This window comes from Gordionus sp. m RMFG-2023, chromosome 3 (genome assembly GCF_954871325.1).
Source record: "Gordionus sp. m RMFG-2023 chromosome 3, tfGorSpeb1-WG-v2, whole genome shotgun sequence".
Classification (NCBI taxonomy): Eukaryota; Metazoa; Nematomorpha; class Gordioida; order Chordodea; family Parachordodidae; genus Gordionus; species Gordionus sp. m RMFG-2023.
The window spans coordinates 12,828,861-12,900,949 of record NC_088777.1 but is presented as its reverse complement, the minus strand read 5'-3'; the positions used below and the strand labels follow the sequence as shown (position 1 = coordinate 12,900,949).

General features: G+C 26.3%; 3 protein-coding genes across 3 annotated transcripts; 2 read left to right on the top strand and 1 right to left on the bottom strand.

The window, feature by feature from the left end:
- The first annotated feature begins 668 nt into the window (after positions 1 to 668).
- LOC135925986 (uncharacterized) lies at positions 669 to 23,801 on the top strand. The gene is made up of 19 exons (XM_065461605.1): positions 669 to 809; positions 854 to 917; positions 4,693 to 4,857; positions 11,413 to 11,528; positions 11,645 to 11,762; positions 12,752 to 12,911; positions 13,514 to 13,753; positions 14,942 to 15,073; positions 15,265 to 15,447; positions 15,582 to 15,670; positions 16,022 to 16,212; positions 16,417 to 16,762; positions 17,999 to 18,086; positions 19,107 to 19,226; positions 19,615 to 19,729; positions 21,392 to 21,507; positions 22,215 to 22,310; positions 22,457 to 22,676; positions 23,251 to 23,801. The coding sequence occupies exons 1-19, from the start codon at positions 739 to 741 to the stop codon at positions 23,327 to 23,329; spliced, it is 2,709 nt and encodes a 902-aa protein (XP_065317677.1). The 5' UTR covers positions 669 to 738; the 3' UTR covers positions 23,330 to 23,801.
- Positions 23,802 to 40,189: 16,388 nt separating this feature from the next.
- LOC135926062 (clathrin interactor 1-like) lies at positions 40,190 to 60,572 on the bottom strand. Its single transcript, XM_065461728.1, has 12 exons — positions 60,389 to 60,572; positions 59,927 to 60,128; positions 56,289 to 56,427; positions 54,091 to 54,252; positions 49,628 to 49,775; positions 48,895 to 49,019; positions 47,731 to 47,876; positions 45,349 to 45,551; positions 43,126 to 43,217; positions 42,046 to 42,170; positions 41,621 to 41,831; positions 40,190 to 41,205 (listed from the first exon to the last, which is right to left on the bottom strand). Exons 1-12 carry the CDS (start codon positions 60,427 to 60,429, stop codon positions 41,072 to 41,074), a joined length of 1,728 nt encoding a protein of 575 aa, XP_065317800.1. The 5' UTR covers positions 60,430 to 60,572; the 3' UTR covers positions 40,190 to 41,071.
- Positions 60,573 to 62,721: 2,149 nt separating this feature from the next.
- Positions 62,722 to 71,830, top strand: LOC135926090 (endoplasmic reticulum-Golgi intermediate compartment protein 1-like). Its single transcript, XM_065461769.1, has 9 exons — positions 62,722 to 62,850; positions 62,891 to 63,025; positions 63,069 to 63,157; positions 63,251 to 63,381; positions 63,801 to 63,905; positions 67,814 to 67,871; positions 68,195 to 68,295; positions 69,902 to 70,024; positions 71,041 to 71,830. Exons 1-9 carry the CDS (start codon positions 62,831 to 62,833, stop codon positions 71,146 to 71,148), a joined length of 870 nt encoding a protein of 289 aa, XP_065317841.1. The 5' UTR covers positions 62,722 to 62,830; the 3' UTR covers positions 71,149 to 71,830.
- The last annotated feature ends 259 nt before the right edge of the window (positions 71,831 to 72,089 follow it).

Genomic DNA, 72,089 nt, shown 5'->3' with positions numbered 1-72,089 from the left:
GTCTAGAGTTCGATCTTATTTTCTATATAAAAATAAGAAGTGTATATTATATATAAAGAAAACCCTACATTTTCTTATTGTTATAAGAAATTATGAATTCAGTCTGAAAATTAAGTTGTTGTTATAATAAATACAATACTAGAAATAATTTTATCACAGACAATAGAAGTAAATTTCACTTCCTCATTACATTCTTGAAGATAATTTTAGATTCCTAATCTTTTTTTTCTTTCTTTCTTTAAAAATATTTTAAATATTTTAAAAATATTTTAAATATTTTAAAAAATATTATTTAAAAATATATTTTTATATGGCAAAGTTATTTCTGACATGTGTCATAATTGTTTCTTATATCATTGAACATAACCTGTCAAACGATCACCAACTTTCATGTTATTTTATTTTATAATAAGCATAGTATATTCGACCAACGCTTATGATAAAATATTATCGATTCGTTTCTAAATTAATTTTTGAAGCTAACCTGATATTAATATTAAAAAAAAATATATATAAATGAGGACGTTAACACCACTTTTTAAATTTGAGACAATAAAAATTCTTTAAAAATATATTTTATTACATATTAAATCAATTTATCATACTTTCTTGGTATTGACTACTTTATCGTTTCAACTGGCTTTTATAAATCATTACTATATATCATGAAACGAATGATAGATTACGAATGCCAATTTGGCAAAATGTATTTATAACTAAATTTTAATTCCACATCTAATGTCCACATGGGTACAAAGGGTTCAAGAAAATGTACTTAAAGTTATATCTAGAAAAAAGAATATTGAAAGGTTTTTAAAATATTTATTTATTATATTATTGAATTCATTAATAGGATTAAATTTGGAGTTCCTTTTGAAGATGTGTGTCAGAATAATGACATACCCAATTCATTAATTGTAAGTTCAAAATTTTTACAATTATCTAAAATCTTTACCTCATGATTGTATTGTTTACATAGTAGATTTTATCAAAAATATTTTTTGTAATCATCTTAATTTGAATTAAAATGTAAAGTAGTAGATAATTCCTTTTTTTCAATGGGTAAGTTTCTATTAGAATATATTATAAAAAGTAAAGATGCACTGATACTTTTAATTTTAAAAGATCAATACTAAAACAATAATTAATCTTTATTAATTTAAAATAATGAATTATATTAAACCATAAATTGGGGGAAAATTTAATAGATTTCTTAATAGATAAGAAGGAACAAAGTGTTATTTTACTTAAATTTTGTTATGGAAATAACTTTATTATGAAAATTACACATATAATAAAATAAATTATGATTGCGCCTTTTCTCTTATGCCTTATTGATAATTGATTTATAAGTAATATATGATGTTTGTTCCCTTGAATCTAACCAAAGCCAAAATCCAATTTATAAATATATTTTTTTCAAATTATTAATGACCAAGACTAAATTTCTAAGAAGGGGTGTAATTTTAGTCTACTTTTATCTTGAATTTCTATTTAATGTTTGGATTTGCAAAATGTTTTTATTCCAATGAAACAATTTTTTAAATATCTAGTATTAGGGATGTACCGATATTTTATATCGGATCGGATCGGGCCGATATTTCACCCATTTTAAAATATCGGTTATCGGCAAATATTATAAAATTTTCCTATCCGATATAAAATGGCGCTTTTAACAAAATTTAAAAAAAGTTATATCTAAAAATCCATTTATTTTTATAAATAAAATCGGAATATATTTTTATGCTTAATTATTTTAATAGTAATAATTAGTTAATAAACATTCTGCAATATAGTTATTTTTTTTCACATTCTGTTTAAAAAAGTGTTCATTAATCTCTTCAGAATCTGTTTTTAGTGATACTAGTGATATTAACAGTCCCCATCACTGCAGACCGATCTCTGATAAATTGGAAATTTTGGTATTTCTAAAAAGAAATCTTCGATAAATTAATTTTATATATTAATTTCAAATTTCAATATATTTGTTTATTACTAATTATGTAAATAGATTAATGTTATTACTTATTATATAAATAATTGCAATTGAATTGAATATAAACTATAACTGATCATATTATAATATATTTAAATGACATATGTTATGGTATAGTAAAATTATAGATGTTGTACTAATAAAAAGAATATTAAAAATTAAAACCGGTATCTTTACAGAATACTAAATTAGATATGATATAGGATCGGTTATCGGCCGATATCAATTAAATATCTGGAATATCGGATCGGCCTCCAAAAAGTGGTATCGGTACACCCCTATCTAGTATATTGAATTGATAAATAAAAAAATAATTGAACAATGAATACATTTTATCGCTGTTTTTAACTACAGAGCTTTCTAACACCTGGGGGGGGCTTATATATAATTGAAAATTTTGGAATTAACTTGGGAAGGATCAATTTGGGGTTATTACATGTCAAATCAACTTTGAACAAAGGCATTTTTTGACTTAATATTTTCAATTCAGATAAAAATTAATAAAAAATATGGGGTTACAATTAGCCCAGAAACGAAATTTAAACTTGCTAGGTTTTATATTAATCGAGATCTTAATAGTTAAAGATGAAAAAACGTCATTTTTTTAAAATAATTAGTTCCTAATATGTATAAGTAAAAAATTGATAGTTAAGGGGAAATAAAAATAAACATTTTTGTTATAGATGGTCATTTTATATCCAGTTTAAAATTCAGAAGTAAATTTTCATAAGGAATAGGGCTTCCAATTTTTGTAATTTTTTTAAACAGTGTTTATTAACTGATTACTTAATATTTACTTAAATAATTTTCTCGGCGGCAAATAAGATATTTACAAAAAAATGTTTGCAAATAAAATGGCTGAAAAATTAAAGATGACGCTAAATTTTAAATATTTAAAAAGGCACAGTAATCGATTTATGGGTAATATCACGAACATTGATTTTTTTTAAAAATAGTTTTTCATGAAATTTATTTTAGATAATTTTATGATAAATTTTTTTTATAACCCACATGATATTACACACTAATCGATATTGTATCTTTACCCTCTGGCTGCATTAAAATTAGCGACATCTTCACTTTTTTAGCTATATCTTATGGTATATATTCGTTTGCCGCCCAAATTATCCAAGGAAGTATTTAAGTAATCAATTATTAAACATTTTTTTAAAAAAAAACATTGCAAAATTGAAAATCTCAGAGATGATAAAAATTTAGTTCTAAACTCGAAATATAAATGACCAGGTATAAAAAAGCATTCTTTTATGCCCCCTCCCCCAAATTATCAATCGGTTACTTAGTCATATATACAAAATGTAATAATTAAATTGATTTAGTGTTATTTTATCTGGGACATTCTTTGCACCTTTTTACCCCTTAATACCTCGGGTAATATAAAAACTGGCGAGTTCAAGTTTCATTACTAAGTTAGTTATGAAAAAAGAAAGAGGAAAGAAAATAATCCATTTAATCTTCATCGGAATCGAAATATGATGCCATAACATTTTATATTTTTAGCGGGCTCTGATTATACCTACAAAAATATGAATCAAATAATATTTGTATTCGTATTTTCGAATCGAATAATTGTATTATTCAGATTCGATCCTTATTAGAGCACGAATAATAAAAACATTATTCGATTTTCTTCGTTGAATATTCGATTCGAAAATTGAAAAATTAGATTATTAAAATTAAAAAAAAATTATTTATTAGATGTGAAAAAAAGTTAAAAAAATAAAAAGTTCCACAAGGAACATGTAAAATACTTTAGAATAATTTATAATATTTCAAATTAATTTGAACAACTTAATATTATACCTGGGATGTACCGATATTTTTGATCGGATCGGGCCGATATTTCATCTTTTTAATATATCGGTTATCGGCCAATATTATGAAATTTTCCTATCCGATAATAACGGTCTCTTAATTCTTAAAAAATTATTTCATTTAGATTAATGTTCTTATATAAATAAGTGATTTATCAATAAAAATATTTTATATGCTTTTAGATTCATGAATGTTCATTATAATAGATTTAAATGACTTATGTTATGGTATAGTTAAATTATAGATGTTATACTATTGAAGAGTATAATTTAATGATGCAAAATCGCTCCATTTGAACCGATTTTAAAAAATGGCTACTTAAATATTTTAGAAATATTGCCTAAACCTCGAGATTTCGCTAATAGATGTCCAAACCAACCTTAGTGCCATCTATGAGCAAAATCTTCACTTTGCTTGATATTTTTCTGGATAAAATAGTGAGTTAGACATTTTTAAAAATCGTCTCAAATGGAGAACGATTTCGTAACACTAGATGCATGCATTAAAAATTAAAACGATTAATATGTTTGCAAAATACAAAATAAGATATGAAACCGGATCGGTAAGCAGCCGATATCAATTTAATATCGGAGTGGATCCGACTCCAAAAGGTGGTATTGGTATACCCCTTTATTATACGAATAATTCGATCGAAAAATAGATATTTTTCTTATTCGTATTCATATTCGAATTAATAATTTTTGAAATCGAATATTAAATAACAAATAATTCTTTTTAGGTATAGCTCTGATTATATAATATATATATATATTTATTTACATGATCCAAATTGAATTAAGATTAGTCTATAATATCGAAGAATCTCCTTTCTCAACAATTTTAAATGTCATGTTTATATATAGATGTGTTTTGTAAAATTGATGGAAGATGGTCCCCACAAACGGGAGATCTTCAGAGCCCCCGGCAGTTGCGGGAACATTAAAGAGCTTTTACATTCCTTACATCAAGGCAAAGGAACCAAGGATCTCAGCCGAACTTCCACTCATGCCATCGCGTCCGTCATTAAGGTTATATTAATTATATTATTATTAAAAAAGGAAGTAGTCTAGAGATAGAGACATAGAAAAAGAGAAAAAAAATGAAGCAATAATTATTATTTTTCTTACCCATGTGTTAAGCTCTAAGTTTTATTAAAAATATATATAATTTATGTCATCCCGATTACTTTTTTTAAACGTATCGACATTTGTTATAAAAACATCCTGATAACCTATCAATCAATAAACACTCCCCCCATCACCTTCCCTTCTCAAAAAAATGAAAAACTAATTTTATGCCCTCTTTTCTATTGATTTATGTTTTTCGCTTTAAAAAATATTCACCATTAAATTAAACCATTAAACAAAAAAACGTTTCATTATTGATTTTTTTTTCTCCAATTTCTCTATTAATAATTATTTCCATTGGCAAAAAAATATTTTTTTAGCAATCTTTTTTTATTATTTTATTTATAATTCCATTATTTTACAATCCAATTATAGGGAGATAAAAAAAAGTTTTTTGTCTTCTGATGCGGGCCCCACTGGGAAAGCAATTTTTTATCCGTTAATTTGACGTATGTAGCGAGGGCTCATCATTAATATTTGTAAATATGCCCGGGAACCGGTATCGATCCCGGTGCCAATCTCGTCTTTTTGGATCTCGGTTCTTTTTAAAATAATCGGATTTTGACCGGTTATTTTTTAAACTAAAAAATAATATTTTTTACATTATTTTGTTGAAAATATGAGATTAAAACCTGTGTCGAAAACCCGAGCCCTTCGAATCCTAGAGATTTTACTAAACCCAATCTTTTTTAAAAAATTTAAGGTTTGAGAATTGTTTTTTTTTAAGATTTATTTTACTCAATGAAATGATAATATTATTTTTTAAATTGTATTATATCCTAATTTATTCTTTATAGGTATGATGATAAATTATTTTTTTATGGTGAATATTAAATATAATAAAATAAATTTTTAAAATTACTGATGTTTATACTATTTTCATTAAATTTTCGAGGTCCCTATTTTTAAACTGAACCTGGTTTAGTGATTTTTTTTACCGAACCCGAACCTTTTTTTAGAACTAGGGTTCACAACTATGGTTAAAACACAAAATTATCAGACAAATTATTAATTACTATTGGAAAGTAAAAAGTCTTGATAAATTGGGTAAAAATCTTGGTTTGAACGGTGTCAACATTAGACAGGTTTCACTATATTATATTGTTGAAGTTATACTAATTACATTTGGATTTATTGAATTAAATTGCGTTCCATATAAGATAGGTAATAAAAATATTTTCGGACCCTGCCGGTTAATTGAAAATTTATAGTATCCGGTACCATTGAAAAAACTGGATCCGATACATCTTCCACATTTAAAAAAAATCGTTTGGGGACGTCTAGTTTTTTTTTAGCCTGTCGGAGTTTTAAATGGCGTAAAGAAATATAAATTCCTTAAATTCAAAAAACTTTTTTTGCTGCTACGCGAGTGACGACATTTAAACGATCGGCACCTAGTCACTCTTGAGCCATTGTCTTTATGGAATCTTATGAAGATCATTAGGCTCTACATTGAATTGGTGCACAGTTTCCCAAATTACTCAAAAATATCCATTAATAGTTTTTGATTATTTTGTTTTTATCCAATTAATTATATTTTTTATCTCTTGCTTTCATTACAAATTATGTTTAATATCCCACAAATATTATTATAATTTTTTATATCCTATTATAACCTTGGGCTTATTTTTTATTTTACCTATTTTTCTGTCGTAATTTAATTATGGAAAATATAAATTATTATTATTTTCTATTAATTGAGTAAAAAATTATTTTTAAAAAAATGAAAGAAAGGGGGGGGGGAAGAGAAAAAATAAAGAAAACTAATTGGGATTGTAAAATAAAGAAAAAATAGATATAGAATACGCCTTCATAAAATATTATGACCTTATTGCTCTTTCCTATCCTTTTCTTGGGTCTAACTATAGTTAGATAATGGCTAAATGTCGGCTAATTTGGCTCAATCTTCAGGCGCTTGCCGGAGAAAATCCGTTAACATTAAGGTGTTTTAATTTATATTAGTTCTATTCAAATTTGAGCTGGTATCTTTTTAAGAACTCCGAGGCCATAGTTGATAGTTTTCGGCTAAAAGCTTGGTTTAACGGATTTTTGAGTCGACATAATAACCCAACTATAGCTCTAACTTGCAGTTAAATATCAAAATTTAGTAGTGTTATTAAACGGTTCTATTTAGTCAATTTTAAATCAATTGGCTAAAATAATATTGCGCAAATAGGTAGTAATATATTTTGAATAAATATTAGGCTAGTCGTTTTTAAAAATGGAGTAGTTTAACAACACTACGATAGAAGACTCGTTTAAGAATCGCCTGCTTGGAAATTTAGTAACGAGTGGCTTTGATATCTATCGCGAGAGTTTGGGATTGCAGAACCAATTTTGTTTTATTAGAATCACGGTTAGGATTGTTCAATTGTCTTTCATTCCACCTTTTTGAGGCCGTCATTAGTTTCATCAACGGTTATTATCCTCCAAACTAATAGACACGCGACAATCATCCATCTACATTGGAAAGCTTAGAGCCCTAACACAGCACAGAAAAGAATCAAAGAGTGGCACCTTTATATACTTTTAAGTGTCTCAAAACACATGCATGATATTTTTGTTGGAAAAAATAAATAAATATTGTTCTTTAAAAAAAATAATTACACGTATACTTTGTAACAATCACCTAGAATAGAACATAAATCTAACCCGGTGTTCAATTAACCGTTACTATTTATAGAACCGAGCTTGGAAAAAAAATATTTTGTAATTTGAACTTGATCCAAACCTCGAAAACCGGTTTTAATATCGTAACTCTCCAGGTTTTTAATATTAAATAATTTTGATTGATAAGTATCATCAACTATTTTTTATTTGAAAGGTGCCAGCTATTTAAGTTAAAGTTAGCCTATAGAAATGATCTCAAGCATGGACATTCATTCTTTCTCCTTATAGATATAATTTGACAAAAGAGAATCTTAAAAAATATTTTTAATTGTATATAAGCTTCAATATTTCTTTTAGGGAATAGTGATAAATTTTTTTAAAATAAATATGTTTTCTCTTTACATAATTCTAAGCAACTTGATATGGAAAAAGATTCGAACTAAATTTTAAAAGTCCAAAGAACCGATTATTATTTATTACTAACCAAACGGAACCTTTATTTTTATCCGAATCTGAACCTGAACCAAACCGATATTTTTAGCGGCGATAACTAGATTCGAAGCCTTAAATTAAGAGAAATAATGTTCTACAACAATTTTTATATAATTTTTTCTCGATTTTACAGCTCAATGTCAAACAATTAAAAAAAATCATATATTATGTTTTTTAACATTTCTTGTTCTAATCTGAAATCTTAATTGATTTTAAAATAATAAAGAAATAAAATGATAAAACAATTTAGAACAATGAAATGGGAAAAAAGCGAATAGAAATGGAGAAAAGAAGAAAAAAGAATAAAAATGGAGAAAAGAAAGGAAAAAAATATATAATTCAATTCTTCAAATCATAATTGTTAATTTTTTTTATCTTCCAAACTAAATTTTAATTAAAAATTAAAAACATCTTTTGAAAAAAAAATTATTTCATATTTCAAAATCAATTGAAAAAAAATTCTATGCTAATAACCTTTCTTCAAAAATAAAATATAACTTTTTTTCGTTAATAAAATAAATAAAACGACAAAATTAATTTTGTCATCGTATATATTTTTTGAAATAATTTTAAGTTTTGTGTAATTCATACAATTTCATAAAAAATAAATTTAATCGAGGTGACATTAATTAATTTGCTTGTTTATGTTTTTTTTTTGCAAAGAGAAACATTTTTTATATTTGTTTAAAAATAATTTTTCGGGTTTTCTTATTATCACGTTTACGCGGCAAGTGTTCCCTAAATAATGGAATGTTTTTTAAATTTAAAAGTACTTGTTTTAATAAAAAATTTTTTTTGCTATTCCATTCATTTATACATTTATTCAAGAATATTTGTAAAATTATCTAATCTAATTTAAGCGACCTGCTACTTTTAAAACAGTTCATCGGAAATTGTTTAATTTTAACGCCTTTAAGAAAGGAGCTATTTGAATCATGATTTCTATCATAATTGCCACCAGATATTAAATTAGCAGGTTACCATTTACTATAGCTGGGTATTAGGCATATTTAAAAACGAAGACAATGGAATATTAAAATATACTATTATTAATCGATTAGTATAATTACTAACAGTAAATTATTCAATTCGTTCAAAAGAATCGAATACGAATAATTTATTATTCGACTCATATTCTTTTTTGAATAGGTCTATAGGGTATAACTGCTCTATTTTTAGAAGGAGAAAGGAATAAACTTAGTTCTTAGCGGAGAACTTTAGCAGGATTTTATGCGGCGTGCTCCTGTAGATTGAGCCAAATTAACTAATTTTTTTAGTTATTAACCTAACTATACGCTTTACATTTGCACTTTGACAAAAATTTGTTTAGTCGAATAATTGAGTTTGAAGGATCTTTTATCACCACATCTTGCATTTTAAAATGATTCCTTTTCTTTTTTAAGGAAAGAAGTAACGATTTTAAATTACCTTCAATTGGGAATAAATTAGAATTTTAAAAAGTATCTAGGATTATTGGACCTCAAAATAAGAAGATCCGAAATTAAGATTTTAATATTTTCTCTTTGATGTTACTGACCGATTGTTTAATTTAATAGCGAAGATCATGGTTCGGACCATACCACGGTCCTCAGATAAAAGACAGGTCTAAATTGTGGTCTTAAGTAAAAAGACCCATACAAGATCGGTTTTTTTTATCTGAAGATTTTGCTCATAGGTAGCACAAAATGGACATCTATTAGCCAAGAATCGAGGCGTTGGCCTCTGGCTAAAATATTGAGTTAGCCACATTTAGAAATCGGCTAAAATAGAGCCGTTTAACAACACTACGTGATACTATATACCTTTTTTTATAAACAGGTTTTAAGAAAATTAATCAACATTTGTGAAACCAATTTTTTATACGTTTTAATAGGTTTTAGATTAAAAATTAGGAGATATTATATAAATGAAAAATTAGTGTTGTTAATTTTAACAACGGTAACCCAATAGTTTATCCAAAAAATTTTACGCAAACTTGGAGATTATAGATGGGAGAAAGGTTTGGACATCTATTATAACGAAATCTTGAGGCTTGCGTAATACTATTTTGGTTAAAATCCTAATTTAAAATCGGTTAAATCAAGTCACTTAACAACACTACCTAATACACATGTTCGTAAATCAAATAGAATTTGAAATTATAACAATAATTTATTATTTTATAGGATTTTTTTGTTTACCAAAAAATGACATTTAAAGCCTTCAACTACGAAAATAGATGAAAAAAGTGAAGCGACATTTATTCATTGTTCCACCTGTCTTTTTTTTTCATATTTCATCTGAGATTAGCCTTTTCCTTCCCCTCCCCCTCATTTTACCTAATTTAATTAATTTGAATGACACCATATACAATAATTATTTTTGATTTATTTTATATAGTAATTTTTATTTTAAAATATAAAACATTTAAACTTTGAGGAAAAGGGGGAATTTAAATTTTATCATTATTATCTAGTTTGATCCTCAGCTTCACTGTCACTATCTATATGTTCATAGTATAATATGTAATATCTATTGTGTATCTTATTACATGCAGTACATACACAATCACGATTTCTTCTCTTATGACATTTTAAAGATATATTATTATTACATTTTCCATTTTCAAGAATTTCTTAAAAATATATGTATAATTATTTTATATGAATGGTATATAAGAATAAGAAACATAATTATTATGTTAAAGAAGGCATTATTGGATTATAAAAACATGTCTCTTATTTATAATGATATAGTACAGTAGGTCCTTCGTTCTTATTGTCATACTATTTATTATTTAATTTCTTTTTTTAATCCAGTTATTCTTATTTAAAATTATTGCGTATTATTTTAAAAAATATTAGCCACTTTTTTTTCAATTCCTTTAATTTTTCCTTGTTTCCCACTTGTTTCCCACTTTTTTATTTCTTTTTTAAAAATATAAATATTTTTGATATCAAGAAAGATCTTCTTTTCGGATGATGTTTAATGATATTGATAGTCTGGGTTGCAAATAGCATTTTTTATTAAACCATTTTTTAAAATATATATTAACCCTAATCTATATCTGGCTACCCTTTTTAAACTATACCCTAACCCCGTCTAAGAGGTTAATTTTAGAAAAAAACTGCTAACATCACCGATTGAACCAGGGTCTATCTTCCCCTTGAACAGAATTGATCTCTAACCTTAAAAAACATGTTTTTTTTGTATACAAATAATTATAAATCTCAAGTGATTTTTATTAAAACTAGCTTTGTTATTTTGTGACATTCTCAGACTACCAATATCATTTACTCCTTTTTTATTTATTTATTTCCTCATTCCAATCTTTTTATTTAAATAAAGAAATGTTTTTTATACAATTAAATATAGATATTTCTGCAAAAATTGCCTGGCGGCTTATTCGGACCGGAAAATGAGAAACAATTATTTGAGTTAGAAAATGAATTAGATCTTAATCCCCTTGCAAGTACCCTCAAAATGAAAGAGTAAAAATTATTTTATTTTTTTTAACCTTAATTTGGAATAAAATGACAACATAATTACGTTAAGACATCTCACATCTATAATAAAAAATTAATGACCCTCTATTTATTTTAAATAGAATAATTACAAGGCTTTCATTAGCCAGGGTCCACTTTTTGACACTTTTTCTTGGAACTTTGAAATGGATATCCATAGTCAGAGGACATATTCATTACAAACAGAACATCGCTAATCAGGTTTTTTTTCTCGTCTTTATATAAATGAAAATTAAAAAAAGTTTAGATTAGATATAGAAGTTTAAATTATAAATGAAAATATATGAGAAAACTTTGATTTTTTTAAAATATGTTTTTTTATAAAAAATTGGGTATTAATACTTTATCAGCCACTTACCTCGAATATTTTTTTATAAAATAATTTTACCTTAATAAAAAAATACAATTAAGCATCGTAGGTAGTGTTGTTAAGCGGCTCGATTTAGCGAATTTTAGATTAAGATTTTGGCCAAAGTAATTAAACAAGCTCGAGATTTCGTTAATATTAATAGATGACCAAACCTTTCTGCCATTTATGAGAAAAATCTCTAGTCTTGCGAAATATTTTTTGGCCAAAATTTTGGGTTATTCGTTTAACAACACTACTCACAGGTAACTAGATTTTTATTTTGATTCCCCTTTGAACAGGCCCTCCCTACCAAAATCTTATAAAAATTTCACTTGTATAATAAAAAAACGATAAAAGAAAATTGTAAAATAAATGGCTAGAATTTGTAATTCTCATTATTTGATTAGCCATTTTAAAATTTAATATACAATGGTTAAAAAATGAGAGTAAAGAAGGGCTCAAGCTAAAATGCGAGTTAAGGTTAAATATAAGATTTATAAGAGTAGGATTTTTGAAAGAAATCTACCAGATTAAGTGATAACTAGCTACAATTAAAGACTAAGGCTCTGGTAAGGCCCTCTAACTAATCGGAATTATCCTTGATTTAACCTTTGAACACAAACATAAAACATATGAAAATTACATTAAACTCACAGCTGTTGCTAAATGTCATTTCGCTCGAGGTAAGGCCCAATGGGCTGGGTCATTAAAATTAATTTTTTTATTTTTTTGAAACGGCTGGGTCATTAAAATTAATTTTTTTATTTTTTTGAAACCCAAGTAAGGCCCAAAAAGACCACATAAGTATTTGCAATTTTTTTAAACTTTCTTATAAATATAGCGTTTAGAATCAGACACCGAAAAAGGAAGCGAGCAAGATGTTACAATAAGTTCGCAAGAAAAGCAACAGGGTCTACCAAGAATTGAACCGCTCATTTTGCAAAGTGAGTCCGACCCGCAAACCTCTACGACTATTCGGGATTCATTACTACCGAATAAAGGTTTTTTTTTCTTAAAAAATTATAAAAAGTATGCTATATTTATATTATGTTGAAGGATGAATTGAAATGAATAAGAGCAAATTCATAACAAAAATGATAACAAATGGGATATCAGAAAAGATGTTAATTTTGGAAGCTAATTCTTAACGTACACTTAAAATCATATCTTCTAAACAATAAATATATTCCTGATTAATGATATTATAATTATAGTAGCGTCACTAGGATCTTAAGAATCTGAATTGATAAAAAGTAAGCAATGTTGTTAAACGGCTCGATTTAACCGATTTTAAATTGAGATTTTAGCAAAATAATGTTACGCGAGCCTCGGGATATCGTTAATGATGTCCAACTTTCTGCCATTTGTGAACAAAATCTCCAGACTTGCGTTAGAAATATTTTTTTTGGCTAAAATATTGGGTTAACCGTTTTTTAAAATCGAGCCGTTTAACAACATTAGAAGTGAGGTATAAAAATTTCATATTTTTTTTACAATTATGATTTGTTTTTCTGAATAAAATTAAGATAATGAGCCTATCATAAATAACATAATATGAAGAGATGACCTAAATTATATTAAATTGTTTTTCTGATTAAAAAAGATCTACAGAATTGCATTACTATTTGCGCCAAGTCTCTTAGTCTCAGTGTCGCTCCCAGTTTGTTATCTCGTAACTTGACCAGTCCTAAGAGAGGGCCAGCTATAACCGATTTGTCGAGGTTTGAAATGGCCTCCCGACTCGTTATGTTCATGATAGACAGGTTTGGTTCCTCTCATTTTATGCCGCCTATGGCTTATACCTATTTATCAGGCGTGTTAGAAAGCAGAATCATGAATAAAAGTAAAAAAATTATATTTTAAAATATTTTTCTTCATTTCCCCCTTTACAGTCAATCATTATTTTACCCTATAAACCTATTAACTAATCATTATTGTTAAAATGAGAGAAAAAAAAGAGTAAACATGCGACACTTAAATTAAGAACTGGAGAAGGGTTGTTATAACAATATATCAAAATCTGGGTGAAAATGAGAATGATACATAAAAAAAATTTTAAATTATGTTGAATTGTAATTCTGAGTTGGTTATTGCTCTCCCCTTTGGTATTAATAATTTTTTATTTGTTTTACATCGTAAATTATTATCTTGTTTCTGTGAATCTAAGTTTTTACGGATATTTTTTTCCTGTAATTAGGGCCCTTAACAAAAATGACCTTCTACTTTTCTGCCTCTTTATAGATGAGGGAAATCTTTCAAATTTGCGGTAATGTATAGGTGTCGGGATTTTTTATCGGGCATCTAAATAGCTAGGAATGGCTTCATACCATTTGTTAGCTCTAGAAGTTTGTTCGAGTAGACTTCAAAATAGCCGTTAGACAATAAATTCAGTGTATAAGGATTTTTTTATTAATGCATGAGAGATGGGCCTAGTGTTCCATTTGTCGAAGGCTAGTTTTACTTAATCAAGGATAAGTTCATTTTTTATACCCCATAGGGCGTCTAAACAATGGAGTTATAAAATAACAAAGAACTGGTAACTAAGATTTCGGAGGATAGATAAGAAATGATCATTATTAATATTGTCCCTGTTTCTGTCATCACTGGGCATCAAATTAATTTTTTTTTCGAATATTATGTAAAAATCGAAATTTCTGCCATATTGTATCTTGTATAATGAGGTGGTTCTTTTTGGCATATTACGATTCAATGAATTATCATAATATATCTTAATTTTGAATATAAACTTAAATATGCGGTTTTTATGTAAAATGAAAATAACGTTTAACTGAGAAAAAATTACAATTAGGATATCGAATTATTTTAAAAAATTCCAAATTTTCTTTATATTGTCTTTATTTTTTATCCCCTTTTAATTTTCTTTATTTTTTAAATACCCCCCCCCCCCCCATCTAAAAAATGTTTATACATTTTTACCCATCTATAATTTTGGGATTAAATGAATAGTTTGTATTAATTTTGCATCCTTGTTTTCAATTTTAAATATTTATTATTATGATTACAAAAAAAGCATTATCCTTCGCTCCCGTCCAAAATGCCGAATCATGCCCAAACACGGAAACGGATTGGAAATTCATTTACGACTTAAAATGGCCATCCTTTTCGGTCGAAAGTCGCAAAACCACCGAAAATATCGATCAAAGTTGATAAATTTTTGTATAAAATTAAAAGTATATATTCTATTCATTTGTTAAGGAATTATGCAATATATTAGCGTATGATCATTTTTAAGCTGGTTATTCTTCAATTTTTTTTGGATAAAGTTTATTGTAACATTAAAATATATTTATTATTTTAAATCATTCATATATATACATTAAATTAATCGCAAAGGTCTATTAGAAATAGGTGAATGTAGTAGCAGTACCGGTAACTGCCAGGACGCAGAACCATTTCTTCAAAACTCAGCACTTCCATTAGCAAATTTATCTAAGCAGGATCACACTGCCCGTTGTTCCTTATCCAACGATTGCTTACTATGCCACACCGATATGAGTTGCTGCGATATTTTGCAAAGTTTTACCAAATTTTTATCTCAAACCACCACATTTATGATGACTCCATTTTTATATTAATTGTAAAATTATGTTGAACATATACACCTCATATTTTATTTTTTAAAATTTATCGATTTTTAATATTTTCTTTAGATCTTATGGAAGGGATTAAATCTGACATGGATATTACAGTCTCTTCAACTTTTTCGCCATCTTCCCATCAGTCAATTAACCTTTCTAAGGTATTTTAATCTTGATTATTCTATGAGTTTTTCTTGATAGCACAAAAGATAATTTTTCAATTTAGGTAAAATGAAACATTTTAAAATAAAGTATTCTTCCCAAAATAGTTTGGGATTTAGAATTATAAATAATACAATATAATAAATGAAAAGTAGCACGTCCCAAACTGGCCCCTTAAGATTTTTTTGAATTCAATCGTAGCAACCCATAGATTTCTTTAGCCTGGCCCGCGGACAGAGAAATAAACAAATACATATGCTCACTTTTTAGAAAAACTTTATTTAGGGACTATGGAGCCTAGTGGAAACTATTTTCTAATTATTATATTATTTTTAAATTATATGATGAAGTGTCAACCCTTATATTCGTCCATCACAACTTTCCTATCCACTTCAACGCCGACAAAGCAACTTTTTACAAAACCGAGTTTGGATATGCGACCGGATGCCAGTTTCTTAAATAATAGGCGGTTACTAATGGAAGCTAAAGCCAAACTAAAACCGGTCTCGAAACAACCCGAGGATTGTGAACAATTTTCCAAGTTTTTTTTAAATATAAAGATTTTATTTAATGAGTCACTATATTTATTATCCAATTTATACCCTAATATTTACCTTATTTAACTTACATTGTATTTTAAAGAATATATTTTAAAAAAATTGATATGGCAAAAAGAAAAACTTTATTTTGCGAATTTTTATTAGAAACGTATTATATATAACCTTGTTTTTCTCCCCAATTTAAGAAAACAGGGTATGAGTACGGTTCCTCGCAATTTCAAGGCGATAGAATTTAAAGTCAGTCCTGGTTTTGAAATAGGTTCCCGAAAAACTACGGCCTTCGAAACCGGTATACGGTCTTTAGAAGAGAAATCTGTTTCGATATCGATTCGGACCCGGGTTTTGGATAATATGAAAGCCCGTTCGGATTGGTTCCTTAATGATAATAACGTAAATATCACTCACGAATACACACAAAAACTTATAAAGGGAAAAGAAAAAGGCACGAATACAAACAGCAATGATCACTTTAAAGACTTTAATTACGAATCTCTGCTCGACCGACAGCACGATTTAAATCGTTTTAAACAAGTTTTTTTTTTTTAAAATATATAAATCACATTTTTAAAAAAATTTTCTTACATAGTAAACAGTCACGAAATTTTCTCTATTTTACGATATATAATGTATCCTTTGCAGGTTAGAAGAGTAATTCCTGAAGATAGCATAATTATTTAATATTTAAAGGCCTTTACAAATCATTAATATATATTTTTTTTGTTACTTTATAGTTGTCATAATTTTCTAGTAATATATTTCTTATTGAGATATGGAATCCAAGGGATTCAGAGTCTATCGATAATTTTAATTCGCTTACTAAAGGAGATTTTTAAAATCTTATTTTACTATAAATATATTCTTCTAGCATGTGTAGAGTACCCACAATGCGAACTCCAGACAATTTTGCCATCAAATTTTGTGTATTTTTGATTTATATGAAAAAGTATATATAAAAATTGAGATAAATTAAGACTAGATGAAAGGTTCATGGCAAAATTGCCTGAAATTCGTAATGTACACTATGCATATTGAAATAAATTTTCGGTCAAATCAGATTTAAAAAATTTAAATATCTCCCTCTCCCTCAGTAAATGAATTAAAATTAAAAGATTCCCAAACCCCATGATTCTATATCCCAATCAGATACCTTCCTGGGCCTTAACTTTTTAATCAAACCCCACCTAGGTCCGCAGAAAAAATTCCCAAGAAATGGTACCTCTGCAGGTCTCTGATGAAAATAAACAATATTTAAGTGTATTTAGACAATCATTTTATTTACAATGCTGAAATTTATTATTATTAGAAATAAATTGAAATATATTTTTTTAACTTGGCCACTTGTTTTAAATAAACTAAATTTAGGCCTAAGCCTTAATTTAGTTTATTCAAATTTACTTTCAAAAATCCAGGCCCGCTAGGAAATATAATATTACGGGGCTCATACTCAGCCCGGTCCATGAATGTCTCTGATCCCAATACGACATATTATATTAATTAAGGATTACAATTATTATAGTATTCACCACTAACTGATACTTCATAAATCCTCTATTAACTTAAATCGCATTTTAATTTTTTGTTTAAATTTGGTAATAATTATTAATCATATTTTTGTCGGTTACATAATACGATTGCTTGGTTCAGGCCAAAATTGTATATATTATATTTTTAAGTGATGGGATTTCATTTTTTTTAGAATATTATTTTGACATGGTATTTTATTACTAAATATTAAATTATTTATATATTTTAAAAAAAATTACAAAGAAACGCGACACTTCAGGAACCATTTTTGGTGAAACTGGTCCCGCTTTGAATAAAACGATCACTTTTCGATTTTCTGGTAGCAAGCAAGGTTTGATACATATGCGATTATTCATTCATTTTTTATTTATTAGCTATTTAGCAGACGTTTTTCTTCCCATTTAATTGGTTTGATGAACTCTAACCATGTTGTTCAACGGATAGGAAAATAGAGAGAAAATTATATAAGCTATATTCTATATACAAAGGTTTTTAATTAATCCCCGGGGCATATATGAGAATTTTTTTTTAGCTTTATTTTTCTTTATATAATATAGTTCTGTGCTCACCGAATTGTATGATATATTAATTATAAAAGTGCTAATTTCTATTTTCGGTCTCACTAATACAAGAAAAAAATCAAACTAAACTTTACATTAGAATCTCGGAACAATTTTTGGTCGATTTTAAATATGGAAATATCCACAATTATAATATTTAGAAACGGCTTGATTTGAGCTGTTTTTTAAAAATGGCTAACTCAATATTTTATCCAGAAAAATATTACGCAACTGAATATTTTGCTATTATATAGTACAAAGGTTTGAACATCTATTAGCGAAATCTCGAGGCTTAAACAATATTTTTCTGGTTAAAATATTAATTTACACGTTTTAAAAAATAGACTCAAATCGATCCTTTTAACAACACTATTTATGAGAAGTAAGGAAGGAAGAAAAATTCTTCAAATTCAAATTTTGTTTGAAAATTCTCTTTGTTTTTACATTTTATTAAAAAAAATCGGTTAGTACATTTTTTTTGCTTTTATTTTTAATTAAAACATCCCTAAACTTTGTGCCAACTTAGAAAATATTTTAGGCTTATTTAGAATATTTTTTTCCCTCCCGACTCAATTTTAATCAATTGTTCTTTCTTATTGGGGATACATTATATATTATATATTTTTTTAGAATATACCAAATATATTTTATTCATCCTTCCACTTAAAATTAGATATGAATTTATCTTTCTTGATTATTTTATATAATACCACAATTTATCTATCACGGTCTTTCATTTATTAGTTTTTTTATAATATTTTAATAACCTTTTATTTTATTAATTACTCTAGGTCCGTTGTGTACTAACAAAGGGGAAATGGCATCTTGTAGCGGTTCTCCCGCGTCGTTTACGTCATCGCGTCCGCCTTCCACTAGTAGCGATGCTCTCTCTAGATCGCCCTCCCCTTATTGTAATACATTACCACCACTTATATACTTGTAACTAGTCTAAAACATTAATAATTTCAAAGAAAATGATAAAGTTTTTCGATAAATCCTTTAGCCTAAAATCGTAATTGATTCTTGATATACAAAATTAGTGTGGTCAAACGACCCGATATATGCCGATTTTTAAAAACGGCCCGATTAAGATTTTAGCCAAAATATTTTTATGTAAGCCTCGAGATTTGGCAAATAGAGATAAAAATCTCTCTGCTACCTATGAGCAAAATCTTCTGGTTTATATAATATTATTTTGTCTAAAATCTTAATCGGGCCATTTATGAAAATCGACTCAAATCAGGCCGTTTAACAACACTACACAAAATTATAGCTAAAACTTCTAAATTTCATTTTTAGTCGGGGAACATCCTCCTTTCAAATTGGAGAATATGACCAAAAAGAGTTGTAACGGGAACGGTGCAATGAAACGTAAAAATGGTAAAAATCAGGATTTGGCATGGGATCTTCCTAGGTATAGACTATTTAAAAAAAAAATATTTTATTCCCAAATTTGTTATTTACTTAAAAATTTTAATAGTATTATAATTGATAGGTCTCAATAAAATAATATATAATTAAAGTATTAAAAAATATTGAAAATCATTTAAGTTGATATAGATCTCCTCTTTATAAATTATACTTCTCATTTTCATTTGTAATGTGATTAAAATATCTTGTAATAATATTCATTTGTATAAAAAAAAATCAGCTATATTTATAAAAATCGTATGTTGTTGGAAGTAGAAAATATTGCTAAAAACGTATCTCGGAAAACTTTTTGGAAAAAAAAATTAAACTTGGAAATGGCATACCAGAGATAAGCGCCATATTTTATCAGGATTAGTATCAATATCCAGAATTTTATCGAAATACTTCTCCATTAAATCTTTTTTTCCCCCTTTTTACAGGTCTAATATTCTCATTATTTTTAGTAATGTGTGCGTCGAATAATAGTGGAATTAGTAAAAAAAGATAGAGCATTATACCATTTCCATGGATAGCTAGATTTTGCAGCATCCCCTTCTTTTTTCCATTAAAAGAATTCTCCTAAATTCTAATTCTTTTATTTTAATTAGCTTATGAATTAAGTCTTGTTAGATAATTAATCATTCATATAGGATAAAGATAAATAATTTTATTTAAATAAAGATTTGTATTGTTTTTTTTATTTAAAAAGAAATATTATAAATGATTAAAATTCACATCAAATGCTGATTCTCACTTAATAAATAATATTTAATTTAAATGATCTATTGATTAAAAAATTTTTCTCTCCTCTTTGGTCCTTCTACAAAATGGATCATCAGATATAAAATTTAGCATAAAATCATTTTATTTTTCGAATTATACATATAATTACTTGTTCACTTAATAAATCGTATCATACGCCATGTAATCGCTAATAAAAATCACAATAATTAGATATTAAAAAACGCAAAAATCATCCTCATTAAAAATATGTTTTTTTAAAGGATAAAATTAAGCTATATTTGTTTTTTTCTGCTTTAAAAAAACATTTTATTTGGAAATGGCCTAATGCATTTTTTAAAAATTCTAACGTTCAACGTATTTATATTAGAGAAATTTACTTCTTTTTATTAAGCACATATCTATTCAAATTGCAACAACAAAAAATAAAGAGAAGCAATCAAGTGACCTCATTTCATTATTTCGATTAAATTAATATGACGAAAAAGTTTAAGAGAAGTGTTATAACAGTCTACCTTAATAATAAATTGATCTTGACTGATTAATGGTTACTTATTTAACTAAATTATCCAAATCAATTTCTAATTACTTTTTTACCTTTATAAGTTGGCGATAACTTGTCATCCATCTTTATAATGAAGATTAAAAGTCTCTTCTAAAATATAAAATAACAATTTAATATAAATTGCATTTAGCCTTTTACATATATATATATATATCATCGCATTGATATAATAGTTTTATTTTATCAATCCTCGCTAAGTGCGGGGGGGGGGGTGGAAAATCATGTTTATCACACCTAAATACTACGATTATAAAAGTTATTGACCTCATTGTTATAAGAGAATTCATATTAATACTTAAAGATAGATCAGACTGAATTTAATTATTAAATTTTAATATATTTATATGTATGCGTTGTTAGAGTCATCATTAAAAAGCCCTCTTTCAATAGAAAATATTCAAAACATCAGCAACAGAATAGTAACATGCCCTCTCTTTTGTATCACCAAGCTAGTTCATCTCCTGAAAATTTAGAAGGTATTTATCTTATATAAACACTATTCATAATATTGTTTTTTTAATGATTATTTTATAATTAAGGGTGGGACTGTGAGCGTCTCATTATCGGACTAATGTACCCCTATTATGTTATTCCTTGAAAATCACGGTCTGGCCTTTGACCCGAGCCGGACCCTTATGCGTGGACCTGGCCTCTGTCCCCAAGTAAAAACCGGTTCATACTGTGATCCTAGATAAAAAGATCAATCCAGGACGATCCCTATATTTTTTTTAAAATATTTTTATTTTTACATAATTTAACTTGTTTTTTTTTTTTTTATAAACGTATTTTATGTTAACAATATAAAATCAAATATGAATGAATAATGCAAATATTTAATTTAATTCGTTAAAATGGACTAAAAAAAATTAACAAAGTTAAAATAACTCCTTAAGAAAAGTAATAGAAAATACACACAAAAATTTAGAAAAAAAAATTATATGAATTAATAGCAAGGCAAACTTAAATATTAATAAAAGGCCGGTCCTGATCATGGTCCTGACTTAAATATATTTAAAAGACTAGTTAGTCAAACGGTCCAGTCCTTGTCTAAACCCGATATGGCCAGACCTTTGAACTTAGGTTTGGTTTATATATAATAAATTATTGTCATTTGTCGGTATTTGGCCGCATAACAATCTTACTGGTAATATTTAATAATTCATATTTAATTATTTCCAAACAGATAGGAAAGTCAAATCCGACGAAAATTTGACTTTTAGCGATACCATTGTTCCGGCATCTATCTATCATTGCAAAACTCCCGATGCTGATATTGATTGTAATTTTTTTATAGTTGTATAATCCTTCTTTTTCTGAGGGATATTTTTTTTATTCTTATAATTTCGACTCAACTACTTATTATTAGATCCATTTAAGTTCATTGATTCATTCTTATTAATATCATTTTTTTATATATTTCAAAAGATCTAACCCTTGGCCCATTAACCGCAAGCCGTTTTACCCCGTTTTCCCATATAACGGCCTCGTCCTCTGAGGGTTATTTTACTGGTTCAACGTCGAAGAAAAAGGAGGAGCAAACTAGCCTCAAATCCGCAACAGCTGGTTGCCAGTTTACGGATAAGAAGACTGGATTGATATTTGGAGCTGGTAAAATTGTCCAAAGGCAGGACACAATCGTTAAAAGGTAATCCTTTCCAAAAAATCTTGCAAATGGAAAGAATTAATAAGTGATATTTGAGAAATTAATCAATAAACTTCGAAAGAAATATATCCTAAAAAATGCATTACATGAGAATAAGTATTGTTGGTATAAGAAGTATGTACTATATGTCAAACTAGAGATAATTATAAAAAATGATTTATATTTGTATTATAGAATATTACATAATTATAAGAAAATATAGAAAAACATAATGGGATTTTACATTGGAACATTTAACATTCCATTTTTTTAAAACTTTTATCCTTTTGATTCCGCAAATCTTATCATTTACTAAGGGCTCGGTCTAAAGGCCAAAAAAAATTGCATAAAAAAACAAATTTTTTTGATATTTATTTTTATCTTGAAATTTCTACTGTATTATTATTATGCCTAATTTTTAATAAAAGAAATTTTTTATGAATAAAATATAAGCGAAGCTATGAAGTTTTTTGGTTTCTTCTAACCCTATAATTTACAATTATTCTTCGTTTTTGCCTCTTAAACAGGTCATGTAAGTATAATATTTCACTTTTTTTCTTCTTTTATTTTAATATAGAAAACCAAGTAAAAAGCGAAGCTTGGAAGAGAGAGACAAATACAGAGAAAATGGAATCACTCCATCAACCAAAAACTAAATTAAAAAATTAATGATATTTTCGAATAACCTGAAAATTATACGAAATTTATAGTACGCTCAAAAATTATTTTAGAAAACTTATAGTTATTTTTTTTGGTTTTTTAAAGTGACTTTAGTTTATGATTAATTTATTTGTCATTTTAAAGTGTCAACCAAAATAATTTCGATAATTTTTGATTTCCCACCAACCTCCCCATTCTTTTTCAGCTATTTTTTCTATTTCCTCACTTTCTTCTCTTCCCATTGTTTTACTTTATTTCTTCCTCTTTTTGTTCATTACTGGCTCTGTTTTATGGCCAAGCACAAGTTTAAAATGATTTTTTTTTGGAACTCGCTAAAAAAATTACCATTTAATTGAACACATCTCTTATTTCTTTCTTTTTTGATATTAAAAAAAAATTATATAATATTTTTTTTATCTAATATCAAATGCATTCCCTATTAAAATACCTAACTGACATCTTCATTATTTTTATATATATTTTTTTTTGACAAAAATTTATTCTTAATTAAAAAAAAATATATATTTTGGACCAATTTAATATTAAGTGCCAAAAAAATCGCATTAAAAAACGATACTAAAAATTAGGCTCAAATAAAAATGATCGCATTAAATTTGATTAAAAATAATACGAAACAAACATTTCATTTAAGTTTTGATGGACGACGCATAAAAATTTTATATCAAAAAAAGTATTAAACATTTATTCGAGCAAAATGATTTAGTGAAACCAATAAATTAAGGCATTTATATTTTTAAAATATATATTTATAAATTATTGCGAAATACGAAAATTGTTATAATTTTATTGTAAATTTTATATATACATATATATTTGTAATGTATTTTTTTGAATTTTTATTTATTTTTTGTATTTTTTTAAAATATATTTTTTAATTTTTTTTATAAGCTTAGAGGTTTTAATTTATATTTATTTTAAAAAAATTTATATAAAATTTGGAAAAAATATTTGTGTTGTCTGGTGCCAATAAAAGATAAATAAAAGTGTCTTATAAGCATTGATCTCAATGTTTGTTTGGAGGAATAAAAACGCGAAAAAGAAATAAGTAGCCATGGAATATATTATTGAGTTATATTAGAACAAGTAAATTAGTTTACTACTATTTTAAATATCGTTAATTAAAATGTGTGTTATTTAATTAACTACTTTGTAAGAAAAATGTTATCTATAATCTGTATAAAATTGTAAAATTTTGATAAATATTTTATTTTACCATTATAAAAAAAAATCTAAATATAATAAAAAGAATTATAATGACTTATTTTTGAACGGATAGAGAGCTTTTTAGTAGAGGAGTAAAAACGTTTAGAAATTGTTACAAGTGACTTGTGATTATTTTTAATATTCAACAAGGGAAAAAAATCAATCTTTAATCAACACTTAGAGTTTTAACATTAAGATTTAATTAATTTAAATATTTCAATCAGAGTTGTTAAGGAGCGCTACATTTTTTAAAAACACCAGGAGCTCCCCTCCTTTTTAAAATTGGGGAGCGGTTAGGGCTGGAGTGGAGGAGCGCCGCTCAACCGCTCCTTTAAATTTAATGTATAAATTAAATTATTTTTTAAATATTAATAATATTTATTAATTAAAATTCAATAAAAATGAAATTTTAATAAATTAAAATTTATCTATTAAATGTTTAGCCTAGTTTTATATTGGTTTTTCATCTAATCATTTTAAATATTAAGCATCAAGTTTTCCTTTTTATATTGAAAATTTTTTGGAAAATCTTGTAAATCATATTAATATTCATTTTATAGATATATAATAAAAAATAGTTTTAGATATTATGGATTTAGAGATCATAGATGAAGAAATCGAATTTCCATTTCCATCATACAAAAAATATTTTAAACTTTTAAAAGATGTTGATCCAAATGATCAAATAAATTTAAGGGCAAAATGTCTTTTGTGTTTAAATAAATTATTTAATTTTCAAAAGTGAGCAGTTTCAAATCCAAAAAAACATCTAAAGTAAAAAATCTTTCTTTTAAATACAAATTGATTTGGAAATTTTTTTGGATTCCATGAAATTGATCATCGTGAAGAAATATATTGGACAAATATTTTTTAAATAATGATACCAAAATACTATTTTTGATAAATTCCCTGAATTAAAAAATATCTTTATAAAATACAATACCCCGCTTCCCTCTAGTGCTCCTGTGGAGTGCCTATTTAGTATTGCAAAACAGGTCTTAGGGGAGAGGCGTGGATGTTTGTTAGATTTTAATTTAGAAAATTTATTACTTTTAAAAGCTAATATAAATATTTTGATAGATCATTTAATATAAATAAAGCTTTTTGATAAAAAAAATATGATTTTATTTTCTATACCTTCTAAAAAAAATGAAAATCAAAGGAGCGGTTATGGAGTGGCACTCCATTACTTGGAGCGGGAGCTAGCTCCTTTTAAAAATGTAGTAGCTGGAGCGGGAGCTAGCTCTTTTTGAGAAGGTAGGAGCGGGAGCTAGCTACTTTTAAAAAGGAGTCTTAACAACTCTGATTTCAATTTTTTTTCTCATGGAGTAAAGAAAATTGGCACTATCAATATTTAATTTTTCAACGGTTTGGTAACACTGTTATATTCTTTTTATCTGAATTAAAACTAAGGTATTCAAAAATTTTGAATTTTTCCCTTGAGGAATATAGAGGATTTCACTATCAAGTTTAAACTATTCCTATTTTTAATATTATTCTATTATCCACAAATTTTCATCCAGTCAAAAACCGATTTTTAAAAATGTTGCATTTTTATTGCAAAATAAAATACAAAAACAATTTGCATATTATTCATTAAAAATTTATTTTAAAATAATATAATATTTTTCCCATAAAACTAAAATAATTTTTTTTTAAATTTCATTATTTTATACAGTATATAAATATCCTAATTTATAAAGAAGTCAGATCAGAACTATCCAGGATCATCGGGTTTTAAATGAATACTTTTAAAAACCTAGGGTTTAGTTTAAGGATTGATAATAAATACCGTATTATCATTATCAGGGTAATGATGTATAGCATTTCGTCATTAGCCATTTGTTAAATAACGACAAAATTTGCTAAACAACAACCAAATTTACTTAAAATGTAATAAGATTTAGTTTTATTATTGTGATAGAATCATGTGATCGCTTCTGATATTCTATATATCATACCCCGTAGCACGGAGCCACCTAGTTGATTGCTGGATTCGAACATAGAACTAGCCGATTAGTTGCACTCACAGACTAGGCCATAGACGCTAGTAATAATATATATTATAAATAAGTAATTAAAAATATTGCCTAATTGCGTTCCCAAAAAATAGTAGTAGTTATGTTGGAATATTTCAAGTTGAATTTTCTGACGGGTGGAAAGGAGTTTCTTATCCTCGTTGATGAATTGCCTGATTTTAAGGCTTAGGGTTTTTAAAAATTTTATAGTTTTAGGCAAAAAATTAAGTTCAGCGCTTAGCATTATTACTCGTATAATCACTTTTTACAAGTGATAATGAGGAATCATTTTTTAATGCTTTTTAAGCACATTTCTCTTTATTTATTTTCGATTTTATTAAATTTTTTTCTTGGCTTTATGAAAGAATACAAGTATTAATTGATAATTAATCATAAGTACTATCTAATTAGAGGGTAACCTCTCTTTCTGTTTGATTAAATCTGGGGGAGGGGGTAAGGAATATTTTGTCATGAAATACCTTTTAATCAAAAAAAGTATTCACTCAATGGTCTATGGGTTGGGATTGAGACTTCGTCTTGGGGAAGGTGATTGTGTGGTTAAAAAAAATTAAAATTCGATATGGGTATCAAAAAGGTAATTTAAAATTTCTCTTGATTGTAATGTTAAGAGTGGGCGGGTCTAAGTCTTGGGGGGTGGGGGTGATTCTTAAATTTATTTGTAGCATCAAAATGGATATCAATTTAATATTTTTTAATTTTAATGTTAATTATATCATTTTAAATGAGCAGGTACTCTTTGGGCTGGGCTAAGACTTTTATAATACAATAATTTAATAAGAGTATGAAATAAAAGTGTACTGAAATATATTTTGACTGAAATGATAGTACTGAAACTAGAGTTTTTTTTAATGAGAAGGGGGGGGGGTTAAATATAAAAATTGGCTATGGGTATCGAATAAAAGATGGCTAAATTTTAATTATCACCCCCCCCCCCCTTCATGCAAATATTTAAGCAAGTTAACCCAATTGAGAAGATCAAATTTTTTACTTTGCGAGAATCGCTTTCATTTTTTAAAATTTAAAAAAAATAATCTGAGTAATTGGTAAAAAAGAAATTCTTAGCTTACAGTATTTTAGATTCTGAACAAGAGAATTTGGAGCATTTCAGTTTTTATCCTGAGCGAGTTAATTATAATTTAATGCTTCATTTAAAGTAAACACGATACATTCGAGTGATGCGAAATTAATCGCTAGCGAAATCACAGCTGATTTGTCTATCATGGCATAGCAACATATGTTTTTTCACACGTTATCTCTCAGTATTTATAAAATATACCTATTATTGACTTGATTATGTAAGTTGCGTAGTGAAAAATTTTGCATCGCTCAAGCGAATCGCGCTTACTAATGAATGCAGCGTAAAGCTGAATTTATAGTAAATGCGTTACGTTCAAACGTTGCTCTTTTTAACACTATCTAAATCACCGCTGATTCTTCATAGCGTTAATATATTTCAAAATAACTAATTTTTTATATAATATTTCAGAAACATATATATATACCTTTTTATCGAATTCGCTATTATTTTTATTATACGTAACGCATATTTTGTATCATCGGATAGCAACATATGTTATTCAAATTTTATCATAGCGTTATCATCATAATGTTCTATATTAAATTACATCTATTTATTGGCTTGATTTTTTAAATAACGCACCGTTTGAACATAACGCGTTTACTATAAATTCGCCCAAGTCATATTTCATAATTGAAAAGTATATCATATAAGATTTAGAAGTTCGATGATTAGTTAAAGTCAGAGACTTTGCAGATGTTAAAATCTTAGATCGGCTCGGATTGGTTATTTTTTATTTCTTTTGCCCGGCCTAGATTTTTAATTATTTCCCCCAGTTGGTATCTAGCTCGAAATTAAACATTTGAAAGGTTAATAAATAAAATAGTATGAAAATATTTAAAGCATCAAATTGAATATTTACAATACTAATTTTTGATAAATATTTATCAACCACTCCTACCATCACATGTACTGCCGAAAAGGTGTCAAAAAATAATTAACGGTTTTTTCGGATGGAGGGGTAGTGGGTATTTTTCAGAAGGCTTTCTGCTTCCATCGCTCAGAAAGTATAGGGGCCACTGTTACGAATGCGATATTTAAATATCAACTTGGTAGTAATTTATAATAAATCTGGTCGAATTCTAGCTCGAAACTAGAGAAGTTAATTTTTATTTTTGGAAAGTCTCCCATTCGAAAGCCCCCTCCATAATCTTTCGCCTTAATATTCTAATTTTGTTTAAATATTATTTTGTATACGTCGTATTGGGTTATGCTAAGGGGAATTCAGAATCTCTCAATTTTGAATATTTTTACTAAGGGTGATGTTTAACATTTTGATTTGACCAGAAATACCTTTCAGCGCATGCTTACACTTACCTTTTTAATATTAAAACAATTTTCATTATATACTTTTGCGATTTCTTTAAAAAATTTATAAGGAAAATATATTTAAAAAAAATTAATATAATTGTAGTTCAAAGGTTCAAACAAAATTGTCTGATATTTAAGCGTGAGTTAATATATACAAGGAATAACAAATTCGATTTTCGTAAACTTGAAACTCGCCCCTAAACAAATCAATATTGAAGAGATTTTAATTCCCTATAGATTCCATATCCCAATCCACATATGTCATTTCCTCAGCAAACTGTTTTAATCATTTTCCTTCATATAAAAAATCAACGCGTTCACGTTCCGTTCACCTTCAGAAAAAGAAACTCGTTTAACAAAACACAAATGATAAAATAAAATAAAAATTTTCTATTCTAAAAACAATAGCACTAGCGATGGTAGAGCTGACAGAATTCACAATCCTTTAAATTTGTCAAAGCTGCCATCAAGGTATCATAAAGTAGAAAATTTTTTACAATAGCTTTATATGATGATATCCAGTATCTAAAAATATAAAATAAACATTTTACACTTAAACAAATAAGGAAATTTTTAATGGGTGGTATTTTTAATGCGTAAAAATCTTGCGATTTTGTCAGTACATTATTCTGACATGCTTTGAGCATTGCATATCTTTTAACACCATTACACGTGAATCTCGTTTAAGATCCCTAAAACATTTTTTAGTTCTTTTATCGATTGCCATAATCGAACAATGTTTCGATTTAATAGATGACAATAGCACTAAATAAAAGCTTCCTTTGAGATTTCAGTTCTAATCAAAGCCTGTACTCCTTTGATCGTTCCACTCATGTTTGAAGCACCATCAAGCTTTGACTAAAAACTCGAGGGGTAAATTCATGGAACTAACATATTATATTTTTTTTAATATCGAGACCAGTCGTGCTACCTGTTTAATATATCTTACTAACAAAGCACCTGTTTAATATATCTTACTAACAAAGCTATTACTTCTGATTTCGAAGATCATATGTACCAAAATTAGTTTAATAGTGTCTTTAAAAGCTATTATTTCATAGCTTTCATTTCCTTTATATCGATAAAATTTAGCCCACTATGTCTTTTTCTAATATGGTTATCTCTTATATTATGCCATGGGCAATTATTAATATTTTTTTTGTAAATATTCTTGGGCATATTTTGAAATTAGAAAAATAATTTTATGATAAGACAAGATATTTTGGCAATATATGGGTGTGGTATGAAATAAAATATAAAATTTTAAATATAAAATAATTTTTTTAAAAAATAGTACCCCCTTTCAAATTTCGAGAAACAGTTGCTACGAACCCCCTCCCCGTTTTAGGGGCTACTGATTAGTAGGGAACGTTCAATCAAACTTTAGGCCAAGCGGATTTAGATTTGGACTTTTCTAATATTCTAATTTTAATTTTTATAGATTTCGTATATTCTTTTATTTAAAATTTATAAAAATTTTTTTTTTAGAATTATAGAACGTAATAAAAGCTTATAGAACATTTCATTTTTCTTTCAAATATTTAGAAGCGAAAGGATGTTTTGCAAATTATTTCAAATATATTTCTTTATCCTAATGTGCGGCCTCTCTTCTGCTGGTATTATATATTATATTTTAACAAGAGTTTGAAGTAGTGATCTGCAAAAGTAGACCCGGCCTGTACTTGGGCCGGGCCTATTTTTGTAAATAAAATCGGGTTCAGGCTGGAGTCGGGTCAGGTTAGGCTTTGGAATTTTTTTTTAATATATCTAAATTTATCAATTTTATGTTGAATTTTTAATGTAAAATAAAGATATTTGATTTTATTTATAGAAACTAGACGCCATATAACATATATCTTTTATTTTGAGTAATTATAAAAATTAATTTCTATATTTTTCAGGTTGGAGTTAGGCCGGCAAATTTTTTAAAAAATATTTTGAGTTCGGGTCGAGCAGGCAAAAAAATTTCGTGCCGGGCCGGGCTTAAAAAATTAGGCCCTATGCAGATCACTATTTGAAGTGCTCTTCAAATTTTTGGAAAATGCAAACTGGATTATTAATCAAATTTTACCTAAGATTCCATATTTTTTAACAAAAACATTTAAGAAATTTATTTTATATTTTATAAATAAAATTAAATATTTCTATTTAGTTGGAAAACAAGATATCGATTCTTCAATTACAAATCCTTATCCAGGGTATGAACACTATTAATACAATTGATACAATTTAAAATAATAACTCATAAATAGCTGCTGTGCTGTGTACAAACGATTTTTCGTATGATTTGATTTATAAAATGAGTCCTACGATTCACGTGTCCTATATAATTTTTCTTCAACTTGCTCTGCCTTAAAAATTTAAAAGATGTAAAATTTAAGCATCTATGATTTTAATTATATTATAAAATATTATACTATATAAATTTTTAACTTAGAAAATAGAAAAATTAGCGAAATCTAATTATGCTAATGAGTTAAGTACATTAAAAACAAACAAATAAGAAGTATTTGTTGAAAATTTAGATTGACTCCTTACGTATGAGGCTTCTAATGATGTATATGGCTATTGCCAGCCTTTGTCAGAGATATTATATTTCCTGGGTTCATCAGCAAATTTACGGATGTATGAAGATAATGCAAGGCTACTGTATGAAGCTAATGTAGTGGAGTAGGCATAAAATATGATCGTTGGATATTTTAGTATATTTGTTGATTTTTGGTTACTCTTTGAGATCTAAGATGTTTGAGTTTAGATTGGAAGAAGCTAAGAGATAAATATAGGATTAGTCCCATATTATAAATTGACCCCTTTTCTATGGGATTTACGCAATGACATTGTTGATTCCATCGGATTCATAGAGACCTTTAAGTTCTAAGTTCGATGGAATCTGAGCAGATTTTAAGGCACGTTGTACATGGCATTGCATTGATTGTGCCTAAGGATTTGTCTTTTGCAAGAAAGATGGTGCAGGCTGTGCCGTTTCTTCGAGTCAACGGGAAAACTACAAGAAGAGCAAAAGTGCTGATGTGTACACAATTTAGCAGGATACCAACATGTGTTAGCTGACTTTTAAGTTGGATCTGAAGGTTAATAGAATAAAGGGCTTAGAGAAATTCGCGCCAAGAGAAATTTAACAGTGAAGGAAAAAGAGGACGATTCAGGGATTGGCTGCTTGATAGTAAAGTAACAAAAGCATTGTGCAAGGACAGGGATCTCCTTCCTTTTTCCTTTTGTTTGCAAGTGACGGGTAAAAGGGTATTATCGTGGAATCAAGATCTACATGGTAGGGTTTGTTAATAGACAGGAAGTGAAAGTAGTTAAAGGGAAATTAGAGGAGATCTTATGCTAAGTCATCCAAATTTTATTGTGAGAAAAGCTTGACCCCTAAGCAATTTTTCCAGATTTAATATATATGATTTCTTCCATGCTTTGATTTCAGTTTGGTATAGGTTTAAAGGAATGAGATTTTTAAAAGCCGAGGTAGCCTTGAAAGCATAGAGAATGCTCGAGATAATGTAAAAATTTTTTAAAAGGATACAGGAAAGTAGGAATATGATATCACCCGACTTGTAAATTATATGCATAATTATTTAAACATAAACATTTTTTTTAATTTAACTATCATGGCTAATTTATAAGTTAAATGAAAATGTCGTTTAATAATATCAAAATATTTGATTAAATATTATAAGCCGTTCCCGCAAATATCATACAGCTGATTATTTAGGACGCATCAATTAGAAACCATTAATAAAATCGTGCGATTAGAACATTATTCAGTACACAGCTTCAATTTTCGGAGATTGAGAAAGATTTGTAAAGTACTAAAAAATAAGGAGGGGGGGGGAATGGGGAGATGATTATATAAACAAAAAATTCATATACTGTAGTGTTGTTAAAAAGCACTATTTAGGTCGATTTTTAAATATGGGCCCTATTAAGATTTTAGTCAAAATTATATTATGTAAGCCTGGATATTTTTCTCATATATAACAGAAAGGTTTGAACCTCTATTTGCCTAAACTTGAGACTTACATGATATTATTTAAGCTAAAATCTTTATCGGGTTGTTTTAAAAATAAATCCAAATCGAATTTTTTACTGTAAAAATAAGACCTAACGGGTAATATCTTAGGATCAGCTTATTTCTTAAAAAAAATCTTATATTTGATTTGGGGTTTTTTAAGCCCGTCTTGGATTATTTTTAAAATCTTCAACATTTTAAGATCCGGCCCTTGCTTTGGAAATTTGGTCATTTTCAATATATTGATTTATATTTTGTGAAGGGTTTCAAAGGGAAGTCGAAAATATGAAAACTAACGAATGTTAAAAATACAATTTGATTTTTTCGACTGTTTTAATTTGGTATGGACAGGGTTTTGTAATTAATTATATTAAGATGCCTGGTTCGAGTATCAATTTATTTAAGTCCGACACGGATTACTAAATAAAACAACCATTTTACAGCCGCTCTGGTCTGTACTGTAGATCTGTAGGTCTTTTTAATAAATATTTGTTTATAGATAATTAATGTATAGGAAATAAAGTTATTTATTAAATTATTCAAAATGGATTTTTTTTTAAAATTGATAATACTATTTTACCATTTTTGATTCGGTTTTTGTAAAGGAAGGATAAATACCAATATGAGTAATGAGTTATTATTGGGAATTTATTAAGGGCAAAAAAATATATGTAGGTGATAACATCGGTTGAGGCGCTTTTGGTCGCCTATAGACATGTAGCCTATAACATTTTAGCCCAAGAAGCGTTATAAGTGCTAATTTAATATCCAAACCCTTATTTAACACCAAATCATTCCATTAGCTCCAAATTAATTGAATCTAGGAAAATAATTCCCCGGAAAAAAAATCCCCGTTTTTTAAAATATTAAAAATTAAAAAATTAATAAAATAGGAGAAAAAATTCCATATAAATATATTCATGGAATAAAAATCCTCAAATAATATATTTAAAAATTTTGAGAAAATAAATTCCGGAGAATATTTTCTAAGAATTATTATTGGAGATTTTTTTTTTCAGTAGAATTATTTTCCGCTTACCATATCATAAATGATTACAAGCTTAAGTAAAATAGAAAAATAGATATTTACCCCAACGGATGCAACTAATATACCGAGTTACACAGATTCGAATCCCGACTTGGCAGGATTAATACCATTAGAAAGTTGATCCTACTTTATTTCATTTTTATTTTTGCTATTTTTACTATAATCAATTAAAGTATACAGGACTGTAGATACAGGGGAGGGGGGGGGGCAAGAGGGTCGCCCCCCCCCCCCCCAAAAAAAATTTTCCCGGCTCCCTAACCTAAAAAATTATTAGTTATTTAATTTTAGTTATCATTAACAATCAAATCTAAAAGAAAATATACATAAAAATTAATAAACAAGAACATACAAAAAATTATAAAATATCCATCAAAAGCTCATTTAAATTCAATAAAATTTGGTATGATAAAAATTTTAATATAAATCAAAATACTGAGATAAACAATTTTGGTAAACCAACAAATTAACAGGAATCGTTATTATTCTAAATCGATATTTAATTTAATGCTATATCTTAGCATACAGAAGCTACCTTTTCGTGGAACTTGTTCAACAAAAATTAAAGATACTTCAAAAGATGAATATAGCAATGTTTTTATACACCATCCAAAATGATCCTTAAATAAAATATAAAAATAATATCCAAAAATACCCAAAATACATCACCCCAGATTCAAAACGAAGTAACATCTATTAAGGCAAATATGGTATACTTGAATATCAGAGTTGTCAAACCCTACTTTTAAAAGTAGCGCGCTACCGCTATCCCTATTTGTCAAAAAAAGTAAATACTCAAAAAAGTAGCGCGCTATTAGTTACTATTTTTTAAAAGTAACTTAGCTACTTCTTAAGCTACTTTTTGTAAATAAATTTAGAAATAATTTGTTTTAATTTTTGCTCATAACGTGATTGTATAGTATATAATACATAAAAATCAACATTTATAAATATTTAAATATAGTTAGTTTTGAGATTAAAAGAAATTATGTAAATAGACTATAATTTATGTAATAAAAATACCTAATTATGGTAATATTCATTTTTTATTTATTTTGTTGCATTTTAATAATAAAATCATTTATATACTATCATTCTCAAGTCTAGAGCGACGATCAATCAGAAAGTATAAGTTTCATAAAATAATCTCTCAACACTAGAACTTGAGGGCAAGGCAGTATTTAATTTTATATGTATATTTTTAATATAAGAAAATTATCTAAAATATTCATTTGAGTATTCCTATTTTAAAAAACGCGTCTAGAGGATTTTCTATTATATTGTATCCTTTATTTCAAAAATATTATCAGTGAAAGTCATTTTTGTGTTGTTTGGTATGAGACTATTCAGCTTTACCATTAGCCTATGACGTTAATCTTTAGCATCATCGGAATTGATATATAAACAGGTTAGTTTAAAATTGGGATGAATTATAAATTTTATTTGCAATACATCGTATGTCTGGCATCCTGTTATCCTTTTGAGAGCTAATGCTACAGATCTTCTTTTTATTAGGGTCTAGCCATTGGCCTGTGATTCTCAAATAAGCTCTAAAAATATTAATATCTAATTTATAAATATAAACAAATTTTTACCTTCTATTACGTGTCCAAACATCTGCCGAGGTACATATATAGGATATCTCTGACAACTCTGCTATTAGAGCATCTTTCATCACTTCAAAGTTATCTGCTATCTTAATCATTAGTGCCTGGTGACATATACTAGGAGATAGAGTTTTAATCAACATGATAAATGATGGATTATAAACCAACATTGGCTGAGCTTTATCAATTATCGATAATGACTTTATCAGCCAATATCTGTGAAATATTGTCATGTATTATTAATCAATTTAGCTTGAATTTAATTGGTCTTTTTGGATGTAGTTTCCCCTATAATAAAATTATTACAATATTTTTCATCTCTTTAAAACTGTTGGCATGAACAATGTTATAAAATAAATAATATTAAAATTTAAAAATGACAATTACCTTTAGGTGTTTCTTGAAGTTATAGTTACTAGATTTATTTGAGGATATATTTTTTTTACATTTTAAACAAATAAATTTGTAGCCATTTTTTGTTTTTACATTAATTTGAAAATAATTTTCGAATTTTGGAAATGGAAAATGTGTATTATTATGATTACCAAGAAGATTTTCTTCCAGGGTACCTTCAATTTCATTAATATTATCATTGTCTGACTCACTCGATTTGGATATCCATTTGCGATAACATTTTAAATAATATACACAAGATGATTTAGGTTTATAATACAAAATGAAAATATAAAATTCAATTTCAAAATTAAATAATAAATCATAAAAATTATAATTAATTATGATATTATATTTAATTTTCATGTTTATAGTTACATTCATTATATCTTTAAAATTTATCTTAGCTACTTTCAAAAATAGGAGCACGTTAAAAAATTAATAATTGGAAAAAAGTAGCGTGTAGCTATGGCTTCCAAGAAAGATAGCCTGCTACAATAGCGCGCTACTTTAACAACTCTGTTGAATATATTACAGATAAATATAGCAAAAGTGAGATGTTTTTTTTGTCTTAAGGCTGATGAGACAAAAGATGCATCAGGTCGTGAAAACCTGAGCATAATTATTCGCTATATTTTTTTGGGGGAAGTCCAAGAAAATTTAATAAAGAATTTTTAATTTACAGTGTTTTGCTGAAGGCATTACAGATTGCATTTAAAGCAAATTAATGAGTTAAATATTAATCCAACGAATGTAATAAGCCAGGCATATGATGGTGCAAATGTCATGTCTGTGGAGGATTAATAAAAAAGGTCCTTTCTGTTGTTCAAAATATTTTACATTTTATTTCACGTCTAAAATATTGTTATCATTTCCAATTTTTTTAATTTATCCAATGCATTTTATTATTTTTTTAGGCGTTTTAACGTATCCTATAAATATACAGGCCATACTCTTAATAGACTTCTAGACCAGAGGTGGACTGTCATTAGTGAAGGTCGGGATCGGACCGGACCGATCTTTTTCATGAGGACCGTGGTCCGGACCGGTCTTTTTATTTTTTACGGTCCAGACAGCGGTCCGGACCGTTCTTTTATTATTGTTTAAGTTTGCTTTACTATACAATTAATATAATTTTTTTGTATATTTTATTTTATGATATTTTTCTAGAGGAGTCATTTTAGATTTTGTTAATTTTTATTTTACAATATGAAAACCATAAGTTTGTCCAAGAAACATTTTACTTATAGTCCAATAAAAACATAGAGTATGTGTTCACTGCAGTATCAAATTTAATGTATCGTCAGCACCTAGTAACAAAATAATTGTTTATAATTTTTTAAGCAATAAATTAATCAAAATAAGCAATAATATTATTAAAATATTTTAGTTATTATATAGTTCCATTTTTTTTAAAGAAACTGTCTGTATAATTTATTGTAAAAATTACTTAACCTTATTCTTAATAAAATAATTAGGTACCTTCAACAGACATCTGATAAAACATAAAATATATACTTCTAATGATGAAAATATCTCAAAAAACACAATCTACTCTTAATTTTAATATGCCCTCTACAAGCACAAAATTATTTTTTTCAATACCATTGGATAAATTTTATTGTTTATATAATACTCTTATATTTAATAAAATGATAAAACAAATCAAATTAGGTTAAAAAAATATGTTTTTTAAACAGGACCGGTCTTTTTATTTAGGACCACGGTCTGGATCGATCTTTTTCTTAGGGACCGTGGTCCGGTCCGGTCCGAGGGTATCGGTCCAGTCCGGACCGTGACCTTCACTAACTGTCATTTAAAGACATCTCGCCATTTAGAAAATTTTGAGGCTATTAATGTTACAAATTTTTAAAAATTAGCAAAAAATTTCTATGAATGCATAACTATTTGTTTTATTTAAAAAAAATAGTGGCCCCACTAAGTAGGTAGCGGGCTCCCCAGCTGGAAATTCTTGGCTACGGCCCTGTGTATATATCATAGGGTGTAAACAGTATAATAAACGCTTAAACCGCTTTGGATGGAAACAACCTATGGTAAGCGGAAAATAATTCCCAGGAAAAAAAACCCCAATAATAATTCTTATAAAATATCTCCGGAATTGATCTTCTCAAAATTTTTAAATATATCATTTGAGGATTTTTATTCCATGGATATATTTATAGGGAATTTTTTCTCTCATTTTATTAATTTTTAATATCTTAAAAAACGGGGATTTTTTCCGGGGAATTATTCACTAATAATCAAAAAATTTAAATTGTACCTTGAACTTTTATGTTTGGAAAGGCATGTATTGGGGCTAATTGATGGCAAAATATCTTAGATAAAATGTCTATAGGCAAACCGCCGGCACACCGATCACACTTATAATGATAGGTGGATACATTTTTATATAATAAACTTTTCTCCCTACAGGGAATTATATACGCCTATTTTTAACGTTACATTATAAACTTTGACAGAGATTGCTTTCCAGAGAATTATCCTTGCCAGAAAGATTATAACTGCTGCGACAATTCGTGTAGATGTTTTTTTACCAGGGCGCATTTCTGTTTGTGTTGATTGCATCTAAAATGAAATAATTCCTGTATAACCTTTATATATATAAATAAAAAAATTATATACTTGTAATTTATGAAATTTTTTGATTTATTAATATGTGGAAAAATATTTTTATGAATTTTGGAATAAAAAACAATTGAAATAAATGTATATTTTAACATTATAATTTAAATAGCAAATTTTATAGCTATATCTAGTGTTGTTAAAGTAACTTGAGTCAAATCTGTCTAATTTGGACGCCGTGAATAAAGATTTTCACCCCACTTAGAAAGCTGTCCAATTTATCTAGCCCTTTTACTTTAAAAAAAAGCATTTTACCACTTATTATATTCTTAGTTTAGCAAAAAAGCGAAAAAGCTTCGAGAATTGATTTTTTGACTTTTCAGTTTTCGATCTTTAAATAAATTTCAATTAAATTTTTTGTTATTTCGATCAGCATCTCTAGCGTTGATTGAATGAGAGTAATAGATACAATTTTTTTGTATGTGGGCATTTATTGCAAGAGTCCACCTTTGTCCTTAACTATCGACCTGGATCTTGCATATACTGTAAATGTGTAGTGTGACTATATTTGTGTTTATCCATAGTTCTTCTGGAGATATAAATTTTACATTTGTTAACATTAAATAATAATTTTCTATGTATAGAAAAAATGAAAATTTTATTTTGGTATGTCTAACAAATTTTGTTATTAATATATCTAAGAAAATTAAAATTAATGATTTTTTTAAAAATAGCATTCAAGCTGATTCTTGGGTTAGAGAAATGATTTAAAGTAGTTATTCTTTCTTTCCTTCCCTTCTACAGGGGCACTTGACAACAGAGTGGTTGCTATATTTAATGAATAACAACTTTATATTTGGATAATCATTAAATATATCTAATCCCGACACTCATTTTAAAAAAAAATCATTCAAAATTTAGAGTATCAAACTTATATAATCTAAGGGGTGCCCAAAAATATATTAAAATTATTTCACTTTTTTCACAGATTGTCTAGAAATATTGTTCTAAAATTTTAAAGTTCTGGTTTTCTGTTGTAATGAAATAAACTCTGACATATTATTTATAAAAATAGATAGATACCTCTTAAATAGTGTCTGATACATTTAAAAAAGTGTATCTAGGCAGATACCACATTTTTGAATCTAAATTATTTAACAACTCTGATAAATATAGCATTAATATCTTTACATCCACGGGCTTGGTCTATACTTAAATTGTTAATATTATGGCCCAGTCCATGGCCCCAGTACCAATTTGGTTATATTATTGGACGATTTCAACTGCTGAAAATTTTTTAAGAAACCAGCTTTTAAATACCTTCTACTTAAATACTATAATAATAATAAATGTTTAAAAATCCCATATCTTTTATTATTCATTTTATATAAAAAATTACAAACAAATCATTGATTCAAATTTTTCAATCAAAATGATAAAATATGACTTTTAATAAAATACAAATCATAGGATATACTTGTGTAAAACCAATTCGTTTTCTTCATAAATCATTTCGTTTTTTTAAAATCATTTTTAACCCATAATTCATAAATATCATAAAGTGGCGCTATTAGAAAAAAACATTAATTTTTTTTGGCGAAAATAGAATATTTCAAAATTTTGTGTTAAATATAAATATTTCCAAGGGCTTATTAAACTTTTAAAATATTGCTGGTAAAAGTAAAAGATGTGTTAAATTCAGTAAGATTAAAATATTTGATTAGGACGGGGTATAATATAAAATAGTTACAGATTGGGAAAAAACCATTCATTAAAGTGCTTGCTTATGTTAAAATAGTTTTGTTAAAATGACAATTATTTGTATACTCTAGACTTAGTAACAAATTATAAAAAAAATTTTTAAAAAAGAAGAAAGTATATTCGTGAATATGCCTTGATTGTGTGTAAACAATCATCAATAATTTTATTTTTTTTTAAAAAAATTGATTATATAATAATTTATGTTAAAATAATTTGTAAAATTTAAAAAAAGAGCGATTTAAATATGCGCATGTGTCAATATAACCGTCAATAATAAATATGATCCAATGATTGTTAATTCTGTATTATATAAATATATATAGGTTATTTAATATTATTAGTATTCTTCTTTTGAGCATCAATTAAAAGATATAATAATTTCATTAAAGAAATGGTGTATTAAAATATAATTATTTTTTCCAAAAAAACATTCGACTTTTCTGATCAAATAGTGAGGGTGACCATTAAAAACAGTTCCAAGTATTAAGGAACTATCTAATAAGTAGTTGTTTTTATTTTTAAATAAAAATTCATTTTTAAAAAATGAGTAAACGATGGATGAGTCCATTTTGTGAATAGATGTGTTACAGAGTGAATTTATATTTAAAAAAAAATATAATTCATTTTGTGACGATATTTGTTAAGACAAGGATAAATCATGCTTGTGTTATTAGCATCTGTATTTGTCCGGTTTGAGAATACTGTTAGCGCTATAGTTATTGTTCGAAACGGGATTGGCTATATTATTTTTCGAAGTATTGTTGAGGCAGTTTAAGGGTGCTTGTTGTAAACTTTTTATCGGAGCTATAAAGAAAGTAAATGAATAATAAATATTTTTTTAAACTCCGTAACAACATTAACTCGACACTAGAGGTGGTAACTTTTGATTAGTCAATTTGTGGAAAGGGTAAAAATGAAGGCGAGTTAGCGGGGATAATTAGTTCCTTAACTATTATAGGGTTCTAACTCAACTCTTTTGAAAAATGGAGTTCCTATCCTATAAAAATGGGCGAGATGGACGTTTAACTTTCTCTAGAAATAATCGATTCTTTAATAACCGGTTCCCTCTTTCAGGTAGGAAATAAAATGAATCACGTCGATCATATAATATGACGGGTAAAGGTGGTAAATCATTATTTAGTTACTCACATTTTATAGTGGGAAAATTAACTGAGGTAATTAACTAAAGGGTTATTTTTGGTATTTATTCCTTTATTACTTCCAGTGAAGGATTTGTTATTGTTTAAGAACAAATTATCCAAATTTATGTCAACTTTCCCTTTTAAATCAGACCACGTATTATTATTATCCAGAAAATCGCCATTTTTGGGGGATCTATCGTTGTTGGAGATTTTGTAACTATTTCTATCGGTCATATTTCCCGGAGAATTTTCAAAATTTTGATAGGAACTGGGGGTCAATAGATCAAACTTTTTAATAACAAAAAAAAGCAATTAGTATTTAATATAAAATAAAATGACATAAAAATTGATTTTTCTTAATGTCACTCTGTCAAATATATGTATTTTTAAATTCTTAAACGATACAAAAATATTTTAATTCCTTCTCACTTATTTTTATTGTATAAAAAAAAATTCATGTTCATTAATAAAATAGTATAATAAATAATCGAATCTAAAAAACTGTATTATTAGAATGGGTTTGATGAGGCAATTTGATATTTGTACGCGATAGTGGAAGTGCAGAATCGGTTAATAGATCAAAATTCATATTTTTCCCAATGATCGTATTGGAAAGTGAATTAGTCGCTAAAATTTAATATTAAAAGATATCACATCTATAATGAAACCCTTTTTCAAGACTTACTGAGATTGACAAAAATCATAATTTATTTAATATAAAATCGAAAAACTTGATTTAAATACTATATTTGGGAGGAAAATAACTCCTGAGACAAATTTATTAACGGTGGACATGTATACATTTTATCATCAAATATTTATTTCCCCTGTAACATTTACGAATAAACTAATAATATCGAATTTGACAAAAGAAAGTATTTTAAACATTCGTTATCAGTATTTAATAATTGTTCATTTATAATTGAAAAAATAGTCTGATTATTTTAATTAAATTCCTTTTTTTAAATTTTAAAATCATTTAAAAAGGTGGTTTATTTGTATTCTTTTAAATTTTATGTTTTTAATTTTTAAATATTTCATTTATTTGTCGACGAATTTTAAATTTAAAAATGAATATTTTTATAGAAATTCAATTTATAAAAAGAAATAATTCCAGGATTTATACTAAAAATATAAAATTATGATAAAAGTTAGCAATTAATTAAAACTTATATGAAAAATAAAAAAATGAAAATAAGGGTAATAATAAAATGTTTTTGAACAAAAAATACTAATAATTATTTAAAATACAAGTAAAAAAAATAGAATTGATTTAAATTTTAATCTTTTATCCAATAAAAATTTATTGATTTAAATGAATTTGACTTAAACATGCCAACCCTAAATTCTAAGTCCATATTACGAAAATGCTTTTGATTAGCAATCTTCCTACTAAATGGGTCAAAGGCCCTAATCCTATTTGAACGATTACTGTTTAGAGGTCTTATTCAATTTCATATGGTAACTATTAATAATTAAAATAAATTTATAAAAAAATTATCTTTCCTATCAAGTAAAAATTGAAATAATGAATCTTAAAATTGATTGAGCAAAAATAATTACAATAATAATGCAAAAATACCAGTAACGTTTGGAAGGAAAGGATTGAAAGAATTTTGATTGCTGGCTGATTTGGCTATCCCGCCCCAAGATGAAAAATCACTGAATTCATCACTTCAATGTTATTTTTTATTTTATGTGAACAAAATAAATCTAAAAGATCTTATAAAAAAGAATATAAGAAATATATTTTTTTAAGAGACATGTAAGCCTAGCCCAGATCAAAGCCTTGCCCAAAAATTTATTATAAACAGGGTCCTAAAAATATATAAAAAATTCATAATCTGGGTCTTTAAAAAATATCTTTTAATTATAATATTAATCAGTAGAAAAACCATATAGAGGGGAGACGTCGGATATTAAAAGACTGGTCTGCGGACCGAGAAAAAAGATTTTTGGGCCAGACCGAATAAATTGTCTAAAATATTTTTACCAGAACGGCCGAAGTTTTGAAAATATTTTAAAAGCTGCTAATTAGGAAAATTTATGTCGTTTTCATAAAAAGTTATTATGTGGTAAGGGGGGGGCACTTCGTACAAAATATATTTTAAAGGCTGGGCCTAGCCGATTTCTAATGGAGTGTCTAACATTCTTTTACTGTTCATCAATCTTCCTTTGAAAAAATTTACAAAATACAACAGATGAGAAAATACATATAGAAATTGACACTGTAATTCTACCTAAGGGTTTAACTCTGTTGGCGGCTTCTCTAACCATAATTATTCAAAATAATGAGACCTCACAGCAGTCTCTGATTTTTAGGAAAAAATAATTTTTTTTTAATTGCTCAATTTGTGTGTCACCTAGTTTCTACTAAAATTATCCTCAAAAATAAAGGATATTTCCCTATTATTAAACAACTTATTCCTAGGACTGTAACCGTTACTTCAAAAAATTAACGATTTATCCGTTACCTTGTAAAAAAAGGGACGTGTTACTCACTATTTTAGAAAAGTAACGCGTTACTCTTACTTATCGAATAATAAATATTATATATAAATTTTCTTTTTATTTTTTTCTCCCACTGTTATATTTTAATATCTTATATATTTTAAAAGGTTATAATTTGAATATTATATTTATAACACATACAACTTTCCTACATTTAATATTATATTATTGAGGTCAATGTAATTGCATAATATTAGAAGTTAAATTACATAATTATAAATATTATATATAGAAAATAATTTAACCAATTGTTTTGACTATAAAACCTACATAAGATAATAAAAATAAAATTATGCAAAAATAATATATTATAAGATGAGTTAACAAATTGATCACATAAATAAGAACGCACAGCTTTCGTTGTGCTAAACACAAGTTCAACTGGGGCAGAGGACGAAAGTATTGAATTATATTTAATAAATAATAATTTTAATTGGGGAAATTTATTAAAAATATTTAAAGAAATTTTCAAAATAACTTCTGATTATTCTCACAAAAATCTTCATTCCGATTCTCATCAAATTATTTTTTATATCTTTATCAGAATTTAGTTTAGAGAGATGTCGTCTATTCTAGCAAATAAAAACGTATCTCTGAAGTTAAGGGGAAAGTTTACATAAGCTGTGTGAGGAGTTATTTAGTTTATGGCGGCGAAACATGGGCAATGAAAGTGACCCACGAAGCCAAAGTGGAAAGAACAGAGATGAGGTTGATTAGATGGATGTATGGGGTATCTTTGAAAGAAAAATTAGCAAGGAATTGCGAGCAAAAATGGGAATAGAAGTGATTGGAGTTGTAATGGAAGAAATACTAAGTTGGTTTGGGCATGTGGAACGTAAACCAAAAGATGACTGGGTAAAGAGATTCATCTTGATGGAAATAGGAATATCAAGACCTCGAGGAAGGCCTAAGATACCTTCATTTTTTTTGAGGTAAATATTTGAATTAGGGCATAATCGAAAATAAAAAATATCGACCAGAGATGTGAACCCTTCGACAACAGTAACAAAAATACAATAAATAAAAATGAAGAATTTTGATGTTTGATCTGAATTAAAAACTCAGCTTAAATTATTTATAAAATTTAAATTAAAATTATTTTCCCATATTTTTAAGGAAAATTTTTTAAGTAATGTTTTGCGTTACCGTTACTCAAAAAAAGAAACGCGTTACTCGTTACATCTTGAAACCAGTAACAAATAGTGTCCCTTTACCTCAAAAAGGGAAAGCCGTTAGTAACAACGTTACTTTACAGCACTACTTATTCCTATTTAATATTTATAACAGAACCTACTTTAATAGATGAATTCCATTTTGATTAACGGTATTGTGTTTGTTAGGAAGACTTTGTTGAGGGGAGGATATAATATCTGCTAGCATGTCTACATTAGAAGATTTAACATTGATCTGTTTTGTTTCGCATAATTTGGGAAATTCTAAGTTTTGGGCATGGCCTCCTCGTTGATTGAATTCCTTTTGTTTCGTAGATGGGAGAAACTGTCGGAATAATATTTTTTTATCAAAAAAAAATTTATAAAAGAAAAAAAATAGATTTTTATATTTTCTTTATGATCTATTTCCTTTATTTAAAAAAAACCATATCTCATCTTTCCATTTTACCTTTTTTATTCTATCGCTCTTTTAATGTATAATCTTTTAAATAGGTAATACTTAATCTGTCAATATAAATAAATTAGCTTTACTTTTAAAAATAATGTATGTCGAAAGAAAAAAAATATATCACATTTTAAAAAGAGCATTGTAAGTAGGGATGTAAAACATAAGAAATTTTCCAAGAAATAAGAGAAATTTCCCCTATAGTTTTCCCAATTTTTATAATAGGTTTTTTGCTTAAATCAGCATGATTTTTATAATATTAACATTCTCTTAAAAATGGTCTTATGATAAAATAAATACGATTTTTATTATATATTATAAAAATATTTTCTCCTCGTGGTTCATATCATAAGTTATAATTGTGTTTTGTTTTTGAATATATGTTCATTTCCTTATCTCCATTTGCAAAATTCTAGAAGATACTTATTAAAATTACCCCACCAAATAATAATGTTGCTGATTTCAGTGATAAACCAACTTTATCTCCCAATATTAATTCTAATAAAAATGATGATATAAACAAAAATGAAATCCTTTCAAAAAAACAATGTAATGAAATACATTGATAACATAACAACTGAAGAACAAAGTAAACTGGTAATTGAATTTGCACAAGCCATCTTTATGTCAAATTGTCCATTTTCAATAACCCATTGTTTGTATTGGAAGAAATTATTTCAATCCTTAAGACCTGCTTTTAAAATGCTTTCCAGATATATACTGAGCAAAACATATTAGACAAAAAGGATAGAACATATAGTAAATGAAAAATTAGACAAAAGCAAAAATTTGACTCTCATTAAATGGGTGGACAAATATAAGAGGAGAATGCATTATCAACTTTATTCTGGTAACCCCTTGCCCCATTTTCTATAAATCGATTGACACATCAACAACATGCATACAAATTTATCAAGGTAATTGAAGAGATAGGAATTTTAAAAATCAACACCATAATGCAAGCAATATGAAAAAAGCAGGGGCCCTTTTAAAAATTATATATCCAACTATTGAATAAATCTACTTCTAAAGGATATAGCAAATAAGATACTATTCAAATTTTAGTCACAAAAGCTATAAATATTATCAAATATATGTAAAATCTAAAAATATTCTTTTATCAACCAAGAAAAATAACTCCTAAGAAAAAATAATAAAATTGTTTTCCTAAAGTTGCCTAGCCCAACTCGTTTGGCTGTTATAGTTTTGATGATAGCGTGTTAAAAAATAAAAAAATTCTACATGAAATGGCAATTCTTGATATATTTACTGATCGAGATAAGAGACTTACTCTTCTCGATAATGATGGGTTTTTAAATGATTTAATGCAGGTATACAATTTTTAAGTCATATTTACACAAATAGATAGTAGAAGGGAATAATTTATCTGATGTCCCTCAAGCATTTATTCATGTCAGGGGGACATTTAACGAATATAAAACAATATCAAATCTATTGTGGCAGAGCGTGATTTTAGAATTTTTGAGCAGTTTATTAAAAGCCGAAAAAAATTTTGTTGCTGGGACATACATTATGCTGCTCATATATTTGACCGGTTTTGCGGATTTAATTTAAGATGAAGTTGCAAAGGGGTTGGATATCATTAACCGATTTTCTGAATATTTAGTTAATGCGAGAGTAATAGAGAAATTTCTGCAAATGACAAATTGTGGATTCTAGAATTCCAAGCTATGATCTGGAATCTTTTTCTTCTTCTAACGAAGATAACTAACAAATTACTCAAAATTTTATTTTAATATTGTTTATAGTCTATAATTTCAAATAAAACATGTAAAGATATCACAAATTAGTTGAAATTAAATCATATTTGTTTATTTATAATGTTTATAATCAATATTTTCAATAAGCATAAAAAAAATCAATATTGACCTGTAAAGTATTATAAAAAAGAGAGTTTCCCGTTTCTCCCATTGTTTCCCTATTTTCTCCAAATTTCCCGGGAAATTTAGTTAAAATTTACATCCCTAATTGCAAGAATTCCTAACCTTAAACATGCTATTAAGTATCAAATCATATTTTCAAATAGAAAAATAATTACGTCTCCAACATCGTTCTTTTCAGTTTTAAAATCTGCAATATTGAATAGATCATCGGATTGTGATTGATTTGAAGATTTGGAATAATTTCTTTCATCTTTTTTAGGGTCGGAGTTTGCGGTAAAATCTCCAACAAACATATTCGAATCTTATTTTAAAAGGTTTAAAAATTTGAATTATACGTTTTTTAAATATCAGTCTGTCTGCCATGCCACAGCGCAGTATAATCGCTCTTTATAAATAGCATTTTTTTTGCTATAATATTTAAATGCTTTTAGATATAATGTACCATATTATTAATAATTATATGGTCAGGATTGTCTCACTATAAAACCTTCTTTGGTAACATTTTTAATATTTTAAAGGAAAAAATGTATTTGAAAAATTAACGATAAATTTAAATTTAACAAGGAACAGGATTTCCCATTCCAAAAAAGGAAAATGAAAATTTTTTACTGAAAAAAGAAACATTGTTAGTTAATCTTTTTTGTCTTTCTTCAATTTTATAATTTTTTTTGTCTATTATTAAGTAAAATTTTCAATATTAATTTTTGAAAATAATTTTCTTTCCTTTTGTCATTTACTTACTATTAATTCTTCCTCATTATCTTCTTCTTATTTGTCATCTTTTTTATTTTCCTCATTTCTTTCAATATTTTAGATTTTCTTTTAAATTTTTTCAAAATACTAAATACATTTCATTATGAAATAAAAAGTATTGTTACTATTATAACATTATTGGAAAATTTTATAAAGAACAGATAAAATAATTATAAAGAACATTAATGGTATCAGAGGAGTTGGGTATAATTACTTTTAAAAGGAATTCATAATTAATTACAATCATTTACAAAAAAGTTATAAAGTGATGTCGTTGGAATGATATTTTTCTAAAATTAGTTAAATAATTTAAGCTTGTTTAATTAGTTTAGTTTTTATCCAATGTTAGGCGGGCGCATTATCTATTTTATAACAATGAAAATGATTAAAAGGAATTAATTATACACACAAATTTTTTGTAATTAATTATATTAGTAAATATAAATATTTTAAAAATTAACTTAAATATAAGTTTAAAAAGTGCAAGATGGCGAGGAAAATATAAAGACCAATAAAAAATGATGCTATCAATAAAACATAATAAAAAAGGCTAAAAGGCTAGTTACTGTCGTTTTTGAGAATAAATTCTTGTGCCTTAGGTCCCAGGTCGATGACCCCGGTCCGAGCCAACACTACCCTAGAGGAAGGTTTCTTATTCGCGTTTTTATTTTGAGTGGCAACGATTTTAGGTCTTAAATTTGTGTAACAAATACGTAAAGTAAAATCGGCATAGAGTTAATTTATAGTTTTAACTTAACTTATATCAATTTTATGTGAGAGCCATTCAAAAAAAAATACGTGCCATCTAGCTAGCATATAAGAAACTAATATTTAATATTATATTACCCCCATTTTTAAGTTTAAAATAAAAGGTGGATGGAGAGGAATTCTTGAACTCTAACTTAATTTGAAATAAAAGTGGAATTAAAATATTAATGAGAGTAAAATTTATAATTCCAGTCTTAATTTTTGCCTATTTAGATGTACACCAAAATTTAAATATAACTCCAATAATACTTTTGGGTTTTGTATTATAAAATAATAAAAAGGCATAATTTTAATGTAGATTCAATCATGGATTTTTTAAAGGATAGAATTTTTAGAGGATTCAAAGTTCGAAAAGATGAGCTAGATGAGTGTAAAACAATCCGGTGACCCGAGTTTCGAACCAAACTGAATTTTTAAAAATAATATTTTTCGCACCGGTTTAGTCTCTCGAACCCGTTTTCACAGTCATTTTAGAGATGAAATATAAAGATTATGACTGAACAATGGCTCAATTTATTGCTTATCATTTACTTGGCCATAGCCGGGGTATCATCCATATCTGTTTTAGAAACGTCAGAATTTGCGCCAAAATTGTCAGAGTTTTTAAACTTTTCGTCCAAATATGTAACGGGTTGCGATTGGCTAGACGTCTCCTCGAGAGATGATTGGTCATAATCAGCTGATTCATATTTTTTTAGAAATAAAAAAAGTGAGATAATTTTTTTTCCGCATGAAAAAGCCATCAATTTTTTTTTCCTTCATTACTTTTTATTATATAATTTAAAAAATTTGTTTCCTCAGATAGGCGTGATCACTTTAAATTTAGGCCAACCTTCCTTCCCTCATCAGAGACGCCTCTGGTAATAATATGTAAAGTAGGATAATATCAACTCAATGAATTTTTTCGATTGGGTAAATTTATTCAAAATTTAAAGTATCTGAAGTAAGGTGTAGCATTAAAGATTAGAGTTAAAGGGTTGAGAGATATAGGTTCGGGATAATGTACAATAAAAATGAATTGAAATAAAATTTAATCTTTTTTGTCAAATCTGGCAGGTCATGTGACAATAGAGGAGTAGTAATTTAAATCCGCTGCTGTAATGGTAATTTCCTTGGGTTAGACCATACTAAAGTAGCCAGTACATTATTTTTTTTAAATATTACGATAAATTGCATTTTGAAGAGGTTTACATTTAAATTAATATATTATCTTATTTATCTGTTAAAACATTTACGAACCTAAAAATGTTGAGAAATAAAAGGTATTTAGGGCAATCTATAAAATGACCTACGTCCCTATAAAAATCACATCAAGGAGACATAATATTATATTACAATCCGTTTTTATTTGGAGACTCGTTTTGTTCTGCGCATATTATGTGTGGTGTTGGGACATGGAATCCAAGGGGATTCCGAATCTCTCAATTTTAAAATAATTTTAGCGAGAGATTTTTAAAATTATTAAAAATATGATTTTACTGGTAATGTATTCCAGCATTATGTAAAGTTGTTACATTACCTTATAAATTTTTAGAAAATTTTGGCCATCAACTTTTATGCACCCTGTACTGGCTGAAATAATGGTTAATCTCAATATTAAGAACGGGTAGTCTAGTCGGTCAATCATTTATTATATAAAAATTGTTTTAATTTCAAAAGATAATTAGTTATAAATAGTGCTGCAAGCATATTTTTTTGAAACGCGAATTCGTTCGCGTCCATCGTTCACTTGCAAAAAAAAAGGAAAGGAAAGCGTTCAAATTTATATAAATCTATGAGTGTAAATATTTCTAAATGTATTTAATATAATATAAATACATTCTTAATAAAAGGATAACAAAAAATATGAACGATAAAAATGTGATATAAAATATAAATTATATTATACTAATTAAAAATATTTCCTATTAATTTTTAATGATTTTTTTTTAAAATTGTCGTTTGATATATAAGAGCGTAGTAGTTCAATCCGGTATGAATGGCCTTCTTTTTATTTTTGACGAACCTTGATTGTGAACACGTTCCTTTTTTGACGAACGCGTTCGTGATCTACGTTCGTTCAATTTTGAAAACTATTTTTATTAATATTCATTTGAAAATAAAAAAAATATTAATTCGAATTTATGAGTGGTTTCCTTTATCAAATTTGAATTTTTTTTAACCCGCCACTATTTATGTTCTATATTATAGTTCATTAATTTGAATATTATTATCATATATTAATTTTATAGATTAGCATTAGCATGGATATTGTTATTTCATCATTATCTGATTCTGAAAATTAAGAAATAAATACTTTAGTAACATCTTATATTCAAAGAAATTAATTCTATCTTTATCAAATGTAAAATGTGTCCAAAAAGTATAATAACAGTTTCAAAATCTTCAAGTCCTAATTTAAAACTTAATTGTAATATTTATTATTCTACAAAATATAAGTATAAGTAGCCTAATAATTTTTTCAAATATTTTTTAAAGATCATAAGAAATGTTGTATTTCATATAATTTTATGAAACAAAGGGGGGATAAATATTTTTAATAAATTCCCTGCACTAAGAGAGTTATTTATAAAGTATATAACTGCAATTTTCCCATCTGCCCCTGTAGAGCGTGTTTTTTAGTGTATAATGCAATATTAAATACCAAACCTTCCTGTCTATCAGAAGAAAATATTAAAAAATTAATAAGAAAATTTTAAATAAATCTATTAATTTCAAACATAGCTAATATATTGTGTAAAAAAAATTATAAGGCATTTATTTATTAAAGTTTTGAAGGAACGTGAACGCCTTCCTTTTTCTGAAGATGAATGTTGAGGGTGAATGTGTTAGGTTATTGTCAATGAACGTTGAACGCGTTCGATTTTTTTAGAAATGTTTACAGCATTAATTTTAATGAATGAATTGTGAGTTGAGGTAAGTATTAAATGCCATCGGGTTGCTATAAGTCTTAAAGGAGGTTTCCGGGTTCAGTGGAAAAAAGCTCAAATTTTTTAAAATAATTTTTAGTTTTTGTGGAAGCCTTATCCAATGCCATTCGAGTTATACCCGATAACATCTATAAAATTAAAATAAAACCATATCAAATAAAAGTAAGGAATGTACATTAATCAGACTCAGAATTGAATAGGGGCTAAAAAAATATTTGAAGGAATGAGTTAATAAATCTTCCTTTAAAATAAATAAAAATCAGATTATTTTAACTGTAAAAGGTTTCAAAATTAGTTTTATTCTTCGCTTAAAACAATACGTTGTAATATAGGATAGGAATAGTAGGTTCCACCTATTATTACTTGCCGATATTCAAAAAAAAGGGCTGATTTTTTGAATAGTTTTTTTTTCAACATTAATTTAAAAGTTGTGTTTGGGATCCAAACTGAACCTGAACCGTTAAACCGCTAAAAACCTGTATTTTTTATCGAACCTAAACCGAACCTAAACCTCTAAAAAATTTCTAGCCGAACCTGAACCGAACCTCTAAAATGCCTCTGAACCGGTTCGAGTCTCATAATTTTATGCTTATAAAATTATGTCTAAGTTATTACTATACTAGTAGTATATTGCAAATATTTTAATTATATTCCAATTGTTTTAAAAATTATTATCAATCACATTTGATTGATAAACCCGCTAAAATGCCTCTGAATCGGTTCGAGTCTCATAATTTTATGCTTATAAAATAATGTCTAAGTTATTACTATACTAGTAGTATATTGCAAATATTTTAATTATATTCCAATTGTTTTAAAATATATTATCAATCACATTTGATTGATAAACGTCAGTCATAATTTTTATAAACTTTAGTGTATTGCCATTTTGCAATATTTTTAGCTTATAAATTATAATGAAAAAAATTAAATCTAATATATAAATTATTTACATATAGTATTATAAATGACACATCAAATCTGATATCATACTGGCAATGCCAGCTACCCAAGTTAGTGTAGAAAGATGTTTTTCAACAATTAAATTTATATTATCTCCTTATAGATGTAATTTGAGTGAGACGAATTTTGAAAATATATTAATTGTGCAGCTTAATAAAAAAAATTTAAGTAATTGTTCATATTTAAATTAATCATTGATATATTTATTTGTTATATTTATAAATTAAATATTATTTTATAATGTGCAATTAATAAAAATGATGGTTTTTATTTTAATTATGAAATAAAAAAAAAAATTTCCTAATCCTAATGTAGGTTTGAATACAAATGTGTTCAAACAGGTTTTTAGAGGTTCGAACCGAACCGATATTTTTATTTTTTGCGAACCGAACCTGAACCTTAAACCATTATTTTTATCCGAACCTGAACCGATATTCGTTTCGGTTTGGATTTATTTTTTTATCTAATTATTTATTTAATTTTTACGATATATGGCTTAATTTAGTTACTTTATTTTAATAATGGTATAAAAAAAAAATTTTTGATCATTTTGCAGCTGCAATTTAATTTTTTTATATAAGGATTTTAGTTGATATGTATCGTTCTATGGTGCTAAGATAAGGGATTAAAATTAGGATAAATTTTAAATATCGTTATCGGATCTATTTTGGTGAATATTGGGTAAAAGTCCTCAAATAATATTAAAATGAAATCGATCACATTAAGGAAGGAAGTTGGCCAGAACTCCACGATAGCCTAACTCCCTTTAAGATTATTAATAATCTCCATCATAGAATCAAATTCTTCCCTCCTTATAAGATATAAATTTGATAGAAGAAAATCCGGAAGATATTTAATTTTCATAACGGACTCAATAATCCTTTTTAGGGATTAGTAATAACATTTTTAAAAATTTAATTCTCTTTTAATTCTAATAATGTTTTATGTGTAAAAAGTTCAGCCGGGTTTTAGAGGTTCGAACTAAAAGAGAGCTGTAATTTTTATCTGAATCGAAACCTGAACCGATATTATTTGCGGTTCGAATACCTGTATAAAAATTCCTTTATTTATATTTTATTAATATTTTTTGGACGAAATTACAGTAAGTCCCGAAAGAAGAATGATTGTTGTGGCGCGAGACTGACCCCGATTGGTTGGAAAGACCGACAAATTTTTCGCGATTGGCTTTAGCTTTTTTTCTCTCCTCCTTGAGCCGTTCGTCGTTTTGAACAAAATCTATCAACTCTTTAACCTTCTGACGTACTGAGATATTTATAAATAAAAAAATATAATAAATTATTTCAAATTTATTTTATATTATACCTTTTTTTTAATTTATTGATTTTATTTCTTTAACTTCCTTTCTTAATTTAGTTATGATAATAAATTTCTTTTATTCATTTTTCATTCCAATTCTCTCTATGTTCATTTGTCTATCGTCGCAAAGGTAATTATAGTTAATAATTTTATCTTTAAGATTGGGGTTTTTTTTATAAAAAAAATCAATTTTAATACCATGGGACTAAAAAATATAAAAATAAAGTATATTCAAATTTTTTTGCTGATAAAATAATATATTTCCCGAAGACATTTCCTATCCATTTCTCTTGTCAAATCAGTGTTATCCCCCATTTTGATAAATTTTGTAAAAAGTTATTTAATTTTTTTTAAGCAAAAAAGTAAGGCTCTAAATTCCATTTAACGATGCCTAAAGAAACAGGTAATCTGAAAAATAAAATCGCCAAAAAGAGAGAAAAAAAACTTATAATAAATGAGAACATAATAAACTATTTATTAAACTGCGTTCATGTTAGTCTTGACTCTTTTTTTTAATTTTTAAAAATCACATTCTTTATCCAGAGAGTTATTTAGAATTCTAAAAAGAAAATAAGACAAAAATATTATATTAAAATTGCAAGTTCTCGAAAAAAAAAATTATAAGTTATTTTATATTTTGGAAGTGATATTCGTAAATTTTTCTTTTTTTTTGATTTTTTTAGAGGGCCGAAAGGCATTTTTTTTTGAATATTAGAAAATTGAAATTATGGTTTATTTTTAACATAAAGTATTACAATATATGGAGCTGTTTTTTTATCCTCTTAAAAAATAAAATAATAAAAATATTATTCCCATAATTTTTCAATTTCTATGATACAAGGCCATTTTTTTGTTATGTATTATTATTGGCTTGTGCTTATCTATATTTAATATATGTTTTTGCTTTATATAATATTTATAACTTCTTTTTTATCACTATTCTTCTTTCATTTTATTTAGTTCTTTCATGTTTCTTCGGTTAATGTTAAAAGTAGTTAAATTTTATTAAAATCGTAATTAACGTAACTAACCTTATCCCATATCTCTAACCATAAAACTACCTCGCCCAAGAGTGTTGGCGTATTTTAAGGGGATGTTAATTGAGCATGTGAACCCTCTTCCCTCCCATTTCCCAATTTTTTTCAAAATTTTCTAAATAAAAAATTTGAATCTGCAGTAAGCCTATTCAAAAACGAATGCAAATAATTTGCTAGGAATGTACCGATATTTTTCGTCGGCTCGGATCGGGACGAGTTTTCGTCTTTTTTAAAATATCGGTTATCTGTCGATGTTATTAAATTGGCAGATTTGATCCGATAAAATGGCGTCCTAAGTTAAATTAATTAATTTAAGAAAATATATTTATGTATAAATTAAGAACATTCTTATATAAATGAAGTGATATTTTTTAAAAAAAATAAAATAATTGAAAATAAAGTTTGTTAAAAATATAATAAAAGCCTAAATGATAATTTAAGTAAAATTTGATAAAGTATATATTTTTTTAAATGGCTTATGTTGTGGTATAATAAAAATTAAAATATATTAAAAATCGGATAGACTAATCGGCCGATATTGATTTATATCGGCAAATAGTACCGGCGGGTGGGCCTCCAAAGAATGGTATCGGCATACCCCTATAATTTGCTATTCGTAATTATACCAATCGAACTAGAATAGTATATTTTATTATTCGTATGAATACGAGTTGATTAGGAATAATTGATTATTACATTCGTATTTGAATAGGCATAATTCGCATAGTGTTATAGAAGGAACTCGATTAAATGATTTAATTGTAAAAATTTATACTTTATCATTTGATGGGCTTGATTTTTACAACTAAATCTCTTCCAAATGAGTCAAGCCAGTTTGCTCTATCTAAGCTAATTAATTACTTATTTTTTTTCTTTCCAGTTATAACAACAATAGTATTAATTATAAATTGTTTTTGTAAAAAAAGATCATATAAAAATAAAAACCATTGATCCCTTGATCCTTGTTACTTTCATCGATGTACGAAAAATTTTGCAAAGTTTTAAGGTCAAAAAGGTGTTCTCTACAAGAGTTCACAACTCTTTCGGAACCATTTCTCAGCAAATAGGCTAGAAGCACTAAAGCCTAAAAATAGGTGCATTAAATAAAACAAATATTTATTTTTTTTATAAATAATGAACATTTAATTTATATTCAATAAATATGACTTTATGTCACTATGAGAGTTTTTTCCTAAACAACTCAACTTCAGATCACCAGCGAACTGGAAGGGAACATTCTGGAACAGCTCAGTGAAAATGTAACTTAATGAGTAAATTGATGGAACTAGAATCCGGAATATTTTGGGATAGAAAAGGGGGAAACGGCTCAGAATATCTATAAAACTTGAATTTATATTCACTCACGTTATATAATTACATGCCAAGTATTATCATAATATTTAAAAGTTTATCCTATATATCTATTAGCCCACTTGGCCGTAACTGAGCGGCAAATAAAAAATTATCTAAAAAAAATTAGGAGATATTGTTTTAAGACTACACCAATGTAACTGATCTACGTCGATATTGAATTGACCTTTTGAAAAAAAATCGAATTGGTAAATATTAATAAACGAAGGGTAAAATAACGATTATTCATATAATTTAAAAAAAAAATACTTTGGAAATTATATGAAATGTTATGAAATAAATAGAAATATATTGAGGTATATTGAATGCTCACAAAATAACTCTAAATTTGAAAAATGAACCCAATAAAAATATTTCTAGGATTAGTTAAAATCTGATAAAGGAAAGGATATTGATATTTTATATATCTCGCTGATCCTTTTGATTATTGAAGATTAAAACAAGATTTTATTTAGTATCTCGAGCAACCTGCACCCATCAGAATCAATTACTTTGGCACTGCTGGAAACATTGATAACTCGAAGAAGTATAGATAAACTTCAAGCTTTTTTTTTATTTTCAAAATAAAATTTCCAACATTATAAATTTAGTTATTAATTTACCTCTTATTTCTTTACCGTACATATGCAAAATAAAAATATATAAGATAAGGAAGAAATTTAGATAAAAATTATGAATCAATAATAAAAATATGTGGCTTTAGTTATTATAGGCAAATATTAGATTGGTATTGGTCAAAAAAATTAACATGTAGCCCATCACTTTATGGAACACAAAATCGATCCATTTACTTGACTCTCATATTAGGCTAGGTACTTCTTCAAATCAAATAGTGATAATTGGTTTTCCCACATTCAACATGTAAATTAAATAGTAATCTTTTAAAAGATCAATACTTAGATGAAATAAATAAATTTAAATAAAAATTAATTATAAATCTATAAGTATCTATAATCGATTTTTAGGTAAACCCACATGTGCTTGTTTTGGGCAAACACAATCAAATGATATGCTAAGAGAATAAGATTTGTTATGTATTGTATTTGTCATTTATATTAAATGTATTTCCTTGAATTTTTATTATATATGTAATTCCTTACATTTTTAAATAGAAGTATCTTATTTTTTTTATAATTCTTTCAATAGAGAAAAAAATGAACATGGCATTTGTTGTCATGAATTTTAATGCTTCTAATTTATTTTCCCAATTAATTAGTATAAAAAGAAAGGAAAAGATGTTTTCCCTTACTCAAAATCATGATTTATTTGCAGTGATTTTTTTGTTTATGATTCTTTGCTTCTTAAATTTTGGCTTTTGTTTGTTTTTGCCAAATGAAATTTTAATTATACAATATATTTATCAGAAATTTGTTAATATAAATATTTTCCCTAATATACTTTTAAGAAAGTTTTATAAAATAAGGTAAAAAAATATAACAATTCATAAATATATTTAAATTAACCCTTTAAAGCTCAACCTTTTAAAATAAAACTAAAAAAATTTTTTTATAAAAAATCTTCATTTATATACACCAAGGATGTAAAATTTTTATTTCGACTTATATTTCATAGTATACAGGTAAAAAAAAATCATGATACAATTTGGCATCATTGAGCGAAATGCATGTATATAAAAAAATATTTATTTATTATGAAAATTTTTTTTAAATTTATTTCCTAGTTATAGCATAAATTTTTTCACACATAGTCCTTGAATATGCGATAACACATAATTTACATCTTTTTCGAGTCTTAGAAGCTTCTGGCCAATGCCCTAAATTATCATATCTAACGTCAGTAATTATCTGAGGTAACTTATATCCTTTTTGTATTTTAGGATTTTCATTTAATGGTCTCCCTATTTTTATTTTACTAATTTTACCTGCCATTAACAAGGCAGGAACTATATATAGATGTTATAAGTTTTATAAAAGATTTTTCATTTTTTTGAAGTAATGTCTTCGATACAATAGCCATGCATTCACAATGCAGGTATCTATCAAATGAAATATTATTCAAAGTGATATGGTGTTGGAATATTATTTGGGGGATTAGAAAACTTTTTAGAAAATATTGTATCAAATGATTCAATATTTTTTAATACCCAATTACTACTGAGATTAGGAAAACTAGGACCTTCATGAACATTATCAAGTTCTATGTGGAGTGCATTTGTGGGCGAATTTGTATCTATACTGTCAATAGGATGATTAATATCCTCACTATTTTCAATATCTGTTTCTGAAATATCACCTTCAATTATAATTATTAGATCTATAAAAAATAAAATTTACTCAATGTTAATAAAATAACTTATTAAATTCCCAATGAGTTAATTTGGCATCATAATTTTAAAATTATATTTACAAAAATAATTAAAATTCTAAAAAAATATAAATTCATGACATATTTGAATATTTTGTCTTCTTTATAAAATAAACAGTTTTCAAAATTTTTGAATTAAAATATATTTAAACAATATGTAAAATCAAATAATTCAGAAAAAATTGAAACGAGTCAAAATTTACATGATAATAAAATAAATAAAAAGCATATTTTTTTTTATTATGATAAAATATGATTGAATACATTAGTATATTTATTAAAAAATGTTAAATTAAATCATTGAGTTTTTTTAAACATTAAAAAATAACATTCAATATGATGATCTCAAATTAGCTCACAGGACTTTAAAGGGTTAAATCAAGAATTGTAAAATTAAAAGTAAGTTAAGCCTAAAAGTAATTTGAATTTTTACAATTATAAAATACTATAAATCATTGAAAATCTATATTACATTAAGAAAATGATAAAGGATGCCTATTATTTTATTTTCTAGTTACAAAAATAATAAAAAAAATTAAATTTAATATATATTTTTTTTTAGTATCAGTCCTACTTTTAATTTTAGAGTAATAATCCATTAGCAATAACAATCAATGAATGATTGTCATGAATATTGGCCATATATATTATTTAATAAATGTTATTTTCCTTTTATTTAATTAGCATTAGGGATCTCACAGTCTGGCCTAATAAATATCAAGTCAAAATTATACTAAGAGGATGAGCTTACCAGGTGGTCCTATCTTACTTTATTTTTTTTATTGGCTCAATCTTTTAGAAAAATCTTAGCATGCAGTGTTAGGCTAAGCTCCTAATTTTTAATTATCATTTTTATATTTTTTTTAAAATACTGATGTATGTGAAACCTTGTAAATCCTTCTCCAATTGTTTTTATTTTCTTGGAACATACGCCTCCATATAATAGCCATTACCTCTGAATAATGTTGAAATGAATGTGTGTAATGACTTATTTCAATCATAATTTGTCCTGTGGGTCCCCATGTGTCATCATTAGTTGCTTCTCTAACTTTACTTTCTACCTCAGTGTAATTCATAACTGCATTGGTTCTAAATTTTAATAGAGTATTTGATTTAAAAATAAAATTATTTTAATAAATTTGTATATTAATAATGGTTATTTAAAAGATTATCATATAAAAAATAAGTGTTTATAAATAAGGATATTCCAAGGTGTTAATTACATTTTATTAAATATTCCATTTCAATCTTAAGTTAAAAATTGTTTATCTGATTTTCATAATTTGATTATGAAAGGATTATCTTTAAAATCAAAACTACAAAAATACAAATATAAATTTCAGGCTTACACTTTATCCGTAAGCTCACGAATTTTCCACATGCTGATCATTCCGAATATATATCCTTATAATTCAGTATTTATTGTATGTGATTTTGTTTGAAAATAAGTTTGGTATTTAAAGGATAAGTTAATTTAATAAGAAATGATAAATTTTTTAAACGTTTAAAAAATTCAGCTGACCGATTAAACTATTTACAAAGGTAAAATATCACGTGAATTTAATATTTTCACATAAAAAGTTCATAATTGCTTTATCACACCCGGCTGGATAAACCTATACTACACTAATAATATAATTTCAAATTTAATTTTACAAGGGAAATCCGAATATATATCCACATTATTAAATAAACTCAGTAGGGTCAATTTTTATGCTTAACGGACTCTAATATTTGAGGGAAATAGGAGTTCTCTTTAGTCTCAGCATGTCCAGAATTCATACAAGAAAAATGTAGGTATGAAGGGTATGAATGAAGTAAGAAAAAAAACAAAATAAATAAGGATAAAGATAAAGAATTGTTTATTTTTTATTAAATTTTAATAAATTATTAAAAGGTATTTTTATAGATCACATCACTTTTCTGTTTTTCACTAGGAAGTTAAATATTATTTTGTATATTTCGCATATTATATTAATTATCATTATTTCATAACGAAAGTCAAATATCTAAATAAAATTTATTGAACTATTTATATATTCATATAAATTATGAAATCAATTTTCTCAAAAAATAAAAATAAACGTCTTGTATATTTTGGTCTAAAATATTATGAGCAATATTTGAGGACTTTTATATTGATATTTACATTTTTTAAGGACTTTTATAATAATATTTATTGAAAATAATTAAGACTGAATATCATCCGATATTACTACAAAACTGATCCGATATTGAATACCAATTCGATATTTATATTGATTTATATTTATTTTATCATTGAATCATTGTTATAATAAAATCATTTCTTCAATCCATTTAACTTTAGCTAATGATTAAATATATTTGGTTAGTTTATTCTAAAATATGGGCATGTTCTCGTCTGAATGTATTTTTGTTAAACTGCCTTATTTAGCCAATTTTTAAAAACTGTCAAAATTATAGCCGATAAAAATGGAAATATGTTTACTTTATTAAAGTCAAAAAAAAATGATTTTGTAAACATATTTATTTTCTTACAAAAGTTTTTTGTAATATTCAGATTTTATAAATTAGGAGAAATGATTGGGGGGGGGGGGAAGGTAAACAGAAAGAAAAATGAAAATGAAAATGGAAAGAATGAAAAGGGATAGAAAGAAAAAGAACTCAAGTAAAAAGAAAAGGGGTGGGGGGAAAGGGGATTTGGAAAGAGAAGGGAAAAGCAACTGGAATAGAAAAGAGGCAAGGAAAAGCTATTTCCTTACAAAATATCCCATAAAATTTTAACATCACTACCCCTATAAATATTAAAAATCTGTTTATAATTAAGAAATAGATGTGCTAGGGGAATAATTATTGAGTTTGAAATATCTTGTAGTATTATTCCTCTTGTCAAAATATTAAAAAAATGTGTGTATTATACAATGACATTATATGATATATTTATAGATTTTTCAAAATATATAACAAATCATTCATAATTTTTATTTATATTAGTTGTAAAAAAATCTTTCTTAACTCAACAAACTTATTATATATATCATTTTGAGTTTAGTCAAGGCGATTCACAATTAACTTGCAATTCGTATTTTAGTCACCCTCAAAGAATTATAAATAATATATCAATAATAAATACTTTTTAGGTCCATATGATTGTAAAAAAAGTGTACTTACTAAGCGAGGATATGACGTAGTTAGGACATGGCGTAGTGAAGACATAATGTAGTGAAGACATCGGAAAATTAAAATATAGATACATATATATATATATATATAATTATATATATATATAATGTCATTTAATCAATGTGAAGGTAAATTTGTAGATTATATATAGTTTTATTTAACAACTTATGGCAATATTTGAAGTTATATATGTCAAACATCAGGATGAGATAAATCATTATGTAAATATATACAAAAAGTAAAATATTACAAAATATAAAAAGTAAGGTTACGCCATATAAAAAATAAAGTTATAAAATTAGATTATAAAAAATAATAAAAAGATTAAAAAATTAGAATAACGCAACACAAGACTAAAAAACAGATAAGATTTATATTTCTTTATAATAATAATTTATTAAATTACTATTACAATATCGGAAAGGGTAACTTCCATTTATTTAGTTAAACTACAACTGGTTACAAGGTTTGTTGGTATCCTTGAGAAAAAAAATCGCCCTAATTTTATGAAGGGTAGGTGGGCCCACAAAATCACGTTCGCTCATTTTGGGCAGGTCTTATGACCAACGTGCTAGATAAGATAAAAAGATAAAATAATTTTTTCATATAGGGATCTACTTGAAAAAATGGGATTTGACGTGAAAAGGTTCAAATTAATGTTAATTTATTAATTATAAATTAAATAGGTTTGATATATATCGAAAAATACCCAAAGATTTAACCCAAGCCACTTATACTGGAGCAGTTATTTCAATATGTTGTACCATATTTATAACTTATTTAATTCTATCAGAACTTATATCTTTTTTAACTGATGAAATGTAAGTTTATATTAAACTTTTATATTTTAATAAAAAACATTAGTGTTAGTGAAATATATGTTGACAATCCAATAGACGATGAAAAAATTAAAGTTCAGTTGAATATGACATTGCCAAATATGCAATGTGAATGTAAAAAATATTTTATATAATTTAGATAATTTCCATTAAATTATATATTACCATAAATCTAGACTTGATTATTTACATTTATTTTATAATTAGATGTTGGTTTAGATATCATGGACAACAAAGGTAGACATGAGGTTGGCTATATACAAAACACAAAAAAATATCCAGTTAAAAGAGAAAATGAAGATGGATGTCGATTAGAATTAACATTTTCTATTAATAAAGTAATTTGAGATGTAAATTACATATTAATATTAAAAATCATATTTTCATTCTATCAAAATTTAAACATTATTTGTTTATTTTTATCTAAACTTATATTTATAACTATTATATAAACTTTTTTAATATATATGTATATAAATTACTGGACACCTTTGTTTTCCCTTAACCTTTACCATAACCTAAAAGGTATTTATAATTGATAAAAATCTGAGAAACTCATTTATTTCCACAAGGATTTTTAATTTTAAAATGGGTTAAATACAATGCCATATTAAAATTTTTTTTTTAAATACACTTTATTTTGATATTAGAATCTATAGGTTAACAAAGCAAATTAAGTTTAATTTTGATTAACAATTATTTTTATATATGTAATTTCAGATATAACTTTAAATGGATGAATATTTAAATTTTAAAGGTCCCTGGAAATTTTCACATATCCACTCATGCCAGCCAAGCACCTGTGGAAAATGTCAACATGCAACACATTATTCATATGCTCACTTTTGGTGATGACTTTCCAGTATGTGAAATAAAAAAATTATTATATAATTTACCTTACTATAGCGATTTTTTACTGCATACAATATGATCATTTATTTAGCAACCTTTAAAATTATTGTAGTTAACATATTTGTTACTGCAAAACGTATGCCATAAATGCTTACTTGCATTGAAGCATTGTTTTTAAAATTTTTATACTTTGGAACAAAAAAAATAAACAAACAGTATAAAATATGCAGAATAAATATTTACAATTATGGGAATATGACTTAAACTTGGGGTTTACTCTCATATAGTTGGCTAATTACTATAATTTTAGCCGTTTAAGCCAATTTTTAGCCGCCGCTTTAATGTTAACGGATTTTCTTTGGCAAGCGCCTGAAAATATAGCCGAATTAGCCGAGATTTATTACCCAACTATAGAATGAGGCGATATATAATATATTTCGTATACTGGAGTAGAGAATGGGAACTGTCCACCCAGGTCAAGTTATTTTTCTTTTTATGTTGGACACATCTTGGACCGTTTTTGGTATTAATTTCTTGGGATGAACCTGACACATCCGAAACGCAAATTTTATGACGAACGTCTCTTAACGTAAATTTTTTTCCCTTCAAATAATAAATTTTTGAATAAATATAACATTTTATTTTAACTGAAAAAGATAAAAATGAATATAATTATGTATAATTCACCTATTTATTTATATAATCTCAAAATCGTCTTTCCACCTTTTTTAGCCTTAGAATGAATGCCCTTTTCGGACCCAATATGAAGGAGGGGCTGTTTAGGATCTATTTTCGAGAACGGTCCGTGACCGAATCAGATGGGACCAACTTTTCTTATTCTTTAACTAAAATCTTAAAATTTGTAAATCATACTCTCCTAAGAATTCTTTAAAATTTTATATCATTTATAGCGCATATTTTTTAATTTTTAAAGAACTTGATTTTTCCGGAATGGTATTCATACCCTATAAATTTCAGATTATTTTTTAAATAAAATTTTCAATCAGTTATGCGATTATTCATCAATTTTTTTAAAATTATTATAGTTCAACCCAAAGAAATTGCCGTTAAAACATATTAAAAATTTTATTCGTTTATTTATAATAATCAGGTTAGACAAGTTAAAAGGATTAAATTTTATTAAAGCCCAATCTAAACCCCTAACCCATATCCTCGACCCTTTAAATAACCTTAACTCATATCTAACCTATAATCCTACTTATCAGATGCCTGTTTAATATTAAATTCCAATTAAGAAATTCCCTTCAACAACATTCCATGAATAGAGCGATCAATTAAAATTAACCTTAAATAATTGTCCGAATTCATAAGGTAATGCTGGAATGCAATTCTGGTAAAAAAAAGGGTTTATTTTTTTTTAATGAAATGCGCTCTTTAAATAAATTAAAATGCTAAAGATTGCAGTATATCCAAAAAAACTTAATTTAACTTTTCTCGAGGAAACTTAAAACGGAAGTGTCTCAATATTATAAAAATTTCATACCACCAGGGATTTTAAACCAGTAAAAAATTAAATCAAGGTTTTTTTTACTATGATTACATATACACCTGACAAGTTATAATAAGTTCATGGGATGACCATTTTATTTTTCTTCCCAAAGTATTTCCCTAACATTTTAGTAATTCTCTAATCACTTATATTACTTATGTTTTTTATTGCATTTAATTATTATAATATAAACGAAAAAGATATATTTATTTTTTATTATGGAAGACAAAAAATAAAATATTGATAATATTACTAAGAAAAAATGAATGAAAAATATCCCAATTTTTACAAAATTAACAGACAGGCATATATTTAAAATAAAATTTTTTTTTAATATGAGCACACAAGAATCAGAATTTTTGCTCAAATCAGATATTTGCAATTTTTTTTTATTATAAATTTATTTAAATTCAACTTTTGTCACTTTTACAAATCAAATTATAAATCTTTCTGGACATTGTCATAAAATTGTAGGGGGATTTGATTTTTTTTTCTAATTTTAATTTGATAGGAAAGATATAGGTGGTAAAATTTAGAGGAGAATAGAGGATTTTTTTTGGGGGGGGGGGCTATTGTCTTTGGATTAACGTTGAGGGCATAGGAGTAAATAATGGATATAATAGCTATTTAGGAAATTCACCATCCAAAAAATAGCATGCCTACTTTTAATAAAAAACGCCCCAATTATTATAAAATTAACAGGTAGGCATAAATTTACAAATTTTATTATTTTATTTACATATATTATTACATTTAAAACTTTTTTAATTTGAGCACGCAAGAATCATTTCGCTCAAATCAGATATTTCATTTGTAATTTTTTTTTATAAATTTCGTTTAATTTAACTTTTGTCAATTTACATTTTGATTTGAAAGGAAAGAGATAGGGAGTAAGATTTAGAGGGAATAGAGGATTTCAAGGGAGGGATTGTATTTGGGGGACAAATTGAAGGCTTTATTGACGATGATGGCATAGGATGAAATGGATATAACAGATATTCAGAAAACTCACTATCCGGGAAATAAGGCTACTTTTAATAAATTTGTTATATATACATTTCGAACATCTGACCTGGTATAGTTTTCTTAATTAGCAAGAAATTACATGAATATATCCAAAAATTTAGGTCCATTTCAGAACGATGAGTTGCACTTAATAAATAAAGATTTGTAGCCTACAATGTTACTAAATATATATATTCTATCTTTCTTAGACAATTTAGTAAGTAATGTTTAATTAAATATCGAGCTAAAGATGTAATTTAAAAATATTAAGATATTTAAACGCCTGAATTGTTAAAGACGATGTATGTATAAGAGAAAATGGTATCTAGGTAAAGCCAAATAGGGAGGATGGTTAAAAAATTTTAAAACTATCGGAATAAAAATCTTATGGTATAATTTTTTTCTCTCAGTGAGAAACTAGCACTTATTCACATTCTACAGATCGAATTATAAGGTTTAAATTTTTTTATCTCAAATATCCATGGGGATTTAACTATGTAAAAGCTTAGACAAACAAGTATATCGAATAAAAAATGATTGAAATGCATCACTGTGAAAAATATATGGTAAATTTAAATAGGATTAACAGTCATCCCTATCAGCTAAAAATCAAAACCAAATATTCAATAAAAAGAAGGGAGGACCTATTTGCAAGTTTATCTCTCGAAATCAGTGGAAGATTGCTGGATGAGTTTAGGTCACTTTGAGGCATGCAAGGGTCTGACTGATAATATTGAAATTTCAAAAAATGAATGAATAGCTCTATAGACGGTAGGGAAGATTGCAGAACTAAAACAAAGGAAAGGGTTAACGAAGAACTTTTGAAAATTATTCTAAAGTTGTTAAGGAGTGATAGAAAAGTATCTATAGCAAGGAAAATGTTGTTAGTCATTATTTGTTGTGAATAGAAATGAGTACACATGTAAAAGCCGCATTTAGATGCTTTCCTGCTTTGCTTCGATTGAGAATTTCGAAATGAATTAGCTTTGACTCGCCTGATCTTCCAGAATCAATATAAAAATGATCCAGCCTTAATTTTTGGTTTTTCAACACAATCGAAGGTATTTTTTTCTAAAGTTAATAGTTTTACAAAAACATAAACCAAGAGTATTGGTGACAAGTGGGACAAAGATTACATTAGCGATGTCTGAACAAAAAAAAAATTTAAGTTTTGGGTAAAACATGATCAAAATCTTCTTTCTAATAAAATCTTGAAGATAATTTCAACCTGTATTTTTATTAACCTTTTTTGACCAATCATATTGATTAACATGCTAATTGCCCCCCCCCCCCGCCATATCCCCCCACCCTGCCCAATTAATATAATAAATGAAGCTTGCCAAAATTTGAATAGACAAAGTAAAGTGTTTATTATTGAATATATATAACTTTTTATTATAAAGTTAAAGGGCACACACACCCATTCCAAAGCATTAGTTAACGTCGTGAAAACCGATGGAGGTAAATTATTAATCTTTTTTTTTGATATATAAATTATTTTTTTATATATTTTTTTCTTTTTTCATTAAGACGACGAATTTCTAAGTAAATTAAAATTATCAATAATTAGTTTTCGAATACATTTATATATATTTCTTTTATTGATTATAATAATATTTTGTCTGCCAAATAAGATTGATTGGTTTTATTTTTATCATATAGTCAGTCACCTGGTCCACACACCTTTTCCCCCTAAAGTTTTCCCTAAAATTTATCGAATTCTTTAGAAAGAAAGAAAGGAATTGTAATTTATTGAAAATTTTTTTTTATATGAATGAAATTAGATTTTGAATCGCACGATTATATTCTGAAATTGGTGCCCACTATTTACCAAACGAAATCCGGACAAACTTACAATTCTTATCATTATACGCAAGCCTACAAAGTTATATTTCGCATTTATTTTTATATTTTTTTATTGAGGATGTGGATTTTCAAAAAATAACCTCGGTCAATTCCTTTAATAAAAATCACAAAACTGGACGATTTCCTGTTTATCCCAAAATGAAACATATTTTTTGAATGACTGGTTAACATTTTAACGTCTAGAACTTTCCCTGTTTTTGTTTTTATGGGAAGTCAGTTAGCACTTAGCAGGGAATTTTTGTTATTGATTATATGCACAAACGCAAATATATTTTTTTTTCTTCTTTAAAATACGAATTTTAAATTATTATGGATCGAATCGTAAAATCATATTCTAATAAACATTCTTAAAGGATCTAGGATTAATTCCTATTCCTACCAATAATTGCCAAATATTTTGCGGTAAATTCAAAACAAAAGTATATCACATGGCAGTTAGTAATATTAGAAACTATTTTTTACCTTTATTCACAAAATAAATTTAGAAAGTTCAAATTATATAAATCTAAAATATTAGATATTTGTATTAACTAATTTTTGAATAATGTTATTGTGAAACACGTATATCATTACTATCAGATTGATATATCACCAATTTATATTGACCCTCAGCATATTGATTTTAAAAGCCAATATCAATATCTGATTTTTTATTTGGGTACTGTAAACGAAAAATATGTTGGTATTGCTGCTAGCCATGCTGACGTTCAAATCCAGACATGTTATTTCAGGTTTATTTTTTTAAGAGGCTAAAGGAATGCCCAGTAGAGTTAATATATATTTTTAAGAAAAGAAAAAAATATATATTCATCATTACAAATACATTGGGGGTTATTTTTAAATTTTAACCAATAAAAAAATTCTCTGCAAGCTTCTACCGTTTTGTGAATTGCTAGACACGAATAAGATTTAAAAAAAATTGTTGTTTATACAAAACGATATTGAAAAAAAATCTATACTTAATATTATAGCCACTGAACTTAAGACTTAATTTTTTTAGGAGTGTCTAAAATAATTTTAGAAACTCAGGCCAGCTCGGCAAAGAAATTATGACCCATGAGCCGTCTCATAAATGGGTACCACTTGTTCTTTCTTGAAATAATAGTTTTAGGGTTCTTTGTCCTCTCCATTTTCCACGACACAAACAATAAGTTTTTTTCCGGCTATTAAATATATTTTAAAAAATTTCAAAATTTTATAAAGTTATGAAACATGACCAAAATCTTTTTTGAATTGTATAATTCCTATCAAATTATTTTTATACTTCCCATTTTGAATAATGTATTTGCTCATTTCTTATTACAATTTGAAAAATATAAAATAATTATTGCTCACTTTTTTTCGTAAAATTTTTATAACTTTATAAAATTTAGTCTGAAATTTTTTAAATTTTTATAATTTTTCTTATAAAAAATTAATAGATTTTCGTAAATTCTAAAATAGATTTAGGCCACTGTTTTATTTTTACATTAAAAATAGCTTATTTTTCTTTTTTCGTTAAAGTTACAAAACTGTTTATTATATTTTTGTATAAACTATAAAATAGAACGAAGAATAAAAAAATTATTTATGATAATATTTTGACAATTAATTTAATAAATTGAATTTATTAAAAAATTTGCTAGAAATTTATATCTATAGGTCCCACGGGACCTAGTACCCCGGCCATATGGTTTAATTACGATCTCAATCCGTTCACCGTCAAATATATCGAAAAAGCAAAACCTTTGTATCATTTCATCACCACCGTAAGATTATTATTAATTTTATGTATGAAAATTTGTGAATTGGGATGAAATAAATGGAATAAAATTAATGAATGGATGGTAATGTAAATCCTAAGAATATGAAATTCCTATAATGGAGAGGAATAGTGGAAAATCATCTGATATAATATGATACATAGGAATGCAATCTTAAATAATTAAGCATATTTAAAGGAAATTAATAAATTTGAAGGGGATATCATATTTTATTAAGGTAAATTATGCTTGCATTTATGTATGTCTGAAAAAAAAGCAAACGAGATACATATATATTATTTAAAATCGAAAAATTGATATTATTTTTTATTGTTGTATAATTTACCCTCGGAAAAGTTTAATAAACTTGTATATTATTTAGAATCCTCATTAAATCGGTGTTTAACGATGTGATTTTTAAATATCATAATCGATATATGTTATCAACAATGTGTTAGTTTTCAACTTTAAATCTTTTTAAGCACGTTTTTTAAATTTAAAATCCTATTAATTGTATGCAATTTTGCCGTTAATTTTTGAGTCATTTATAATTTATATAAGAAATCTATGGGAAAACCAATATAAATTATAATAAGTTTAAAGTCTGAAATTCATAGAATAAGTTTTCCAAATATGATGGAATTAAGATTTTTAAATTAAAAAAAAACCAGCTCAAAAAATGTTTTAAAGTTGAAAAAAGAATACATTGCCGGAAAAAAACAAATAAAATACAACGCTATTTATATTTACATGATTAATCCTCAAATTGAATGTGACATTTTTTTAAAAAAATCTTTAAATTATTAAGTATGTGAACGACACGAACAATAAAAAATAAAATCATTTTTTATCGGACCTATTTACTTCAGTCCGATCCGACCTGTCCGAATTGAAACTTTAAAATGAAGGTCCGATTCGACCGAGTCTGAGCAAACCGACCCGGGTTCTGTTGTATCAAACTCAGATTTTTTCAAATATCAGATTAAGATCTTACTTTTTTGTTCTTTTATGTTTTTTTAAAGGTTTGCGCGATCGTGGGAGGCGTATTTACCGTGGCGGGTCTCATCGATTCATTCATTTTTTCTACTTCCGAAATTTTCAGGAAAATGGAACTCGATAAATTAACTTGATATTTTTTGAATATAAATAATCTCCATTATATAATTTTTTTTCATTCTTAGATTTAGAGAAATAAAACGTGCTCAATTTTTTAAACGTGATTGTAATTTAAATAATTCGATAAAAATCAATTAAAAAATGTAAATTTTTTTTAATGTACAGTGTATATATATTCGTCTGCTATTAGAGTGTTTTCTATATCCACATTTTTGCAAAATACATCTTTTTTTTCCGATAAATCAATTCTTTAGTTAATGTATTCTTTCCATATCAACCAAAAAAAACATTTTTTAAAAAAAAATTAACTTGAATATTTATTCGACGATATGAAGCCCGCTTATAACAGTTACTTTTATATTTTCCACCACACGATTTTTATTTTGATTATTGGGGTTACAAATTATATAGTTTACCCATATTTCCCACTTTAAAAATTTTGGTCCCCCGGTAAAAAGTAAGTGCATTTGTTGATAATGATTCGTATGAATTAATTTGCTATGTTATAGAATATTTTATTTTTTCCTTTGTTTCAACTTTTTTATAATATTCTCGCGGGGTAATTTCACTTATTATATAAAGGTTAAATAATATATTTTTTTTTTATAATTATGATTGTTAGCAAATCGATCAATTGTTGTATCAAATTTATTATGTGATTTTTTTTATAAAAAAGTAGTTTATTATTTTGTAAATGGATCAAAATATATTTAATAAAAGGACTTATTATTTATTTTTTTAAATATTATATATGATCGCAATCGCCATCATTAAATTTGCACGTTGACATTTATGACAATTTATTTATAATTTAACATATTAGCTTATAATTAAAATTTAGAATATCCGGTTAACAAGGAAAATAGGGTTTTTGAAAGCTTTTGGAAGGCAAACGTTTCAAATTTATTACGAAGCTTGGTGCAGTGTTGCAAAAGTATCCTTTATCTGAAAAGTA

Bases quoted from the DNA above. Each gene is read 5' to 3' on its own strand.
- LOC135925986 (XM_065461605.1), top strand. From the start codon at position 739: ATGTCCACATGGGTACAAAGGGTTCAAGAAAATGTACTTAAAGTTATA. The intron at 19,227-19,614 runs GTAATACATTAC...TTTCATTTTTAG, and splicing joins TAGATCGCCCTCCCCTTATT to TCGGGGAACATCCTCCTTTC. The intron at 19,730-21,391 runs GTATAGACTATT...ATGCGTTGTTAG, and splicing joins TTGGCATGGGATCTTCCTAG to AGTCATCATTAAAAAGCCCT.
- LOC135926062 (XM_065461728.1), bottom strand. From the start codon at position 60,429: ATGATCAGCATGTGGAAAATTCGTGAGCTTACGGATAAAGT. The intron at 54,253-56,288 runs GTTTTTATTTTT...TAAATATCTCAG, and splicing joins CAAGGATCAAGGGATCAATG to TACGTCAGAAGGTTAAAGAG. The intron at 43,218-45,348 runs GTAGGTTCTGTT...ATAACATTGAAG, and splicing joins AATGGAATTCATCTATTAAA to TGATGAATTCAGTGATTTTT.
- LOC135926090 (XM_065461769.1), top strand. From the start codon at position 62,831: ATGGGATTTGACGTGAAAAG. The intron at 63,158-63,250 runs GTAAAAAATATT...TTTTATAATTAG, and splicing joins GCCAAATATGCAATGTGAAT to ATGTTGGTTTAGATATCATG. The intron at 67,872-68,194 runs GTAAATTATTAA...GAATGAAATTAG, and splicing joins CGTCGTGAAAACCGATGGAG to ATTTTGAATCGCACGATTAT.